Source organism: Hordeum vulgare, chromosome 2H (genome assembly GCF_904849725.1).
Source record: "Hordeum vulgare subsp. vulgare chromosome 2H, MorexV3_pseudomolecules_assembly, whole genome shotgun sequence".
Lineage (NCBI taxonomy): Eukaryota > Viridiplantae > Streptophyta > Magnoliopsida > Poales > Poaceae > Hordeum > Hordeum vulgare.
The window spans coordinates 530,991,698-531,063,539 of NC_058519.1; the positions used below are offsets into that span (position 1 = coordinate 530,991,698).

Below are 71,842 nucleotides of genomic sequence, written 5' to 3' on the forward strand. Positions count from 1 at the left end.
TTGTCTCATATCATCAATAAAAGTAGCAAGTTGGAATTCTAGCCTTACCAAATCCATGCTTGATATGTCCTGAGGGTAGAATTCAGCAAGTTTCATTACCTTGAGTGCATCATAAGAAGCAAATGAATTGGCGGGGTTCAAAGCAGACATGCAAATCAACAACTCCATATTAACCTCGTCAAACCTATTGTCAAGCTCTTGAATGACTTGATCAAGGATACCAAGATATACTTCTCTTCTATAACGATCATCATTTGTTTGCACTTCATAATACTGAGGTGATCTTCCATGAGGCACATAACTATCCTCGGTGTAGGAACTTGAATGCCATGTTTGTTGCAAAACAATGTTACCTTTGCAAGAAATTCTTCCCAACCATGAGACCTCATATGCCGCATTTTATTCTTTGCCAAACTAACAAGTGCCATTGCATTGACAATATCTTGATCCCTCTTTTGCAATGACTGAGATAACTCATTAGTGTGGCCAAGAATAACAAGCATCACATGAAGATTGAAAACAAAGTCATATGATTCCAAGGCAAAAGTCACTGCACGTATTCTTGTCCACTCACCCCTTTGTGAAGGATCTTTTCCAATAGCATCAAGTACTTCTAGTATTGTGGGATACATGGTAACAATGTGCAAAATGGTTTGAAAATGAGAACCCCATCGAGTATCACCGGGTTTAGGTAATCCCATCTCTTGATTTAAACCACTTCCACTTTCAATTTCACCCATTTCAAGTGCTTCCAAAACCTTTTGAGCTCTAACATCTCGAAGCATGTCATGGCGCTTGCAAGAAACTCCAACAATGTTCAGTAGCAATCTTCCTCACTTTCTCTTCATGTTTTTTAAAAAGATCCAGAATGGCACTTTTCCCCTTCATGTTCTGCTTTGCAACTACAAGTCTGCAATTATATCCAATGTGAATTTGTGATTATATCTTCACAGAGGATGCAATGAGAAGTCCTACAGCCAGAGAAAAAAATATGAAAGACCTAAAAATCTGTTACCCAGTGTGCTTACCAGACAGAGGAGGGGATCTACTACCGAGTACCGACCGACTGAGGCCTGAGAGGAAGGGAGGAGCGAGCGCGGCGACCGGCGGGAGGAGGGGAGCTGCGGGCGCGGCGGCCACGGGAGGAGGGCAGGCAGTGAGGGGAGAGGCGAGCAGGCGGCCGACGAGAGGAGGGGAGCTGGGGAAGGGAGAGCGCGGCGGCCGGCGAGAGGAGGGGAGGGGCGAGCGCGGCGGCCGGCGAGAGGAGGGAAGGGCCGAGCCGGCGGCCGCGGGAGGAGGGGAGGGGCGAGCGTTGGGCGACGGGGCGAGAGGGCGAGCGACGGGCCGTGTGGTGTGAACTGGGCTTGGTCAAAGTCTATTTTTTAATAGATAATAAAAAAATATTCCAGATTCTGGGTGGGCCACGGCCCACCGTGCCTATACGCTGGATCCGCCAGTGCCAGACGGACTCCGATCGCGACGAAATTCGACAGGCGGCCTAGCTATAACTAATCACGACCGCATGCCAAGTTTCACCCTGATCAGAGAAAGTTTTCAACACATTTTTAAAACAAGGTTTCGACGATGCCGCAGGCGCGGGCGTGTGTGAACGGGCTCAGAACGAACAACGACGAGAACCGACAACTAACAACGGATGCAAGTTTGAAAAGTGACGGCAACGGAGATGCCGATGCAATGCAGATGATGCGCATGATGCGATGATGATGCGATAAAAGAAAATAGACACACGACGAAAACGGAATAGAAGGGGAATCTTCTGAGGCGTTGGTCTCGGGCTGTCACACCTCTGCTCCGCGTGACATGTGTTTTCTTTGCGTGTCTTATTCTGCAACATCATATATGTTGCAAATTGCTTCTCGCAACAACATCCATGTTGTAAAAACAATAAAGAAGAAAAAGACTGAAATATTTTGCAAGATCATATGTGTTGCATTTTTTTTCCCGCAACAACATTCATGCTGAAAATAGTGAAGAAAAAAACCCGATAACATCATGTATGTTGCAAAAGGTTTCTTCAACATATGCTTTGTTGCAAAGTATTCTACAAGACAAGTCTTGTTGCAAGAATGAGGACTGTGTTGGATGCTAGATGTGTGTGTAGATCTAACGGTTGTCGAGCCGGCGGATCTTTTAAAACGATATGTCGGCCGACACGCAGTGGGACCCTTTTTTAAGAATGATCATTTTTATCTCAAATATACCTATTTTCACATATTTCTGATTCCTAGAAACAAAAAACAAATTCAAAAAAAGGTTATGTTTTATATTTAAAATTATTATCAACGACCTCTCTTTTACATTATTAAATATGTTATGACCTGAATATTTGGCATTGGTATCGAAACACGCTTACCATAAACCACGAATGGCCTTTCTCTTTTAATAGAACTAGAAGATGCCCCACACGTTGCGGCGAGAACCTTATTAAAAAAGTATAAATAAGTGGTAAACGATTTAAATTAAAGCAAACACAAATATAAAACTTTCTTATATGACTTAATTTCTTGAAAAAAATAATACTCCCTTCGTTTCTAAATATAAGTCTTTTAAGAGTTTCACTAGCTGAATACATACGAAGCAAAATGAGTAAATCTACACTCTAGAGTATGTCTATATAAATCTTATGTAATCTTTTAGTAGAATCTCTAGAAAGACTTATACAGTATTTAGAAACGGAGGGAGTACATGGGATGATATATTTTGCATGAAAAGATTAATGAAAAAAGTAACTTATAACTTCATGCATGACTTAATGATGTGGTGTTGTTGCATGAAGAAAAAAACTAGCTAGTGGGTTGTAAATATTTAAGAATAGATGATGATGTATAAATACTTTTTTATTTCGTTGTAATATATATATATATTTTTTAATAAACGATTTGCAAAAAAGTAAATATTTTTTTAATAAGCATAATTTTTTCTTTCATTGCAACGTATCGACATTTGTGTTAGTATGTACTCCGGTTTCTGTTTTTTCCAGAGTACATAGGGATGAAAAGAAATCAGCGGATCTTTTCCGGCTTATTTGCCAGCACCGTCGCTTATCGTTCCTAACTACCTCCCGTCCCGTGAAAGAAAAATAAAAAACACCTCCCGTAATCCCAATCCCTCCCCTCGTCTCCCCGTCGCACGCGACCTCAGAGGCGATGCGACGGTGTTAGGGTTTGTGCCGCCGCCCCGTCCGCTCCCCCTCCGTTGCCGGCCACAGGCAATATCACGCCGCCGCCTGATTTCTTATCTCCCTCGCCCCCCAGCCCCCTACTCACACACCCTCCACGCCTCCTCCGCGACCCCTCGGCGACGGCGGCCGGAGGCCACATCTGCTTCTTCCCGACGACCTCCGGAAGCTGCCCGCCAGCCGGCCCCTCCAGCAACCTCCCATCCGCGCCGGTTCCACCTCTCCCGAGCAAGGTACGAACCCATTACTTTTGATGGATGCGTGTAATCTTCGATTCTGTATCAATTCGGTGGCAGATTCGGTTTCCTTTATAGCGTGTTTTGATTAATTTGGAATGTAATAGTTGGACAAGGCAAATTGGGATGCATATCATACTAAGGTTATTATGTGAGATACTGTAAAAAAAAGAGGTTATTCCGTGAGGCATGCAAAAGAAGAGTCAGGGAATAAGATTAGGCCATTAGGATCCTCGGATCAGATCGAAACCAGGGAAATCATCACGAAGCCAGACATATACTGTAAAAAAAGGATTGTAAGTAGTAAATTGAGAGTTTTGGAGTTTCCCACAGTTGCATAAAAGATGTGCAGCTTTGTGCTGTGTTACTTTAGATAATTGTGTTACTTTTGTGTTGGGGTGGATTCTGGAGTGGGATTGGTTCTGTTTGAACTTATTAGCTTTGTAATCTGGTTTAATCCCTTTTGCACATTGTCAGTTAGGCGGTCAAATTTTGCCCTTGTAGCAAAGCCACTAACTAGTTGTTCTTTGATCGGTAGCTGGGAAAACACCTTGAGAACACAATACATACTTGTAAACTGAACTCTCCAGTAGGTTTCCATTGGGTTGCCTACTCAATAACTATGAAGATACCTTTTCTCTACCATTGTCTGCTTGTAGCAAGTTTCTCGAAGGATTTGATATTTGGCTTTCATGATCATCCAAAAAATCTGAACCGTGGTTATTGCATTTTGTTACGTGTTGTATTTGGCAGGAGCACACTTTGTGTTGCAGTATATATTGCTTTTGAAGTTGATTTTACCGATCATGAATTGTAATGAACTTAATTGTGGAAATATGGGCTGTTTATTGTACAAAAAAAATGATTTGTCGGGTGATTAAGACCCTGTTTGGTAGCCCTCCAGCTCTCAACTCTGCGGATGGGGCACATGGAGCTGCCCCGAACGGTATAACTCTATGAGCTGAATTGGTAGATCTGGGCTTAGGCGTATGCAAATTTCTGGAGCGAGGGATTCCAGGATTCCGGATCTAGCCAAACGTTGAGTTGCTCAGAATTACCCGCAAACTACCACTGGACTCAGCTGACCCTGATGGAAAAAATCGCCTCGACCCATCTCCTCTTGCCCATAGCGACCTAAGCCTAGCGCTGGCAGATCGCCACCGCCGCCAGCATCTCCCGCCTCTTCCTCGAGCCCCCGCCGCGGGCCGAGTTCTGGCACCTTCACGTGGTCCTCCTGGCCCTGACTCATCGCCCATGATCTTCATGTTGTTAACTTGTTATCCTTGTGAATGCAGTTAAGGTGTTGACATGCTGTAATTAAGAAACCCCTTCCATTTGTTATATTCCACATGTCACAAATTTGTTTGAATTACTGGGCTTCCATGGAGGACAGGACAAGCAGTTAATCAAAGCTGTATTTCATTGTTATTATACGGCACCCATCCTTTGCATGTATTGGGAATATAGTTTGATGCCTTTAGCTCCTCACAACTTACTGCATGTTAAGTTTCAACTATATATGCAGTTTGGTATGTGCATAACTGCACCTTCCATCTCATTTATGTATGCTTACGGTACTAAGTTTGCAATGGTGACACTATCTCTCTCTCTCTTTGCCAGGTTTTTTTTGTAAGAAAAGAAGAAAATCATAGATGGATATCATGCAGACTAGTGACTCTTCACATCATGGAATTGTAGAGAACAGCCCTTATACAACTCCCTATGATAGACGTGTGGAAGGTGACCAACTTGGTGCTTCGTGGTATTTTAGTAGAAAAGAAATAGAAGAGAATTCCCTTTCAAGGAGAGATGGTATTGATTTAAAGAAGGAGTCTTACCTTCGCAAGTCATACTGCACTTTCCTTCAGGATTTCGGGATGAGGCTTAAAGTGTAAGAATACATTGTACCATGGATATTTTATTGTTGCATCTTTTACTGAGTAACATACCTGATGTTTTAGCAGTTTATTTGAATCTTTAAAGTTCTTTTCAAGTTTCTGCAGACAACTGCATGCTTTCCTATAGCTTAATTTCTGTGAAGCAACTTTTTTTTCCTTTCTCATTTCTCGTTAAGAATATATGGTATACTTTATGATTGGTGTCATCCTCATTTTATTCTCCAAATCCGAGGAAAGTCCAGTGCACGCTTAAAGCATAAATGATTGCTTTCTTTTGATGACAGTTCTTGTATTCTACTGTGCATGACTACGTTCTGTATCCTTTACGGACAGATTGTCAGGACCTGTTTAGTTGGAAGCCAAACCCTGACACACTTTGTCACGCACCATTAAGGCGAGTTTGATCTAGTTAGGCAAGTGTCTGACATGCTTAGACACTCTTAGGCTGCGAATCAACATACATTTAATGGTAATATTTGACGGGAGGAATAGCTAAAGCATCTGTGATTTACGTTTGTTAAGAACATAAGATGTTAGGGATGAAGATGTTATTCAGAAGATCACACAAGCATCACCTCTGGTGATCAAGGGAACATGATGCATAGGTTTTAAATAAACATAGTGTCCTCACATTGTAGGTTGCCAAGCATGCTTACTGCTCAAGTGCCAGTTTAATCATTTCCCTATCCAGAAAAACCTGTCTTCTTTTTCCTGGCATTTTACTTGATTATATGGACTAAATGTTTTCATTTAATCATGCGGTATATGTACTATGTACTATGTTAGATCATTGACCTGTCCATTTTTTCTTCTGCCTAAGCATTTTTTCTTAACTTTATTTTCTGTGACAACATTCAGAGATAATTTAACACTATTTGATTTGAATAATTTGATGGTAAAGCTCTCAATTATCAAGTCATATGTTATTTGTTCAGCTGAATTATTTGCTTGGACATGCTTGTGAATATGATATTTATGTTTGAAAGTTGCTAGATATGCCTGTGACAACACTACTACTCAGCACATGCCATTTTAGGAATAAGTTATTGACATATTGCTCACTTTTTCCCTTTAAAAAGGGTAGATGTTTTCTTCATCAGTACACGGCATTTGAAGGAATAAATTCTTAACATATAGTCCCTTTATATTCATTGATTTTTTACTCTAGAGAATTCTTAACATATTGGTCCTTACCCCAGTGTTATGTTCATTGAGTTGTTACGTTTAGCCCACTCGTTTTTATCGGGCATGCAACAATGGCTGATGACATCCCTGTTTCGGTAGAACAGTAAATATTCAACCCTATTTGGTGTGTTATAGGCCTTTATGTGCCCTTACCCTTTAGAACATTTGTGCCATTAATATTTATGAATCAGTAGAGTAAAGACCCTTTTGTATTACTGCATGAATTGTGCTTTCTTGGGTTGCTTGATACTTGTATATGGTATTTTCTTATTGATGAATTACTTCATTATGTAGGCCCCAAGTAACAATTGCTACAGCTATAGTATTCTGTCATCGTTTTTTTCTTCGTCAATCTCATGCCAAAAATGATAGACAGGTAAGCATTGCTGAAATTTTTATGAGCTTATATGTCTGTTATCAAACATCATATTTTCTAGTTTATCTGTAAATCACTTTCTATGCATGGTAGGCAGTATAATAACATGTATTCATACATTGATGCGCGCCACCCATATTGTGAAAGAGAAGAACAAATGATTTGCTGTCGCCTGTAGAACATGTATCTGCAGGAAAGACATGCAGACTAGCACTATAGGGCATCTTTGATTCAAATGATTTCTTAATGAATTTTAGACGATTCTAATCCGTAGGAATTGTGTCTACCTGTGTCGTTTGATTGGTAGGATTGCAATCTACATGGATTTTCCCTTTATCCATTTGAATTAGATTTGGAAGGAAAATTTACATCTACTCCAATCTCTTGTGAAGAATCCTACGCATTTTGGCATTGAAGATGACATCACACTATTGCTGCGTTTTTCTTATTCCTTTGCTTTAGAAATCCTGCGAATCAAAGCGGCCTTAAGTATTTTTTCTTCTTGGACAGCGTACAATATAGAGCATGCTGCTTGCAGTATGTTATTTGTTAGGATGGTATTTTTCTTATAATCAACTTCACGTTGTAAATGATCAATGTAAGTTCATTATAATCTGCAGACAATAGCCACCGTTTGCATGTTCTTGGCGGGTAAAGTTGAAGAAACACCTAGACCCCTGAAGGATGTCGTACTCATCTCTTATGAGATAATCCACAAAAAGGATCCTGCTGCAGTTGCTCGAATTAAGCAGAAGGTGAGATTATTTTTGTGAGCATTCTCTTGATATTATCATCTAGTTCCCTGAGCTATCCTTTTTCTCCCTCACAACATAAAGCTGCAACTCTTCTATAGCCGGTGCATTTTTATTTCCTGAGTACTGTGACAAGAATGGTAGCTGAGGATATCTGTGTTGTGTGTAGGAAGTGTATGAACAACAGAAGGAACTTCTTTTGATCGGGGAGCGTCTTGTGCTTGTAACACTTGGTTTTGACATGAATGTGCACCACCCTTACAAGCCTTTGGTTGAAGCAATAAAAAAATTCAAGGTTGCTCAAAATGCACTTGCTCAAGTTGCCTGGAATTTTGTCAATGATGGGTATGCTGAAATTACCCTTATCCTTACAAAAATAGTAATCCCCCATTATGCCTATTTACTATACCTTAAAAGGGGTGTACAGGCTACGCACTTCACTTTGCCTGCAATTTAAGCCCCATCATATTGCGGCGGGCGCAATCTTCCTTGCTGCAAAGTTCCTCAAAGTCAAGCTTCCAGCAGACGGGGAAAAGGTCTGGTGGCAAGAGTTTGACGTAACTCCACGACAGTTGGAAGGTTGGTTTCTTGATACAAAGTCAGTAGCGCATATTTGCACAATTTTACTATTCATTATCATAAGGATAGTAGTTTAAACGTTTTTGCAAGCAAGCATCAATTGTTCCCATGCTTTAGGCGCTTAGGAGATTGGATGGCTGAAATTTCATCACCATCTTTGTTCAGAAATGATACTGAAACTAGGTTGGCTAGGTCAGAGACACAAGGTGTTTCCTGTGTCCATAGGGCACTCCTCCCTCCTTTTCATAATTTGAGCAAGCGCGTCTTAGTTTTTTACGTCTTTTTCACATTACAGAGTGTATTAGGATATTGAGGCGCAGCGAGCCAATGCACGCAGGATTATATATGTATCACCAGCGGCTCCATGAGCAAATGCATTAAAGCCTAATAAACTACCCCTCTTAATTCCTTGGTATGTGAGTTGTTGTTAAGATGTGCTCCTTTTTTAAACGGAGTATTATTGTTCTGGGATACACAAGGGAGGAATGCCATGACAGGAACACATTGTTATGAACTTGTATTTGGTAGCCTTATTTATGGAACTTGAGGTATTTTTGTTGGTGTTGACTTTGAGGATAAGTTTTCTGGTAGCCCTTGTCTGCTGTCATTTCTGTTATACAGAAAATTTGCTTAGTAGCATAGCATCACAATGAGGTATTCTTCGGAAATTTATCATCTAACATGTATTTGGTAGCCGTATTTATGGAACGTGAGGTATTTTTGTTGGTGTTGACTTTGAGGATAAGTTTTCTGGTAGCCCTTGTCTGCTGTCATTTCTGTTATACAGAAAATTTGCTTAGTAGCATAGCATCACAATGAGGTATTGTTCGGAAATTTATCATCTAACATGTATTTGGTAGCCGTATTTATAGAACATGAGGTATTTTTGTTGGTGTTGACTTTGAGGATAAGTTTTCTGGTAGCCCTTGTCTGCTGTCATTTCTGGTATACAGAAAATTTGCTTAGTGGCATAACATCACAATGGGGTATAGTTTGGAAATTTATCATCTAACATGTGGATGGCATGTGGGGCCTGGGACCACCTGTGAAGCAGCAAACTGCATTTTTCATCTCGGTGATTTTCCAACGGTACTGAGCAGTATTACCCGTTATTATATCTATTTTTACACTCCCTTTCCTAAATACTCCCTCCGTCTGGAATTACTTGTCGCAGAAATAGATGTATCTAGACATTACCCGTTATTATATCTATTTTTACACTCCCTCCGTTCCTAAATACTCCCTCCGTCCGGAATTACTTGTCGCAGAAATAGATGTATCTAGACGTGTTTTTACTTTTAGATACAACAATTTCTATCCATTTCTGCAACGAGTAATTCGGGACGGAGGGAGTATAAGTCTTCTTAGAGATTCCACTACGGACTACATACGGAGCAAAATAAGTGAATCTACACTCTAAAGTATGTCTATATACATACGTATGTAGTCCGTAGTGGAATGTCTAAAAAGACTTATATTTAGGAACGGATTGAGTAGAACTGATGCTCCTTTTACTTCATTTTCTGCCATGGTGATGGTTACCTTTGAAGTTTTTATGCTCTTTGTTGTGAAGTAACATGCATACCAAAGAACCATTCTTATATTTTTGTGACATTTGTTTTCAGAGGTTAGCAACCAAATGTTGGAGCTCTACGAGCAGAACCGTGTTGGGCCACCACCATCACAAGGGAATGATACTGAAGGCAGCTCTGCAAGTGTGGTTAATCAGCGTGCTCCTGTGAAAGCTGAGGAGCCTCCTGCCCATGAAGCTCATCAAGCCCCTAGACAGTCGAACATACCAGGCCGTCACGGGCATGACCACCCTCAGCCTGAAAAGCAGAACTCAAACCAGAGGATACCCAAGAGCGAAGCAAGGGATGGCACTGCCAACAGCAATGAAGGCACCAATATGTCATCATCAATGATGGATGCGATGAAAAAGATAGATAAGGATAAGGTGAAAGCTGCGTTGGAGAAACGGAGGAAATCGAAAGGCGATGCTGGTAGGAAAGTTGACGTCATGGATGATGATGACCTAATTGAGAGGGAGCTGGAACATGGCGTGGAATTGGCTGCCGAGGACGAGAAGAAACACGACAGAAGGCAGAGCTGGCCCCACCCCGTGCACCGGGAGGATCACCAGAACACGGCTCGCAAGGTGGAGAACACCGAAGAGGGTGAGCTGTCACTGGACAGCCAGGAACACCGCTCCCCTGGCCCTGACATCCGGAAGAGGAAGGAGGTGTACGACAGGAGCAATGACCGCAGCGCTGAGAGAGACATCAAGAGGCCGAGGCCATGAGATCAAGTATTCATTGTCCTCGCCCTGGCGAGGGCGATCAGCATTCAGCGGTGGGTGACGGACTGAGAACTGGTGTTTTGGGCGCTAGTGCGTGATACCTAGTTTTGCATCGCGGGAACACACAGATGCTTGTTTGCCCATGTTGGGAGATTTGAACTGTGATGTGCTGTAATTTGAAAAGATGAGTATGTACATGTTCAGGTTATGGAATATTCGTGCTGAGGAACGATAGGAAAGATGCTGCACGGCCTGCACCCGAAGGCTATATATAAATAACTTTTTTAATACATGGATTCAAAGCAAATTTGGATTGGGCCATTTATATGGATTTGAAACAAATTTGATTGGTACATTTATATGCTAGTGCTGTGATCTGATGCTCCGTTATTTGGGTGTCATTGGTACTGACAATCATCGTCGGTGTTTTTATGTGAAAAGCGAGTAGTAAACGAGGGGCTCTCTATTTGAAAGTCGCCTGAAAACACAAATTTCGTCCGCTGCCCTCGGATTTGTTTCGATACATTTTCCTAACAAATCGACAGCCACAGGCGTAATACGCAAACAAATTGCCGCCTGAGCAACGAGCCCATTCTTCGCGGGCGTATCGGGCGTGACGCACCGGCCGTCTCCGTACTACGAGCGGCCCGTCCAGACCGACCGCACGGAGCCGGCCGCCCAGGCGCCGGCGTCCCGCACGAACGCGACGGCCGCCTCACACTCGGCGATCACGAGCTTGTCGGCCCCGGGCCTCGTGATCGGCGGGAAGAAGAGCCAGAAGGCCGTCACGAGCACGAACGCCAGCGTCAGCGGGGTGGCAACCAGCCGCGGCGGTCGCCACCACCCCTGGTGCCTCGCCCACCACGCCTCCGCCACCGCGCACGCGCCGTGCAGCGCGAAGAAGGCCGTCGCCTCCCCGGTGGGCGGCCGCAGCGTGATGTAGTAGAACATGAGCTCGTGCACCAGCCCGGACACCACGAACGCCGCGAGCACCCCGGCGGCCGGGCCCAGGCGCGCGCGCACGGGGCGGTACACGCACGGCCGGAGCACGGCGGGCACCGACAGGTTCCAGCGCCGGCCCCAGAAGTCCCGCAGCGACGCCGACAGGTACGGCCGGTCGAACTGCGGCTCCAGACCCATGCCCAGCAGCGCGCGCGCCGCCGCGGCCGCCGACGCCAGGACCAGCTCCAGGGCCAGGTACACGTGGAAGGCGTAGAGGGTGAGCAGGACGTACTGGTTCATCAGCTCCTGGTACCGGTACAGCGACACGATGGCGGCGAGCAGCGCGGCCATGACGGCGGAGGAGGCCGGGTCCAGGCTCGACGACGTGCCTTGCCGAGCCTTGTCGGGCCCGTCGCCGCGGAGCCTGACGGGGCCGGAGGCGACGGCGACGAAGGCGGGGAGCGGGAGGGACGGGTGGAGGGGGCCCTGGCCGGCGGCGAGGCGGAGGAGCTTGAACTCGGCCAGCCAGGCGAGGAAGAACCCGGAGATGGCGCGCGGGTGGACGGCGCGGAAGGCCAAGGGGAGGAACGGGAGGACGGCGAGCACCGGGAGGAACGCGGCGAGGCGGGGGAGGCCTGGGCGGAGGCGCCCGGCCGCGAAACGGACGTAGCACATGGCCGCGGTCACCGCGGCCGAGACCGCCACCAGGCTGCGCAGGTCGCCGTCGGCCATTCTTGATGGTCGTCGGCCTAGATGTGACGGCTGCCGGAGGTTACCCGCGCCGCCTTCTTGTAGAGGTGTACAAGTACAAGATCCAAGTGCGCGCGTGAGATCGGGGAATTCATGGTGGTCCTTGGAGTCAATGCCGTGAGCTCAGTTTTTTTCCTTTTTTAGTGTGAGCTCAGTTGGGAGATGGAAGCACGATAATTGGCTTATTATCTTTTTTGGCGGCCCCGCTGTCAGCGTTATATAATAATGTTGCGGCTTGGCCAGAAACAAACGTCCAAAGGGAAACATAATAGGGATTGACTAGGGAGCGGCCGTGCATATGTGCTCTTCCATGGGCGGCTGCTTAAACAGCCAGCTGGACCCGATTTTTTTTAATGTTTGAAATTTAAAAAAAATTATCTATAAAATTGTTAATCCAATCGATGATCCGTTTTCGTTATTCATTTTCCCGCGCGAGTTTTTGAAACTAGATTCCAAGTCGACATATTTTGTCAATTATTTTTTTCAGTTCATACTTGCCATATTTTTTGACCCACTTGTCATATTATTAATCACTTACTTGTTTGAAAAAAATAACTTGATTAATATTTTTTAATATTGTTTCGCACAAAGCCTTGTAGCAGTTTTTATTATGCATAATATAAAAAAGCATGTAATAGGTTGTGTTTCCAATTTAAATATGCTAACTTGTCGTATTTACATACAACTTTGTCAGAAAAATATTTTATGTGCTTGTTAGTTTAACTATGTTGAGTTGTCATATTTACAAACGATGACCAAAAAAGATTTCTTATGGTCATCGATTTTAAACATGTTGAGCTGTCATATTTTCACGCGTAATCGCATATAAAAAGTTGTTTATGTTTGCTACTTTGATTATGTCGATATGTCATATTTATATGTAATTTCCAAAAAATATGGCAATTATGTTATTTTTTATCAAATAAGTAAGTACTTACTAATATAACAAGTAAGTGCAACAAATGTGGTACGTATGAGTAAAAAGAAATTGGCGAAACATGTCGATACGAGATCTAGTTTTAAAGATTTCGTCAAAACAAAGTCAATGACGAAAACGGATCATCGATCGAATTAATGATTTTAAGAGATTAAAGTTTTTGAATTCCGATTATTTAAAGATGAATCATTGCATTCATGCATTCATGCATGACGAAAAGAAGACAACGAATCGCTTGCCCAGCCGCCGCACGATAATAACGAGATGCGGCACTGTTAGTTAGATTTTCCCAACATAATAACAGAATCCATGCTAGTGATAATCTGCTAGCCCGCCCAACTACCCAACAGCCCAAGTGGATTGAAATAAGAATGTGGCATGAGCAACGTCGTGATTGAAGCAGATGGTTGCGATCAACAACCCCAGAGCCATGATCTGGCCCCCAATCCTCCTTGGCCGAGCGATGCTCCTACCTTCATCCGTGATTCGGTCGCCGACGACATTGCTGGGCAAGGTTTTTTTTTTTTTTTTTTTTGCAAGAATATTGGGAGTTTCATTCCGTAGATAATAGGATTACAATTAGATGACAAGAGGTCTTCAATACACGGAAGAGCTCTTTGAAGCCAAACAGCAGTACACGACTGAGTGCGGCTGTAATTAGCCAGACAATTTGCTATCCTATTCTGAGACCTAGTAAGCTTTTGGAAAATAAACTCCCGATCTTCCATCAGAAATTTGATTTCCATTGTCCAGTGTCCATATGCCGACTGTGTAAGATAGACATGGCCTCCGAGGAATTAGACCGCACATAAACTGAGAGCTCCGTATGCTGACAGGTCAGAGTCATACCTTGCATAAAAGCGTGTATCTCTGCCTCCAGTGTATCATTATAATTAGAAATGACTCGGTAGGCCGCAAAATGCACCACCCCAACTTCATTGGATAAGATCATACCTGTCGCTGCTGAACCGTCAAAGTGGTGAGAACAATCCATCTATAGACAGGGCCATATGACGAAGCGTAGAACCTTTTGTCTCGAACCGCAATGTATTTATATTACAATATTTTAGAGTACAAGGCAAGATCTTATCAAAAGGTTACATGAGATAAGGGAGATCAGAGAAGAGATAGAAAAGGGTTTAAACTACAACCTATCCTATACAATTGTCTAACACTGCCCCTCAATCTAAAGCCTATTTAGCAAGGTTGAGATTGTACTTAAAATCATCTAGCCTCCTCACTGTGAGAGGTTTGGTGAACCCATCAGCAAGTTGATCACCTGTTGAAATGAACCTTATATCAAGTAATTTGCGTGTTACTCTTTCTCTGACAAAGTGAAAATCAACCTCAATATGTTTTGTTCTTGCATGAAAAATAGGATTAGCTGAGAGATAGGTTGCACCAAGATTGTCACACCATAATCTGGCAGCCTGAGGCACCTTGATTCCAAGTTCATGTAGCAAAGTCTGAATCCACATTACCTCAGCTGTTGCATTTGCTAAAGCCTTATATTCAGCCTCAGTACTAGACCTTGAGACTGTTGCCTGCTTCCTTGCACTCCATGACACAAGATTTGTTCCCAGAAATACAGCAAAACCACCTGTTGATCTTCTGTCATCAGCACATCCTGTCCAGTCTGCATCAGAGTAGGCTGACACAAGCATAGATGGAGATTTTACAATTTGAAGACCAAGTCCTTCTGTAAACTTAAGATACCTCAAAATTCTTTTTGCTGCTGTTCAATGAGAAGTAGTAGGAGCATGTAAGTATTGACATACTTTGTTGACAGAATATGAAATATCAGGTCGTGTGAGAGTTAAATACTGCAAGGCTTCTACAATACTCCTATAGTTTGTTGCATCAACTGGCCCAAGTGCTTCTCCACTCTCAACAGTGAGTTTTTCTGAAGTAGAGATAGGTGTACTAACTGGCTTACATTTTTTTCATACCTATTCTTTTGAGAATATCAGTAGTATACCTTTCTTGTGTAAGAAGTATACCATCTTTTACCTTCTTTACCTCAATTCCAAGAAAGTAGTGAAGATCTCCTAGATCTTTAAGAGCAAACTCTAGCTTTAAATCTTTAAGCAGACAAGTTGTAGCATCTGGACTTGAGCTGGCAACAATTATATCATCAACATAAACAAGAACAAATATAGTAACACTGTTCTTACTGTAGAAGAATAAGGAGGTATCTGCCTTTGATGGTGTGAACCCAAGTTTTTGTAACTGTGTGCTTAACCTTGAATACCAGGCTCTTGGGGCCTGTTTCAACACATACAAAGCTTTATCCAACTTGCAGACATGATGTGGTGTGTTCTTGTTTTCATACCCTGGTGGTTGCCGCATGAACACTTCTTCCTCAAGAACACCATGAAGAAACGCGTCCTGGACGTCTAGCTGTCGTAGGCTCCAACCTCTGGAAATAGCAATAGACAGTACAAGTCGAATAGTGGCTGACTTAATAACAGGGCTGAAAGTATCCTCATAATCAATACCAAACCTTTGTTTAAACCCTTTTGCAACCAGTCTAGCTTTGTATCTGTCTATACTACCATCAGCTCTTTTTTTGATTTTATATACCCATTTGTAATCTATCACATTTGCACCTTTCTTTGGTGAGACTAACCGCCATGTTTTATTTTGAATCAGTGCATCATACTCAACATCCATGGCTTTCTTTCATTCCTTGTGAGCAAGGGCATCATGCAAAGTTATTTGTTCACCAGTACTTGTGAGGAAAGCACGTTTGTGTGTGTCATACCTGACTGTACCGTATGTATATTTCTTATCCTTGACAGCACCTGAGCGAGACCGTGTATGAGGAGGAGGAGGAGGAGCTGGAGTTGTTGCAGGTCTGTCCATAGAAGAGTCAGCCGCAGAGGATCCACTCGAGCCGGTCGGGCTGGCCCCCGCACCAACAGTGCCAGAAGGCGGCCCACTGTTGGTGGAGCCAATGGGCGCCGCGCCTGGGATCTCGTCGAAGGCGGTGCTGATGCGGGTGGGCGCCGCACGTGGGGCGCTGTCGGTTGGCGCGGGAGGATCCTCCTGGGATCCGCCGACGCGGGTGGGCTCCACACGGGGGGCGTTGTCGGCCACGTGGGCGCCGCTGGCGATTGGCGCGTGGGAGCCGCCGATGCGGGTGGACCCCGCAGGTGGGGTGCTGTCGGCCACGCGGTTGCGGGCGGTTGGCGCGTGTTGGGGCATAGTTTATGCCTAAGTAATTTTGGTGATTGATGACAGTACCGTAAAGGACTAACCGTGTGTGTTAAGGTTTCAGATAACACACGTCAACGGCACAAGACGACTCGCCTCCTCGTTCATGGAACAGAAGCACGGCGTTTTCTACGATTCTCTTTATTTGAGTCATAGGAAAGCCGTACTATTAAGAGGGGAACCGTAGTGGAAAGGTTTGGGTGGAATCAATCTTTGCACGCGCACACTTCACATATTTTCCCTTACCTGCATCTTTGGAGCGGCCCCCGCCTCTGTGTTTCTTTCCTCTTTGCAAAATGGTCCCCTAGCGGTAGTACCGCTGGCCCTAGCGGTAGTACCGCTGGAGTGCTAGCGGTAGTACCGCTGCAGCCAGCGGTAGTACCGCCCCTGGTCAGCGGTAGTACCGCCCCAGGAGCTTAGTACCGCCTGCCTAGCGGTTGTTCGTGAACGGACCTTTTTGCGAAGACTTTCTTGGCGGTGGTAGTGCCTTTGCACTACGAGGGGCCCAACGGTAGTACCGCTGCAGCCAGCGGTAGTACCGCTGGAGCTCGGGCAGAGAGTGGGAAAACGGTTGGATTCCCCCCCCAACTATATAAAGGGTTCTTCTAGCTCTGGAACTCCATCTCTTACCCTCCCAAGCTCCATTGTTGCTCCCTAAGCTCAAAAGTGCCCGATCTCTCTCCCTAGCCAATCAAACTTGTTGATTCTTTAGGGATTGGTTGAGAAGGCCTAGATCCACACTTCCACCAAGAGAAAAGTTGATTCCCCCACCAATACCTTGCGGATCTTGTTACTCTTGGGTGTTTGAGCATCCTAGAAGGTTGAGGTCACCTCGAAGCCATATTCCATTGTGGTGAAGCTTCGTGGTCTTGTTGGGAGCCTCCAAGCTTTGTGTGGAGTTTGCCCCAACCTTGTTTGTAAAGGTTCGGTCGCCGCCTTCAAGGGCACCTATAGTGGAATCACGGTACCTTGCGTCGTGCGAGGGCGTGAGGAGAATACGGTGGCCTTAGTGGCTTATTGGTGAGCATTGTGCCTCCACACCGCTCCAACGGAGACGTACTTCCAGTCAAAGGGAAGGAACTTCGGTAACACATCCCCGTCTCCATCGGTTCCACTTGTGGTTATCTCTAACCTTTACTTTGTGTATGCTTATGTTGTTGTCTATATCTTACTTGTTTTAATAGCTCTCGTTGTTAGCTTCATTTGGGTTCACCTCATTGTCATAATATTTGTGAACCCATATGTTGTTTACCTTAACTTGCTAAGTTTAATTAAAAAGTGGTCGTTGTCTATTCACCCCCCCCCCTCTAGTCAACCATATCGATCCTTTCAATTGGTATCAGAGCCACGTCTCTTTATTAAGGGTTTAACCACCCTAAGAGTATGGAAGGCGAAGAGGGAATTAACCATGGGCAACCCAAGGCCATGGACTTGACTTCGGTCACAAGGGACGACTTGAATACGGCTATGGCCGCCCTCAAGACGTCCTTGACGAACGAAGTCAAGACCATGCTTAAAGAGTTAATTGAGGGATTTAAAAGTTCTCCCGAACCGGCTATAGTGGTTAAACCCACCGTAACCGATTCAGAGGCCAATTCCTCTAAGGAAGCGGCTAAAGGCATGCGACCTACCTCATCTCACGAAAAGGATGGGACTGGAACATATGCCTCAGTCCCCCCCCCATGGCCTACAGAGGATCCGTTCCCGCACCGCGTCTTAATCCTGTTGGTCCTCCTCCTAAGCTTGTAAAAGGTGACTTTGCTAACTGGGTATTTTCTATTAAGTCTCATTTGAATCACAGCTCAACAAACTTGTGGAGAATCATCGAACAAGGATATTATCCCCATGATCCAAGCAACCTCACCCCAAGAGAAGATGCAGACAATCAATACAATCACTCCGCTTTGTTCATTCTCCAGTCTGCAGTACCACCTGAAGATCTTCCTCACTTGTGTCCCTTCACATTGGCCAAGGATTGTTGGGAGCATATTATGGTGTTGTATAAGGGAAGCTCAAGCATTCAACGATCCAACTATGAAGTGATACTCGATAAGGCCGATGAGTTTGTGATGAAGGATGACGAGGACCCTCGTGATCTCTATCGGAGGGTGACTGCTATTGCTGTGGCACTCAAGGATCATGGGAGCAAGGATGTGGATGATACATGGGTCAAGCGCAAGTTTCTCAAAGCCATCATGCCTTTCAACAAAGCCATGTCATCTGTCATTCGTCAGCGGCCAGACTTCCACTCCTTGTCTTCCAGTGAAGTGTTGGATGAATTCATTGCAATGTCAATCATGAACGAAACAACCGACAATGCACTTGCTCGTGTTCGCTCAAAGACAACTTCACCCAACCTTGCGTTGAAAGCAAAAGCAATGCCTGAAGAAGAAGAAGAGGATGATGAAGAAGAGAACTGCCCTGAAGACACAAAGTATGCCTATCATGAGCACATGCCTCTTGCATCAAGGCAATTCTGGGACAACAAGAGGAACTCAAGACCCACCTTCACCAAAAACAACTCGAGTGGATTCAAACCCAAACAACGAGTAAGTACATGTTATAACTGTGGTAACGTGAGTCACTTCGTGGCCGAATGTCCCTATGAGAAAAGGGAAGACAACGGGGGCAAGCTCATTCGCAAAGACAAAACCAAATCATTTCCAATCAAGAACAACTTTGTGAAGAAACCCCACCCAAAAGGGATGGTGGCCCTTGAAGAGTACCCTTCCGATGATGATGATGATGATGATGATACAGTGGCAACGGCAACTGTTGCTATTGCCACCGCCTCTCCCCAGAAGGTGTCTCTCTTCAACGCCCCCAACGAGAACCACATCACCAAGTGCCTCATGGCAAAAGGTACCAATCAGGTAACTCCCATCATTAAGACCAACATCGCTTCCGCCCCTTCACTGTTAAATTGTGTTGAAGATAGTGATGTTGGGGAACTTAATGAGCATGATCTTGACAAGTTTCTGTGCACTATTAAGGGAGATACCAAGAAACACTTTGTTGCTCTCTTGGAACAACTGGGTGAGGCCACTGACCTCAGTGAGTCTCATGAGGAGACCATCTCCGAGCTTCAGGGACATAGTCGTGACTATGCCGATGAAATTGCCGAATTATCTAATGCTCTAGAAAAGGAGCGCACTCTTCGTTTGGCTCTTGAGGAGTCATATAATGATGACTGCGCTAAAATGCAAAAGAAACTAGATCATGCTGTTGTTCTTACTCGTATGCTTAAGTCTGAAAAGTATGCTCTTGGGGTTGGCCATGACCGACTCAAAGAGGAGTTTGACACACTTGACAAGGCCCACAAGGTCTTGAAAGGTGCTCATTTCTCTCTGAAAGCGTCTCATGATCAACTCCAAGCAAAGCTTACCAAGGAGATCTCTACTTGCCCTCCCTTTGTGTTAATTGATAATGCTTGTGCAACTAACCCCTGTTGTGAGCATGTACATCTTGTGGAGGAAAATGCCAAGTTAAAGGAGAAACTTGAGAAGGGCCTTGTGGCATGCATACAAGGTGAGAAGAGTCTGAACGACCTCTTGAGCACTCAAAAGGGTGTTGTAGGAAAGGAGGGACTTGGACTTACCTCCAAGTCAAAAGGTAAAAGGAGTAACAGGAACAAACGATCTCCCACCCTCATGGACATCTTTGTCAAAGAGGGTGAGGGGACTCAGAAGGTGAACAGGAACAAGGTGGACTATGGAAACCTCAAGAAGGGCAAAACCATTCCTACTAACACAGCCGGCAGACTCAATTCTTCTTATGTCTTATGTTTTCTTATGTCTTATGTTGTGCTAGTGATGGGCATGTTTATGCCAGATTTGTTGGTTCCTACGATGAGGATATTGAATGGGCTATCTGGGTTCCTAAGACCCTTGTCTCTAACATCAAAGGACCCATTAAAAAATGGGTACCTAAAACCAAGCCTTGATCTATTGCAGGAGTTTGCTTCCGGTGGGGTGTCATGGTTGCTCGATAGTGGAGCAACAAATCATATGACCGGAAGCAAGGACTTAGTGGTGGATGTGCACCCTTCTCCATCTATGCCCACCCATGTCCAATTCGCCGATGCATCCTCGTCAAAGGTATTGGGATTTGGTTAGGTGGTCGTATCTCAAAATCTATCTATTGAGAAGGTCATGCTTGTTGAGTCACTTGCCTTCAATTTACTTTCGGTTCGTCAACTCGCAATTATGGGATTTTCCACATTCTTTAATCTTGATACTGTGGTTCTCCTGAGGAGCAAGACTCTTAAAGTAGCCTATGTTGGATATGTCGAAAATGGTCTCTATGTGGTGAACTTTTCAAAGCGACCCACTAAGACCGCGACATGTTTAATGGCTAAAGTTGATGTTGGCTGGCTTTGGCATCGCCGTTTAGCTCATGTCAATATGAGATCTTTGCAAAGCCTTCTGACAGGGGACCATATTCGTGGACTAACAAATGTGAGTTTTGCTAAAGATCGTGTTTGCAGTGCCTGCATTGAAGGAAAGATTCATGAAACCGCTCATCGTCCAACGACTCTTATCTACACTAAGAGGCCATTGGAGCTTCTCCATATGGATCTGTTTGGTCCTCCATGATTTGATAGTCTTGGAGGCAGAAAGTATTGCTTAGTGATTGTTGACGACTACTCAAGATATACCTGGGTATATTTCTTTAAAAAGAAGAGTAAGACTCAACAAACGGTCATCAACTTTGCTAATGAAGCGCAACGTCAACATGAAGCAAAGATTTTGATGATTAGAAGTGACAACGGCACCGAGTTCAAGAACTACACCTTGGATGAGTTTCTAGGTGATGAGGGAATAAAACACCAATATTCTGCACCATATACCCCTCAACAAAACGGCGTGGCAGAAAGGAAGAACCGGACCTTGATAGACTCTGCAAGGACAATGATGGCAGAATTCAAATCTCCATATAACTTCTAGGCAGAGGCCATCAACACAGCATGTCATGCATCCAATCGACTATATATTTGCAAAGGCTTGAACAAGACTCCGTATGAGATTCTAACTGGAAACAAACCCAATCTCAAGTACTTCCGGGTATTCGGTTGTAAGTGTTTCATTCTCAAGAAAGGTGCACGGTTAGCTAAATTTGATTCTAGAGCACATGAGGGTATCTTTGTTGGTTATGCTACAAACTCTCATGCTTACCGTGTCCTCAACAAGTCCACCGGACTAACTGAGGAGACGTGTAACGTAGAGTTTGATGAAAATAACGGCTCCCAAGTGAAGCAAAGTGGTCTTTGTGATGTAGGTGATGAAATTCCTCCCCAAGCCATAAGAAGAATGGGGATTGGTCAAATACTCCCCATTGAGGAACCCCTTGTGGCCGAAGAAGAAGGACAATGCTCTACTCAAGTGGAGCCATCACCTCCACAAGTCCCACACGCTTCCGATGAACAAAGAGAAGACTCTCAACAAAATAAACAAGCTCAAGGTCAAGATAAATTGCCCAACAATGATGATGTGTCTCAAGATATTCAAGCACTACCCCAAGACTCCGAACCTGCTCATGAACAAGATCAAGTGCAACCCCGAGATCCAGACCAAGTAGAAGCACAAGATCAAGATCAAGAGCAACCACAAATACAAGATCAAACCAGTGAACCTGCTCAAGTCGAAGGACAAGATGATCAGGAGACTGTCTCACAATTCCCCTCTACAGCACCAACAGCCGGCTCAAGACGCAAGGACAAGCAAAGTAAACAAGTCGATGCTCCCCCGTTATCTAATGAAGAAATCTTGGAGCGTTGAGCATCCAAGATTGCGAACAAGCTGAGAGTCAAGTCACATCTTATGAAGAATGTACTTGGCAGTCTAAAAAGGGGAGTATCCACCCTTCAACAGATTTGGAATTATTGTGAGCATCACACGTTTATTTCGTATTGTGAACCTCAACAGGTACAGGAAGCGCTCGATGATGAGGATTGGCTTATGGCCATGCACGAAGAACTTAACAACTTCGAGCGCAACCAAGTCTGGGATTTAGTGCCTAGGCCAACAGAGGAACATAATGTCATCGGGACCAAATGGATATTCAAGAACAAGCAAGATGCCAATGGGATTGTGATTCGAAACAAGGCAAGATTGGTGGCTCAAGGCTACTCCCAAGTCGAGGGTATCGACTACGGTGAAACCTTTGCCCCTGTTGCTCGTCTAGAATCTATTCGCATGTTGCTTGCATTTGCTTCTCATCATAACTTCAAATTACAACAAATGGATGTGAAACATGCCTTTCTTAATGGTCCTCTAAATGAGTTGGTCTATGTCAAACAACCCCCGGGATTCGAACATCCCAAGCTCCACAATCATGTGTACAAACTTAATAAGACACTCTATGGCCTTAAACAAGCCCCACGCGCGTGGTATGAGTATCTTACTGAGTTGTTACAAGATCGTGGGTTTGAAATTGGGAAGATAGATCCCACTCTTTTTACTAAGAGGGTTAAAGGGGATTTGTTCATATGCCAATTATATGTTGATGATATTATCTTTGGCTCTCCTAACATTTCCTTCAATGAAGAATTTGCTGCACTAATGACTGAGAAGTTTGAGATGTCCATGATGGGAGAGTTGAAGTTCTTCCTCGGGTTCGAGATTAAACAAGGTCTAGAAGGGACATTCATCAAACAAGCCAAGTACACTCAAGACATGCTCAAACGGTTCGAGCTCGAAGATGTCAAACCGGTCAAGTTTCCCATGCCAACAAGATGCAAGCTTGACAGTGATCCCAATGGTAAAGCAGTGGATCAAAAGGTATATCGCTCCATGATTGGATCCCTCCTTTACCTTTGTGCATCTAGACAGGATATTATGTTGAGTGTAGGGATATGTGCACGGTTTCAATCCGCACCAAAAGAAAGTCACTACATGGCTGTTAAGCGAATCTTTCGATATTTGGCTCATACCCCAAACTTTGGCCTTTGGTATCCCAAAGGAGCAAACTTCAATCTAGTTGGCTATTCTGACTCAGATTGGGCAGGAGATTGTGTGGAGAGGAAGTCAACGTCTGGAGGATGCCAATTCCTTGGTCGCTCATTGGTAAGTTGGTCGTCAAAGAAGCAGAATTGCGTCTCTTTATCATCCACCGAAGCTGAGTATGTGGCAGCTGCAAGTTGTTGTGCACAATTGCTATGAATGAGGCAAACTTTAAAGGATTACGTTGTCACTTGTGACAAAGTGCCTCTTCTATGTGACAATCAAAGTGCTATCAAGATTTCCCTCAACCCGGTGCAACATAGCAAAACCAAACATATTGATATTCGCCATCACTTCATTCGTGAACATATCAAGCTAGGTGATATTGAGGTTCACTTCATCCACACTGAAGAGCAACTTGCATATATATTCACTAAGCCTCTAGATGAAGCAAGGTTCCGGGAGTTAAGGCATGAGCTAAATATCATTGATTCAAGTATTGTGGATTGAAACTAGGCATGTTGCACCTCACTTTGCATTCCATCTTGGTCTAGATGTAGGCATGGACATAGGGGGAGTGTTGTTCTCTCAATGAACTTTCCCTCCCCCCATTATGCATAAATCAATCTAGTCTTTCACTTTAGCCATTGTCAAATGGCACTTGTGCTTCAAAGACGAGCATTGGTCATGAACCCAAGGATAATTCTTCGCGGTGGCATACCATTGTCTCAAACATAGGTGGCCTCGGCCACCGCCCCCCACCTTTCTCTCATATCGAAGAAAGGATATAAAATGACAAGTCAGTATATATTTTTGGTGCTATTCTCTTTTTCCACTTACTTGTCATTTGCCCACGTTCTTGTCTTTTCCTAGGTCCCGTTGTGTCATTTGCAGCGCTACTACCGCCAGGGTAGCGGTACTACCGCTAGGACCCCCAGCGGTACTACCGCCAGGGGTAGCGGTACTACCGCCAGGACCCCAGCGGTACTACCGCCAAGGGTAGCGGTACTACCGCCTGCCCCAGCGGTACTACCGCTAGGGATAGCGGTACTACCGCCAGGATCCCAATCTATCATGACCTAACTAGGAATTTCCTTAGGGTTGTCTCAGGGGGAGCGGTACTACCGCCAGTGGGAGCGGTACTACCGCCAGGACCCCAGCGGTACTACCGCTGCAGCCAGCGGTACTACCGCCAGGACCACAGCGGTACTACCGCCAGGACCACAGCGGTACTACCGCTGGCCCGTACCCCTTGGGCTATATAAAGGAGGGGGAGCCTGTGTTTCCCTGGTTCTTTCTTCTTCCTCGCGGCTCCTCCCTCCCCAACCCCGAAATCCCCCTATTTTGATCTCTATTCGTGGAGCTCCTTCTCTCCGTTGGATTGGAGGGTTTGCTCCACCTCTCCTTCCTCCTCCAAGGGCCATGAATCCCGGTAAAGCTCCTCCCCTTCTTCTCTTGTTTGATGTTCTTGTTCTAGGGTTAGGAGCATTGGTGGTTTGGATCCATGTCTTTGATCTTGTGCCTTGTTCTTGGGTGGGATGAAGGAGATATTTGAGGGGAGTGTAGGTCCTATGAATCTTTGCTGTTTATTTTGCCATGCCCTAGGATTTACATGTTTTAGATCAAGCACTTAAACTATGTTTGGATTAGATCTAAAACTTGCTCTCTCTTGCCTAGGCATGTACTTATTTCGGTGGTACTTGTGATCCTCATGTGTGTAGGGCTATGGTGGAGTTCCTAGTGTTCATACACAGCCCATGCCCCTCATAAAATTCGTGTAGCCATATCTATGGGGTCTATTTTATCTGTCAGTTCTGAAAATCAAACCCCAACGGTACTACCGCCAGGGTAGCGGTACTACTGCTAGGACCCCCAGCGGTACTACCGCCAGGGGTAGCGGTACTACCGCCAGGAGGATTCACTGTGCATTCTTTTCATGTGCTTGGCAATGAGTGTTTACTTTTCTGCCTTTTCTAGTTCATTGCCTTGACTCTTTTTCTGTCGCTCCTTTTCGGTGTGTGTTTTGTGTCACAGGTGGTGCTCGTCGTTCGAACCCCTCACGGGACACGCAGTCAAAGCACTATCGCAACCCAGAGGCTCCAGAGGGTTCCGCCACTTCAGGTCTGCAACCCAAAAAAGCAGGCCTTCAAGAAGACCGCGCACAAGGACAAGGGGATCAATGTCCGCACAATGCCCCCCAAGGATTTTCTGCGGTTCCGCACTCAGAACCATTATCTCCAAGAGCGGGCTGTGATCAAGAATGTTGACCATGTTTGGACAAGGGATCACTGCAGGATCTACCGTGACATTGTCATGCAGTTCAAGAAGAACTTTGTCCCCGTTCACTGGATTGACCTAGCTCATCTTCAGCGGAACCTGGACTATTTTGGTGATGCCCTTTCTCTGATTGACAAACTGGGCATCAAGGACATCATCACTTTCAAGACAGATTTTGACCCCAATGTTGTTGCCCAGTTCTATGTCACGGTCCACTTCTCTCCTGATGACGAGCGCTCTATGGTGTGGATGATTGGGACTCAGAAGATGACTGGTATCTGGCGTGAATTCATGGCATTCCTCAAGGTTGAGTTCCAGGAAGCTGACACTCCACTTGGGTCGCGTCCTCATGCTGCAGCTCCCACTGATAGGGCCCCCGCCAAGGACAGATTGCAGCAACACTATGTGAAGAAGGGCGTGCTCCCCAAGCATCTGGACATCATGCATCGGATCTTCCGCAACACCCTCTTTCCTCGCATTGGTAACTTCGACGAGGTTCATGGCTCTCTGGCTGAGATGTTGCTGCTCTGTGAGGAGGCTATGACTAAGGAGTCTGCCCCTCTTGATATTTCTGATGTGATGTTCACGGAGCTCTGGAACTGCATCATGATGCGCAAGGTTCCCATCTACGGGCCCTATCTGTTCGCTTATATCCGTCAGAAGTGGAAAGATACCTATCCGCAGGAGGAGCTATACATTGAGGCTGACTACATTGTGCACGACCCTGTCAAGCTTCGCGTTAAGGATAAATGGGCCAACCCATCAACTTCCTCTCAGCACATGGATACTGACACAGAGACAGCTGCTGACAGAGGAACCGCCTCTCAGTCCCGCACTTCTGCCATGCCATCTTGGGCCATCAAACTGCAGGATAAGATGAAGACTCTATTCTGTATGCAGGCTAAGGGTCAGTACCAGACGCATGTGGCTCAGAAGAAGAGCCGCCAGAGGCACAAGCGTGTCCTAAGGACTCTTGATGTTGATATCTCCAGCGGATCAGAGGACGACATCACTCCAGAGGCTACTTGGATGCAGGCTCAAGGGTACCAGTGGTCTGGCGATGAGGAGGAAGAGGAGGAGCAGGACGATCCGGAGGGTACCGACGAGTCTGGCGATGCGGAGGATGATGAGTAACCACCTATGGCGTTAGGTGTGCCCCTTTTTGGTGTCTTGTGCCAAAGGGGGAGAGAGTCTAGGAGCTGGATTTGCTTTCAGAGTCGAACTTTGCTTTGTTTTGCTTTCTTTCGTGTGTTGCTTCGAACTTGGTTTGCTTCTAGTTTGCTATCGTTTGTGAGACATGAACTTATGTGAGATTTATTTCCATCATATGCTGTGAGTCATATGCTCCGTATTGTCATATATCTCTATCTTTTAGTTCTCATATTTCTCTCTGTGCAAATCCGGTATTGTCATCAATCCACCAAAAAGGGCGAGATTGTTGGGGCATAGTTTATGCCTAAGTAATTTTGGTGATTGATGACAGTACCGTAAAGGACTAACCGTGTGTGTTAAGGTTTCAGATAACACACGTCAACGGCACAAGACGACTCGCCTCCTCGTTCATGGAACAGAAGCACGACGTTCTCTACGATTCTCTTTATTTGAGTCATAGGAAAGACGTACTATTAAGAGGGGAACCGTAGTGGAAAGGTTTGGGTGGAATCAATCTTTGCACGCGCACTTCACATATTTTCCCTTACCTGCATCTTTGGAGCGGCCCCCGCCTCTGTGTTTCTTTCCTCTTTGCAAAATGGTCCCCCAGCGGTAGTACCGCTGGGCCACGCGGTAGTACCGCTGGGCCACGCGGTAGTACCGTTGGCCCTAGCGGTAGTACCGCTGGAGTGCTAGCGGTAGTACCGCTAGCTGGCGGTAGTACCGCCCCTGGTCAGCGGTAGTACCGCTCCAGGAGCTTAGTACCGCCTGCCTAGCGGTTGTTCGTGGACGGACCTTTTTGCGAAGACTTTCTTGGTGGTGGTAGTGCCTTTGCACTACCAGGGGCCCAGCGGTAGTACCGCTGGAGTGCCAGCGGTAGTACCACTGCAGCCAGCGGTAGTACCGCTGGAGCTCGGGCAGAGAGTGGGAAAACGGTTGGATTTCCCCCCCCAACTATATAAAGGGTTCTTCTAGCTCTGGAACTCCATCTCTTACCCTCCCAAGCTCCATTGTTGCTCCCTAAGCTCAAAAGTGCCCGATCTCTCTCCCTAGCCAATCAAACTTGTTGATTCTTTAGGGATTGGTTGAGAAGGCCTACATCCACACTTCCACCAAGAGAAAAGTTGATCCCCCCACCAATCCCTTGCGGATCTTATTACTCTTGGGTGTTTGAGCATCCTAGACGATTGAGGTCACCTCGAAGCCATATTCCATTGTGGTGAAGCTTCGTGGTCTTGTTGGGAGCCTCCAAGCTTTGTGTGAAGTTTGCCCCAACCTTGTTTGTAAAGGTTCGGTCGCCGCCTTCAAGGGCACCTATAGTGGAATCACGGTACCTTGCATCGTGCGAGGGCGTGAGGAGAATACGGTGGCCTTAGTGGCTTATTGGGGAGCATTGTGCCTCCACACCGCTCCAACGGAGACGTACTTCCTGTCAAAGGGAAGGAACTTCGGTAACACATCCTCGTCTCCATCGGTTCCACTTGTGGTTATCTCTAACCTTTACTTTGTGTATGCTTATGTTGTTGTCTATATCTTACTTGTTTTAATAGCTCTCGTTGTTAGCTTCATTTGGGTTCACCTCATTGTCATAATATTTATGAACCCATATGTTATTTACCTTAACTTGCTAAGTTTAATTAAAAAGTGGTCGTTGTCTATTCACCCCCCCTCTAGTCAATCATATCGATCCTTTCAGCGCGGGTGTTGGCGCGGGAGAATCCGCCTGGAACTCCGCGTCGGGCAGACTGCACCGGGTGGCAACCTCAGATCGCACGCCTGCACGAGCTGCAGCAGCCAGCGGATCAGCTTGGATTTCCGCGCGAGTCTTGGTTGCATCCGAGTACATGAAATAGTGCCATGTAGCTGCATTTTCAACGTCAGTTTCAACAGATTCCATGATATTTTTCACATGATTAGTCCTAATTAATTCACCCCCGTGATTAGAAGATGAAATAGGCTCGGAAAGAAGGGAGATTTCGGCACGCAAAAGAGCTCCCGCATTAGGATGGAGTTTAGCAAAGGGAAACATGGTTTCATCAAAAATAACATCACGGGAAATATAGATACGACCGGATGAGATGTGTAGACACTTGTAGCCTCTATGGAGATTACTATAACCAAGGAACACACATTGTGTGGACCGAAACTCGAGTTTATGATGATTATAGGGACGAAGGTTTGGGTAACATGCACACCCAAAGATTTTGAGAGAACTCTAGTCTGGTTTTTGATGAAACAAACGTTCCAATGGAGTAGTGTTGCCAATGACTCGACTAGGCAAACGATTTATAAGGTATGTGGCCGTGATAAAGGCCTCATCCCAATATTTAAGTGGCATGGATGTGTGAGCTAGAAGGGATAGGCCAACTTCAACAATATGACGGTGTTTTCGTTCGGCCGAACCATTTTTTTTATGAGCATGGGGACAAGAGACATGGTGAATAATCCCAATGCTACGAAAGAAGGAGTTAAGTTTCTCATACTCTCCTCCCCAGTCACTTTGAACTGCAAGGATCTTTTTGTCAAATTGTCTCTCAACAAGTGTTTGGAATTCTTGAAAGACAGAAAAAACTTTAGATTTGTTTTTAAGCAAATAGATCCATGTGAACTTGCTATAATCATCGATGAAACTGACATAATATTTCTTTCTACCAAAAGAATCTCTTGCATGACCCCATACATCATTGAAAATAAGCTCTAAAGAAGCATGAGACACACTATTTTACAAGGGATAGGGAAGTTGGTGACTCTTGGCACATTGACAAGCTTCACAAACAGACTCTGTATTGGAACTACTTGACAATGCAAGATTGCCTTTATTGACTACTTGCTTAACTATATTTGAAGAAGGATGCCCTAATCTTTGGTGCCATCTGGCTAGTGACGGCTTGGTGGCAGAGTAAACTTGGCGACGACGCTGTCGATTAAAGACTCTTGATGTGATGGGGTATAGTCCTCCAATGCATCTACCGCGATGGATGAGTTCCCTCGTTGCCCGATCCTTAATGAAAAAATAGGTAGAATGAGTTTCAAAGAAAATATTGTTGTAGGATGTCAAACGGGACATGGAAGCTAGATTCTTATCGGCTTGTGGAACATGGAGAACATCTTTAAGAACAAGATCACGTTTGAGGCTAGGGGAATTAATAGAGGATTGACCAATGTGAAGAATATCCATACCTCCACCACTTGCGGTGTGAATCTGGTCGTTGCCGTGGTACCTCTCCCGGAGAGCCAGCTTCTCTAGCTCATTCATGACATGATCTGTGGCGCCGGAGTCGGCGTACCAAACCGTCTCACCATCGGCTCCACCGTGTTCCTTTGTGGCGGCAGCAGCTTGCCGTGTTTCAGGCGTGTAGTCCTCATCATACTGGTGCCAGCAGTCAATGACTTCGTGGCCCGGCTTCTTGCAAAGCTGGCATCTCGGTCGGCGATTGTTGTTGTAGCCGCCGCCGTTGTAGCCGTTGTTGGAGCCACCGCCGCGATCACCGCCGCCGCGGTCACCACCACCACCAGGGCGAGCCTGGCCCTGGTTTCCGGCGCGTCCTCCACCGCCGTTTCCGCGTCCGCGCCCTTGCTGTCCACGCCCACGGCCACGTCTGCGGGAGGCGGCGTTGACAGAGGATTGACGTAGATTGGTTCCTTGCAGCATACTGAGCCGGGCGTCGAAGCTCAGAAGCTGGCTGTAGAGCTCCTGAACCGTGACCGGTTCGACCCGTGCGGCCAAGGCCGAGATCACGGGGTTGTAGTCGATGTTGAGGCCGGCTATGACGTGAGAGATGATCTCGGCATCTCCGAGCGGTGCACCGGCGCAGGCAACTTCATTTGTAAGGGTTTTGATCTTTCCAAGGTATTCTGCCATGGTTAGATTACCTTTTTGCAGATTGGCGAGGGCCATCCTTGTGTTGATCTTTTGGGCTTGTGTTTGTGCAGCAAACATGGCATGGATGGAAGTCCATACCTCGGCTGGCGTCTGGAGCATTGCCACTTGCGCGAGAACTTCTCGAGAGAGAGAGATCCCATGAGGTATCCTTGTACATGCTGTTGCTGCGCGTACCAAATTGATCTGGCGTAGTTGAAGACCTGCTCTTCCTTCCCATCCTTGGTGATGGCGATGGTGGCAGGAGGCGCCGGGCTTGCGGCGTCGAGGAAGTGTTCCATCTGTGCCCCCTTGATCTGGGGTAGCACGACGGCTTCCAGAGAACGAAGTTTGTCCTGGTGAGCTTCTCTGATGGAGGTGGACCGAGAGAGAGCGAGGTATTGGAGGAGGATGTGGGCGCGGCGGATGTAATCTGGGTGGATGCAATGGTGGGGAGCGCGGGGCCTGTCATCGTCGACTCTCTCTACGATCGATGGAGCGGTTTCTCTTCTCGGTAGCTAGGCGTCGAGAGGAAGGGCTCTGATGACCATATGACGAAGCGTAGAACTCTTTGTCTCGGGCCGCAATGTATTTATATCACAATATCTTGGAGTACAAGGCAAGATCTTATCAAGAGGTTACATGAGATAAGGGAGATCAGAGAAGAGATAGAAAAGGGTTTAAACTACAACCGTATCCTATACAATTGTCTAACAGGCCACACATCCAGTTGGAGGCCGTGGCCAAGGGACAGGAACTGCACCTCCTGTGCAGTGTGCTTCGGCTGAATAAATTGCAGAGGCATCTTTCCTTTTATAATCTCTTCAGTACTGAAATTTCTAGCATGTGATAATGATCTTAAATAGCTGTCCAGGAAGTCAACACTAGTGTCCACCGATGGTACAATTTTTCCATGCACCATATCAGTTCTCCATCGCCAAATATGCCAGATTAAAATGACAACCATGTCAGGCACCTGTTCAAAGCAGTTTGCCAAAACAAGTACTCGCTCTGTTTCTAAATATAAGATCTTTTAGAAATTTTACTATGGACTACTCCCTCCGTTCCTAAATATAAGTCTTTGTAGAGATTTCACTAGTGGACTACATACGGATGTATATAGACATATTTTGGAATATAGATTCAATCATTTTGCTCCGTATGTAGACCGTTAGTAAAATCGCTTAAAAGACTTATATTTAGGAACGGAGGGAGTACATACAAAGCAAAATGAATGAATCTACATTCTAAAATATGTCTATATACATTCATATGTGGTTCATAATAAAATCTCTAAAAGATTTTATATTTAGGATCTGAGGGAGTAATAGCCATTTTGGGCTATTGTTTATGAGCTGCTCATTGGAAGGAAGTGGCTAGATGGACCTCATCGCGTCGCATAAAATCTTGGCATGACCACACGGTACTAACGCATGAAAAGTCCCTTCCTTTTCCACACCACAAAGCATGCATGTATCACGTGTACTTAGGTGGCGGTAAGGCCAGCTTTACCGCACGATCCCATCCTGTTCGGCCTCGTTCGTTTGGGGTAAAAGAGACAAACCGATCGGCCCAGCGCGAGACGGTCCGAACCCATCTTGTCCGTTTTGTGTCCGGGACGATCCATTTTGAGCGTAAACTTGCGCGGGGTTTGGGTCGCGGCGGACATCAAATGGACGCGCGCTCGTCCGCGTCGGGACCGCGTGGCAGACGGCCACATACCTCCCACCCGCCCACATCAATGCGCACGAACGGCCGGGCCCGCCTGTCATCCGCCCAGGGAACGGTCGCGGTCCTTCTTAAATGGGGAAGCCGTGGACCGGTCGTCGTCCACAATTCCCATCGCCACCCCGCGGCCTCCTCAAAACCCGACAACCAAACCCTAGCCTCCTCGAACTCGCCGGCCGCCCACCTCCCAGCCATGGGGCTGTGGAACTACGGCTGCAAGGGGAAGCACAACCGCGAGGCTGGCTCCTCGTCTGGACGCCGCCGCAGCTCCGTGAAGAAGGAGGCCGCATCGCCACCGCGTCGTGCCTCCGCCGCAACACCCTTCACCATTGGCCCTAGGCCTGCCGGCCAGCGCGACCGGCAGTACCTCAGCGCTAAGGTATGCCGGCGCTACTGGGAGACGAGGACGCCGGTCCCGTGGAGCGACGTCCACCTCCCCAACGCCTAGCACCTCTCCGTCGACCGGGTCCCGATCCCGCCGGTGCCGACGAGTGGCCGTGCGCGCTGCGACGAGATCGAGCGCCGCCGTCGCCTCCTCCCCGACGACATGTACTACGACGACAGGTACGCCGCCGACTCCACCCTCTGGGACACGTGGCTCAGGGACGAGCACGACGTGCGGCGCGCCTCCTACTTCGTCGGCACGGTTTTGGGGCCGCGGTGACCACGGGAGGTGCGCGGGCGTACACGGGTGCGCGGCCTCACGCCCACGCCGTCGCCTTCCCGTCTCCGTCACCACCTCCACCTCCTCGCATGACAGCGCAGGAGGAAGCTCGGCTCATGCAGCGTGTCATGGAAGACTCCATGATGACGCATGATGAACGCCAATGGCTGGGCCTAGAGGACGCGATGACCCTCTCTGCGGCCGGTGACATCGCCATCCCCGAGATGGTGAAGGAGGAGGAAGTGCTGGAGGATGCCCAGGTGGCCGCGTTCCCTCCTGATCTGATGGACCAGCAGTGGAGCTGGTCGTGCACGGCGCCGGAGATGGCGCAGGTAGTGGGGGCGTGAACTGGTGCTCCACGCCGCCGCGGTCACCAGAGCGGGACGCCTCGCCACGGGAGGAGGTGCTGCAGGCACCTGCCAGCTTCCAGCCTGCCCCCGCGCAGCACGGACCGCCGGCCCACCTCTGGACCGCCGTCCTACGTCGACCTCGTCAGCGACGGCGACGACGACGACACCGGCGGCCAGTGAAGGCGGCGACGGCCACCACATCGGCGAGCTTTTTTTATTGTTAATTATGTCAAACTGGGCCGTCTTGTGGCCGTGAAAACTGAGCCGTTTTTATGTTAATATTATGTTTTAAGTTTTTCTAACTGTGTTTATTTACTTTTTAGTTAAGTTTTTTTATTTTTTTAATCAAGTCCAACACGGACATGATTTGGGATGCGGCCGCGCGGTGGACGCACGCACGACCCAACGGACAGAAACGGACATGAGCGAACCCATTGTCGTCCCAAACAGACAAAATCCGATCAAATCGAACGTCCGTTTGGGATCGTGCGGTGGAGTTGGCCTAAGACTTGCATTGCCGCTACCTTCCATGCGGACAGACGCATCTTCAACGGCACCTTCGCTCGCCAAATACAGTTCCATAGCGATCGTTCCCCGCCGGGCTGAGAGCTGGACGCAGCGGCGGCTACACAGTCGTCATGCTCGACCATTGCTAACTTGTACGCACTTTTTACAGTAAAACAACCAGTTTTCTCCTGTGCCCAGGCAATGAAGTCTTGCAGGTTCTGGAGAGAAGTACCAATTTGTAGTATATGTTGTGCGTCCATCGGCCAGAAATACTCCTGTAGTCGTTGCATGTGCCATGAACCATTGTCATTTAGAACATCTGACACCCTATTCAATCTGCAATTTCTCTTTGGTGTCACTGGCGTGAAATCATTACCCCGTGGTATCCAGGGGTCCCTCCAAGCACTAATTGATTTGCTATCTTCAACTCTTCATATAACTCCTTTTTTCACAAGTTCCAAACCAAAGATAACACCCTTCCAAACAACAGAACAATTTACAGGAAACACAGTGTCCAAGATGTCACCATTTGGATAGTACTTAGCTTTGAGCAAACGGGCACACAAACTGTTAGGATCATTAATCAATCTCCACGCCTGTTTGGCCAACAATACTTGGTTAAAATCTCGTATATCCCTAAATCCCATACCTCCTTTTAATTTAGGCAAAATCATCTTGTCCCATTTTAGCCACGCCATTTTCCTTTTTTCCTTTTCAACACCCCATCAATATTGTCTCATCAGGCGGGTCAGCTCATCACACACCGACACTGGTAACCGAAATCCACTCATAACATAAGCAGGTATAGCTTGTGCAACGGACTTGATCAAAATCTCCTTATTACCAAAAGACATATACTGCGCACTCCAGTCTACCAATCTTTTTCTCAAACTTGACTGCAAAGTCTCAAACCTACCCTTGTGCATTCTTCCTTCTGGAACAGGTAGCCCGAGATACTTAGGCTCAAAAACTTCCTTCGAAATATCCAGAATACTACAGATTTCCTCTAAGATCAGCTGAGGGCAATTGCCAGAAAACAGGATGAAACACTTTGACGGGTTTATAAATTGACCCGTCGCTTTTGCATAAGTGTTCAACAAACCTTTGACAATGCTCGTTTGTTGCTCAGAAGCACGAAAAAATAAAAGCGAGTCATCCGCAAAGAGCAAGTGTGATATTACTGGTGCCCTTCTGCAAATCTGAACCCCTGTAAACCATTCACCGCAGTGGCCTCACTAATTAAGGCAGATAATGCATCAGCCACAAATAAAAATAGAAACGATGAAAGAGGATCCCTTGGCGAAGACCTCTGGTAGGTGCAAAGGACTCCAGAAGCTTTCCGTTAAACTTGACTGAGTGTTTAACCGAAGTAACACACGCCACAATGAAACGAGGATTTCCAGTTAAAGAAAAACACAGTCAAGTGCATCGCATTGCAAAGGCCCAACGGGTTTTACGCTGAATTGCTGATTCGCCCCCAAATTCTAACGCCCAAACACAGAGGAGTGAAGCATGAACGCCAGTGGATTATGCCCGCTTGCAAGACTTGTACGTACACGGCAAACACCAAAATATTGCTACTCCAGTGGAGTATAGATCACCGAGCAAACAAAGTGGCAGACTTAACCTTTACACGCTGCACGAGTGGGTTTATTTATTGCAAGTTCGCAACACCAACAATTAGTCAGGCAAATGGAGTCCTTTATGAAGCTAACGGCAATGCATAGCTAGCTGCAATGGCGGGCGGGGGCGGGGGCGGGGGGTAGTGGTTTCAGCCGTAGCAGCGGATGGGGTCGGAGCAGCGTTTCTTGGCGGACTGGCCGCCCTTCTCGAGGTACTGCTGGTGGTAGTCCTCAGCTGGGTAGAACCTCCTGGCCGGGAGGACCTCCGTCACGATCTTCTCCTTCCACTCCCGCTGCTTCTCCGCCAGCGACTCCCGCGCCTGCCGCTCCTGCTCTGCCGTGTAGTAGTAGATGCCCGACCGGTACTGCGTCCCGACGTCGTTGCCCTGACGTGCAATTCAAGGAGAAATCAGTTTGTAAAACGATGCGCGGAGGCCAAATGCTGGTGAGATGCTGCTAACATGTATTTAAAACCATAGCAAACGGGGAGGACGCCGCGGTGCCGAGTCTAGTGATAAGTGACAACACCTTACTTGTGTGATAGTATGTCGCGATCGCGCTACCTGCATACATTTCGATGATGTGCTTGACTTGAAGACACTGAAGATTTCTGTAGCTTGGTTCTGTGACCACAGATACTGATATGCTACAAGTTGCTACTGGATCTTACCAAAAACCTTTTGGTTTTGGCCAAAAAGATAACATCCGTTTGGACCCCGCCTTCTGGTCTGATCAGGAAAACCTCACTTCTGCTGAAGTTGAGGCCCTGGAAAAACCTTTTTCAGAGGAGGAAATTAAGAATGCCATTATGGAATCTTATTCTTGTGGTGCCCCTGGCCCTGATGGTCTTTCTTTCCTTTTCTATCAAACCTTCTGGCATGTTATTAAACATGATTTCATGGCTTTAGTTAGGGATTTTGAGAGAGATGTGCTGGATACTTCTAAACTTAATTATGCCATTGTTACCTTGATCCCTAAAGAATCTGATGCTAAGACTATGAAACAATTTAGACCTATCAGTTTAGGTAATGTTTCTATAAAAATCTTTAGTAAGGCTATATGACTAATAGGGTTTCCCCTATTAGTGCTAGATTGCTTTCCTCTTGCCAATCTGCTTTTGTCAAGGGGAGCTACATTTTAGAGAGTGTGGTGACTGCTCATGAAACTATTCATGAGCTCTACCAATCAAAAAAACCTGGTGTTATACTTAAATTGGATTATGAAAAAGCATATGATAGAGTTAACTGGGATTTCCTTGTGGAAATGCTCTCTTCTAGGGGCTTTGGTAATAAGTGGATTACTTGCGTGGTGAGCACTATTCAGCACTGCTCTTTTCGTGTCACAGGGAGATCCCATGTCTCCCATTCTTTTCAAACCAGTAGCTGATGTTTTTTTCCAAAATGTTAATTAAGGCAACTAAGGAGGGGGTGATTGCTGGGGTTCATCCAGCTGTTATCCCAGGTGGTATTATCAGCTTGCAGTATGCTGATGATACATTGTTGTTTTAGGATCCTAGTGTAGAAAATGCTAGAAACGTTAAATGGTTACTTTCCCGTTTTGATAGGCTTTCTGGTATGAGATTAACTTTAATAAGTGTGATCTGATTACTCTGAATGTTAAAGATGAGATTTCAAAAAATTTAGCACAGATTTTCTGTTTTTTTTTTGAGTGTAAGACAGTAGGATAAAATCCAACTGCGTGTATATATCAAGCCAAGAGTTACACATGTACAAGATGGGGAGGGGGGGAAGTGGGGCAGGGTGGAGTTACATATTATGTGGTTTCAGCTAGGGTGGCTACAATGTTATCTATGTTGTGCACCTTGCTAGTAGGCACACGGTGTCTAAGATTGGAGAAGCCTTTTACAAACCGACGCCACCAAGCCCCAAGAGATGGGATTATTTGTTCAAAGCACTTATTATTTCTTTCCTTCCATATGCTCCAGGCTGCCACCAGAAAAACATCCATGAACATGTCCCTGGGGTGCGCTGCTCTCTGGTGCTGTAGCTTCTCCAGTCTATGTTGTCGTTCTGACCATGTGATGTTGAGCATATTCCAACAGCGTTGGCTAAAGCTGCATTCAAAGAAGAGGTGTTCCAGCGTTTCCTCCACGTGACGATCGTAGAGCATGCAGTCCAGAGTAGCCCCTATGTTGTAATGTCGCCGTTTGAGCATATTCCTCGTGTTGAGCCTGTCCATCAGCAAAAACCATCCAAATACCTTGATCTTCGGTACACATTTGGTTTTCCATAGCCATCGGAACGCTGGATGCACCGTAGTCTCTTGGAAACAGAAACGTCGATATGCTGCCGTCTCAAAGGTGCTAGCCCCCCAAGAACACACCCAGTCATCTCCCCTAGGGTTTAGCTGTACTTCTCTGATTTCTTGTTGTATCATCCTGAGTTCATCATACGCTTGTTCAGACAGGGGCAGCGAGAAGGCTTCTTGGAGCGAGCTAGTCCCCAGGAAGGTCTGAACCGAGACATCTTCAGTGCTAGCAAAGGAGAAAGCCTGAGGGAATTTTTCTGCATATACGGCATTGTTCCAGTTGTCTTTCCAAAAGAGCGTCGAGAGGCCATTGTTGACACTGACTCTAGTTATCCCTCGGAACACCGGCATAAGTTTGGTCAGTTCTTTCCACCAGAAGGAGCCACAACGATCTTGTGCGTGGGGTATTGCTTCCCCATAGTGTGTATTCCAGATCAATGTTACCCAAAATTTATGGTTATCTTGTTGCAAGCAAAGCTGTCTTACTTTGAAGTAGTTGGGTGTTCCTTTGCATTATACTGTACTTCCTCCGTCCCAAAATAAGTGTCACGGCTTTGTACTAGCTCTAGTACAAAGTTGTACTAAGCTTAAGACACTTATTTTGGGACGGAGGGAGTACTAAATTGCGTAGAGAGGACATTCAGCCTATTATTGATAATAAGATTATTAAAAGTATTTGTGGTTGGAGGGGGAGGTTACTTAGTTATGAGGCTAAGCTTGTGCTTCTGCCTGCATGCATTCCCAGCATTCCTATCTATTTGATGTCTATCATTAAGTTTCCTAAATGGGCTATTAAGGTTATCACATCTCAGATGACACATTTCCTGTGGGGTAACTTTGGAGATAACCATAAATATCACCTGGCCAACTGGGGCCTTGTTTCTCAGAAAAAAGACTTTAGGGGTTTGAATATCCCTAATCTGAGAGAAGTGAATATGTCCCTGCTTGCTTCCTGGGCTAGGAGATATTTCTCTAGTAGGGACAAAAATTGGGTGTCCTTAGCAGATTATAAATACCAAACCGGGAAACCTAATTTACTGTGGAGCAAGGAGGGTGTGGGGCCCCCTTTCTGGAAAGGTTTTACTTTGGGTTTGGCTGGGGTTAGGCCTTTCTACAGATGGAATCTGGGGGATGGTAATTCTGGCATGACATTTGGGTGGGAGAATTGAAATTTTGGGTTTTGTTTGATCTCTGCCAGCAGCAGAATTGCACTGTTAGACAGGTGTGTGATAGACATACTTTGAAATTGGCCTTTAGAAGGTGTGTAGAACCTGAGATTATGCAAATGTGGAATGATTTGCAAACGGCCATCGTTAACCTCATTCCTGTTGTGGGTAATGATGAGCCTGTATGGATGTTGGAAGCTTCTGGTGTTTACTCCACCAAATCTTTTTATAAACAGATTAACTTGGGGGGTGGGGGGGGGGGGGGGGCGTTTGTACTCCAGGATGGGGCAAATTTTGGAAAATTAAAGTTCCTCATAGGTATTTAGTTTTTGTGTGGCTAGCCATTCACAATAAGATCTTAACCAGAGACAATCTCGTTAAGAAGCAGCATCTGGATGGTATTTCTTGTCTGTTTTGTGACGAGCAGGAATCTGTACATCATTTATTCTGTGATTGCATTGTTGCTAGAAATATATGGATAGATATTGCTGTTATTTTTGGTTTTGCTGCGGATATTAATCTTTCTGCTATGTCCACTTTGTGGAATGGAAATAATAAAGAAGGTGTTATTGGTATTGTTGGGGTTGGTACCATATGGAGCTTACTGACTTCTCGCAATGATCTGTACTTTCAGGGGGTAGTGCGGAAGGATATCCGGACCGTTCTGCAAAAAATAAGTCTTCATCTTCATCAATGGATCGTCGAAGAAGGGTCTTCAGCTCCTGGACCGAAAAAGAGGGGAGCTTCTAAGGATCGCTTGGTGAAGAAGAAGAACAAGAGCCGTCGAGGGGGGACACCAAGGTTTCTGTCTGAGCGCACACTCCGGCTGATGGCCTGATGAGCCTTGTAATAGGATAGATTGGTGTGTTGCTCCTTAAACCCTCTCTAGCTCGATGTCGTAGTTTATCTCCTTGATATTTGTTGGATCCTGCAGTTATCTGCTTCAGCTACTTAGGTTGTAACCCGAGCGCTGGAAACAGTTAGGTGTGGCTGGTGGTGCCTCGTTCTTAATAAATGGGACAGGGGGTGACCCCTTTTCTTAAAAAATTGCAAAAATTCTGTAGCTATCTCATATCACCAACTTGAGGGAACCTCAGAATTTGTGTGTATCGTGTGTACAGTTTATGAAAGGAGGCAGTAATGTGGACAATGCATTGGAAATCTCAGAGGACTATGGATCGATCCCATTTTCCTATCCACCGAGGCAATACAATGATCCATTGTACTCCACAAGAATCCCCCTTGAGATTGAAATCGTAGTACTTTATTTTAAATAAAAGTATTTCGTTCCGAAGAAGAGAGAATATGCGTTCCTCTGTATTTCGTGTAGTACTCTACTCCCTCCGTAAACTAATACTCCCTTCGTCCTAAAATTCTTGTCTTACATTTGTCTATATATAAATGTATCTAGTCATGTTTTAGTATTTGAATACATTCATTTTTAGACAAACCTAAGACAAGAATTTTGAGATCAAGGGAGTATAAAAATGTCTAGATCACTATTTTAATAATTTAAACACTTTTATACTTCCTCCGTCTCAAAATAAATGACTCAAAAATGATTCAGTTTTGTACCCCTCCGTCCGGAAATACTTGTCCAAGAAATGAATAAAATGGATGCATCTATAACTAATATAAATCTAGATACATGCATTTCTAAGACAAGTATTTCCGGACGGAGGGAGTACTAATTTTAATACTCCCTCCGTTCCTAAATATAAGTCTTTTAAGAGAAAGGTGGTACCAAGTTTACCAGAAAACCCTGAAGTTTAGGGGAAGAATGGCCCTCCGCTCCGCTCCCCTCTCCCTCCGCGCTCCGCTCGCCTAGCCACCGCGCCGCGCCGCCCGGACTACCCCGCCGGCAGCACCCTCCCCGCCCTCCCCCTCGCCCTCGCGCCATGGCTCTGGTGCTGGCTGACCCTGTCGACCGCCGGACGTCCCTCCCCGGCGAGCGCGTCTCCTTTGGGGACTGCAGCTCTGGCTCGGAGAGCGGCTCGTCGGCGCGCTCGTACAGCGACGTCGCCCGCACCCCGCCGGCCGTTCCCGCGCCGTCGACCGCCGCCGCTCCTGGCTGCGTCGCTCCCGCGGCCCGTCCTCCCGCCAAAGCTCGCCTTGGCCCCCGCTCGGAAGTCCGCCGTGTCTCGGGCGGGCCGGTGCTGGACGCAGATGGTTTCCAGCAGGCTCGCCGACGGGAGCACCGCCGTCGCCCGCGCCAGGAGGCCCCTGCCAGGGCTTCGACCTCGCGCCGCCGCAGCCCTTCCCCCGAGGAGCTCGCGGGCCTCTGCTTCCGGTGCCTCGATCATCGCCACTGCGTCCGGGATTGCCCCAACGACATTCGCTGCCGCCGCTGCCTCGCCTCCGGTCACTCCTCTCGGGACTGCGATGGTAGGCGGCCCGCGGCCGCAACCCAGCGACCCCCGTGCAACGCCCCGGTCCTGCAGACCCGGCTTCCTCGCGCTGCCCCTCCCCCAGCGGCGCGCCCCGCTCCCGTCTTGCTGGCTCCAGTCCCCTCCCCACCTCCCGCCCTGCTGGCCGTGGACGCGCCCCCCGCGTGTTCATGGCGCAGACCGAGGAGATGGACGAGGCCGAGCTGGTTCTAGCACGCGCGATGGTGGCTTCGGTCACGGGCACTCGCCCCTCCGTGTCCATTGACGAGGTCGCCGCCCTGCTCCTCGGCTCCCTCGAGCTCGAGGAAGGAGACTTCACGGTTCACCAGCACCATCCCGAAGACTTCCTGATCATCTTCTCCTCCCTGGCTATCATGCGGCGGCTCCGTGGCGAGCACCTCATCAGCTCCGGCCGCTTCTCGCTGTCGCTCCGGCCCTGGTGCAAGCTCGCCCACGCCGGCGCCGGCGAGCTCGAGTACCGCGTCGAGCTGGAGCTCTGCGGCATCCCCGCTCACGCCTGGTTGCTCTCCACTGCCGAGCACCTGCTGGGAGACTGTTGCTGGATCGAGAGGCTACACCCCCGCACTCGTTCCCGCGACGACATGGCGGTCTTCCGCGTCTCAGGGCGCGCGCACAACCCGGCTGCCATCCGGCGCGCCGCCGTCCTGGAAATCGTCGAGCAGCTGCCCGGCCGCGTGCCCTCGGAGGCGTCGGCCGTCAGAACGCTCACGTTCCCGGTGGCCATCGCCCTCACCAAGGCCGAGTTGATCCGACCCGCTCCAGCCGCTGCCCACTCCTCCGACAATGGTGGCGAAGCTAACGATGCTACTGGCAGGCATGGCCCTGGGCCGAGCAGGGGGCAGGGCCCTGGCAATGGACGCGCGCGCCGGCGGGGCCGCAAACGTCGTCGAACGGACGGGGCGCAGGCCGGCCGGGCGGATGGCATGGCAGTGGACGCTCTGGTGCAGCATGCCCACGGCGGCTCTGGCCGCTCCGGCGGTGCCTGTACGGTTGCGCCCTGGCCGTCCTCGGCCGCACCGCGACAGGGGCGCCGCCCCACGCGACAGGGGATGCTCGCCTGGCCCGGTCAGCAGGGGCCTGCACGCCCGCGTCAGGGCGCCAGGGAAAGAAGGCGTCAGGGGCCCGCAGTGACGCCCAAAGCCACTTTGCCAGTGGCCCCATCGCTAGCTGCCAACTCCCCCCCCCCCCCCCCCCCGCTGATGACGGCGCGACGGCTGGCAGTGGGACGGGTGGCACGCCCCCATTCGCTGGACGAGGACCGGAGGGGGCCGCCGATTCTAACACGCCCTTGACCGAGGATGCTTCGCCCGGGCCCGCCACCTCTGCGCCCGATCCCACACCCCGTCGGGATCGCTGCCAGCCACGTCCGGCTCCTGCAAAGCATCCAGACGGGATGACCCTCCCTGTCCCCCCTGCAGCTCTGTCTGGGCCGAAGGGGGCGAGGATCTCCTCTGCCCCCCCCCCCCCCGCACCGCCGCAGCCCCTCCCTGCACAGCCGCAGCAGGCCCAGGCACGCACTCACGTCGGGGAGGCGGGACGCGATCTGCACGCTCCCGCCAATTCGGCCTTGACCTCCCCGTCCCCACCGGCCCCAGCTGTCACCCCGGGGCCCGCGGAGATTGGTGCTGCTGCCCCTGCCTCGGCACCTGCGGTAGCTGACCTGGCCGGGCTGGCCGTTGCTGCCAATGGGCCCAGGACCTGGGATAACGCTGCCCCTGGGGCCGCGCCGGTTGAGACACCCGCGCTAACTGCCGCGCCTGCCGGGGCGTCTGGGCCCGCGACGCCCACGGAGCCGTCGGCCCTGCCGCGCGTGACACCGGGCTCCTCCCCCTGCCCAGGGCACCTCTCGATACTGCTGCGACCCGCGCCCAGGCAGGACTCCTCCCCCCGCGCTGCTAGCTCTAGCACTCGTGCTCTGGCCCCTGGTCGCTTCGCCTCGCCGCCGATCACCCTGCAGCGACGGCGCAACTGCCGCGCCCCCAGCCAGCCCTGGACGCTGGGTGCCTTCCTCTCCGCGGCCACCAAACAGCTCGACGCCGTTCTGCCCTCTCCCGGGAAGCGGCAGCGCCCCGCCCTCAACTTCAGTCCCAGGAGGGGACGTTCCGCAGCCGCCGACAAAGCCTCGGCTCCCTGCGCATCAGATCGGCGCGCGGTGGTGCAGATTATGCGCACCCTCGGCATAGTGGGGGTGAACCAGCAGATTACAGCCACAGAGATGAAGGCCTATGACGAGATGTTTGCCATTCCGTTGGGGCTTCCAGTGCTGCAGGCCATGGCCGCCTTGGTCGACCGAGCTATCCCCGCTGACCTGGCTACGCCGGCGGGTGATGTCATGGTCCGTGCGCGCTAGGCTGGCGGCGTCTGTTGTCGATCTCTCTTCCATGTATTGAGGTCCTCAGATTGTGGTCTGGAATGTTAGGGGATTAAACTCACGCGCCAGGCGCTGCGCGATTCGCTCTCTGCTTTGTTCTACTCGGGCATCCATTGTATGTCTCCAGGAAACGAAAATGGAGTTGATTTGCTCGTCGACTGTGTTGGACACCCTCGGGTCAGAGTTCGATGGCTCTACCTATCTCCCGGCTGACGGCACCCGCGGCGGCATCCTCATCGCTTGGAAAACTAGGGCCGTCACCATTTCCGATCCCCTATTTACCCAAAACGCGATCACGGTCAAGGTGCGCGCGCCTGCAGGAGCCCCGTGGTGGCTTACCACGGTGTATGGCCCTCAAGGCGACCCCGAGAAGCGGCTGTTTCTGCAAGAGTTGCGGGACATTCGCGCCGCTTGCCAGGGCCCATGGATGCTATGTGGTGATTTCAACCTCATATACCGGGATGCTGACAAGAGTTCGGGTAACCTGAATCGCCGCATGATGGGCAGATTCCGGCGCGCTATCAACGACCTTGCCTTGAAGGAAGTCTACCTCAACGGGCGCCGCTTTACTTGGTCCAACGAGCAATCGCCGCCGACGCTCGTGCACCTTGACCGGGTACTATGCACCTCGGAGTGGGAGGACTGCCATGGAGAGTGCCACCTCCGTTGCCTCGCATCCGTCGTGTCCGATCACTGCCCGCTGCTCTTGGACTGCTCTCCTATGCCCGTGGCCCATAGGCGCTTCCGCTTCGAGGATTTCTGGCTACGCCTCGACGGATTCCACGACACCGTCGCCACAGCCTGGAGCTCGGTACATGACCCCGACCCCTTCCAGCGGCTGGTCCGGCGCCTGCAGGCCACTGCCCGCGCCCTTACGAGCTGGAGCGCCCGCTCCACGGGCAGTATCCGGGACAAGCTGGCCATCTCCCGCGAGCTGATTGCCCACTTCGACCTCGCGATGGAGACTCGCCCGCTCACCCCATCAGAGGATTGGTTGCGCAGGCAGCTCAAGCAGTCATACCTCGGGCTTGCCTCCCTGGAGCGCACCATCGCGCGGCAGCGCGCTCGTATTACCTCCCTCGCGGAGGGCGATGCTAACACGAGCTTCTTCCACCGGCAGTGCACCTACCGCCGCCAGAAGAACCGCGTGCATAGCCTCCTAGTTGATGGACAGGTTCGGACTGATCACGAGGAGATGGCCCAGGCCGCATTTGAGCACTTTGACGGACTCCTGGGCACTGCGGTGGACCGAGAGCACACGCTTGACCTGGCGCAGCTCATCACGCCCGGCCAGCTGGGCAACCTGGACGAGCCTTTCACTTCCGAGGAGATCTGGGCTGCGGTGTGCCGCATGCCGCCCCACAAGGCACCGGGGCCGGACGGGTTTACCGCCGAATTCCTGCGCGCTTGCTGGTGCATCATCAGGCAAGACATCCTGGACGCCTTCGAGCAGTTGTATGCGCTCCGAGGAAGAGGGTTTGGTAAGCTCAACCAAGCCCTGCTCACCCTGCTGCCCAAGCGAGCGGATGCACACAAGCTGGGAGACTATCGGCCCATTTGCCTGATCCACATAGTCGCCAAGATATTCGCCAAGGTTCTGTCGTTGCGCATCGCCCCCAAGCTCGATAGCTTGGTGAGCCGCAACCAGAACGCCTTCATCGCCGGTCGCACGCTCCACGACAACTTCGTGCTCGTCAGGCAGTCTCTGCGGATGCTCCAGCACCTGGGCGCGCCGTGCATCATGCTCAAGCTCGACCTCACACGGGCTTTTGACTCCATATCCTGGCCGTTCCTCTTCGAGGTCCTGCGCCAATATGGCTTCGGTGACAGGATCAGGGAATGGCTGTCCATCCTACTCTCTTCGGCCAGCACGCGAGTTATGCTCAATGGAGTACCCGGCCCACCGATCTGGCACAGGCGCGGGCTGCGCCAGGGCGACTCCACATCGCCGCTGCTCTTTGTCCTGGCGGCCGATGCGCTGGCCCGCCTCATGCACAGGGCGCTCCACACCGGCATCCTCAGGCGCCTGCACCCCCGTCGCAACATTCCGGCAATTTCTCTATATGCCGACGACGTGATGATGTTTTGCCACGCCGAGATGGAGGAGGTTATTGCCGTGAAGAGCATCTTGGGCATCTTCAAGACCGCATCTGGCCTGCGGGTGAACTACGGCAAAAGCTCGGCCACGACCCTGCATGGGGGTGAGGACGCCGACGCCCTGCTGGAGGCGCTGGGCTGCCAGCCCGCGGCGCTGCCCATCATGTACCTGGGCATCCCGCTCTCTTCTCGCCGGCCCTCAGCGGCACAGATGCAGCCACTGGTAGACGCCGTCGCAGGCCGCCTCCCGTCCTGGAAGGCATGGCTCATGAACAAGGCAGGACGGCTGGCATTGGTCAAATCTGTTCTCAGCGCGATTCCGATTCACCAGATGCTGGCTCTCTCGCCCCCGAAGAAGACCCTGAAACAGCTTGAGAAGATTCAGCGCGGCTTCCTCTGGGCGGGTCGTGAGGCTCCAAAGGGAGGGCACTGTCACGTCAACTGGCGCACTGTCTGTCGGCCGCTCGCCTACGGTAGGCTGGGCATTCGAGACCTGGAGCGCACGGGGCTAGCGCTCAGGCTCCGCTGGCTCTGGCTATCGAGGACGGATGCCGACCGTGCATGGCAAGGCCTTGACTTACAGTTCTCCCCTGAGGAGCGCGGCCTATTCCATGCATCCACCCTCATGCTAGTAGGTGATGGCCTCACCGCACTGTTCTGGGAGGACCGATGGCTGCATGGGCAGTCAATTCGCGAGCTTGCGCCACTCCTATACCTATGCATCCCCAAGAACAGAAGAAAAGTGAGGACGGTGGCGGAAGGCATCGCCGGCAATGCCTGGGCCCGTGACATCAGAGGTGTGGTGGGCCTGCAGGAGATAGGCCAATACTTGAGGACATGGCAGCTCGTCGCTTGGATCAATCTGTCCTCGGAGCCGGACAAGCTCATCTGGAAGTGGACGGCCAACGGCATCTACTCGGCGAGGTCTTGCTACAGGGCAACCTTCCATGGATCATTAACATGCCACTCTTGGCAGCTCATTTGGAAAGGTTGGGCTCCCCCGAAAGTCAAGTTCTTCCACTGGCTTGCGGATCTGGACCGCTGTTGGACCGCAGCTAGGCTTGCGCGCCGAGGGCTCCCTCACCACACTCGCTGCCTCCTATGCGACCAGGAGCCCGAGACTATCCGGCACCTGCTGATCTCCTGCACCTCCTGGCCCCTCTGCCGATGCACGACGCTTCCATCCAGGACTGGTGGAGTAGGGCGCGAAACGCCACCCCCGCACCGCTCCGCAAGACACTGCGTTCTGTCGCGCTGCTGGTCCCCTGGATGATATGGAAGCATAGGAACGCGTGTGTGTTCGATCACATACCTCCGTCGCTGAGCGAGCTCTTAGATAGGATTCAAGATGAGATTAGGTGGTGGGCTCGGGCTGGGGACAAAGGGCTTAGGGTAGCTTTGCCCCCAACCTGGGATGTCCACTAGACCTACATGTAACCGTGCTGTAACTTCCTCTTCGGAGGCTGTACTATCCCCCTTTTCAATGCAAAGAAACGCAAGGCTTTTGCGTTTTCTCACCAAAAAAAAAAAGTCTTTTAAGAGATTTCACTAATGAATTACATACGGAACAATATATACATTCGTATGTAGTTTTCTAGTGGAATCTCTAAAAAGACTTATATTTAAAAACGAAGGGAGTACAAAATTGAGTCATTTTTGAGTCACTTATTTTGAAATGGGGTACTTTTATACGTACTGTACAAGTCAAACCCCAAAACCCGTGCCAGGTTCATTGAACCTTGCAACACCGGCGACGAAATCGGCGCCGAAAGCCCCAACGCCCGCCGCCGGAGTGGCCGGCACACTACGCGCTCCAACCTACGGCGAGAGCAGCTGCAGGGCCATCGCATCACGTACCTGCTTGTTAAGCGTGGTGGGGTTGTGCTTGGCCCAGAAGACGTCGAGGAGCACGGCGTAGGGGCAATCCTTGGGGTCGTAGTGCACGCGCACCACCTCGGAGTGGCCGGTGCCGCCGCCGCAGACGTCGCGGTAGGTCGGCCCGTCGAGGTCCCCCTGCGAGTAGCCCACCTCCGTGCGCGCCACGCCGGGGAGCCGCTGGTACGCCAGCTCCACGCTCCAGAAGCAGCCCGCCCCGAACTGCGCCAGCTCCAGCCCCTCGCCGGCCGGCGCGTCGGCGTCCGGGCCCGCCGCGCCGGTGCTCGACGACATGGCGTTGCCCGTGGCGTGGGGGGTGGACTTTTCAAGGATCGAGTGAATCTGTTGGAGGGGACGGACGGGCGCGCGGTGATCGATCGGGCTGGAGGTACAGGTTTTGTGACGAGGCCAGTCGAATTGAATTTTGTTTTCAGGGAAGGGGTTATCGGGGGCCGGTGAGACGTGGGCGTGTGGCCATTTGCGCCGTGCGAAATGAACGGTGCGAATTCGTGGTTCAGTGCGGTCCACGACTCCGACCGCATTGTTCACACATTCATGGCTTGGCTTCGTAGTTTCAGGTCAATCCTATTAAAGCTTCACGGGGTCGTGAACATGTATACTCCGTATATAATAACTTTGGGTTGATGGGAACGAAGATAAGGATGAGAATCTCTACCAAAAGGACCAGAGAGGAAAAGTACAACTCCTTTTCTCTTTTGTGGGATAGGAAAAGTAAAACTCTAATTAGCTGGGCATTCGGGCTACCCGAATAAATTGGGTCAAATAATTTGGATTTTTAAAAATTTGGGTTATGAAAAACGAAATCTAAAATATAGTTAAAAATATAAGAATCCGACAATTCGGTACTAGAAAATCCGGCTTTTGGTTTTCCCGAATTACCCGAATAAGAGCTTTACTCTTCACATCACACGAGGTTGCTCGCCGGATGGATTGGCACGATACTGCACTTGTAAATGCTATCGAGGCTCGAGGGAGGTTGTCAAACATGACACCACGACCGAGTGGCCTAGCGGCTGGTGACTCAATCAAGGTTTTGCGGGGAAGCGAGTAGTGATGACAGTTTTGGGTCGGGTCTTCTTTATACGTGGAGCATTTTACTCGGTTGCCAAACAATTCGGGCTATTTGGGTAATTTGGGTACCGTGACCTTTTACTCATTTTATTTGAATTAAATTCGAGTTTCTAAAATTGATATACGATATAGTGATTGAGTTTTTCGGGTTCGGGTTATATGGGTTCGATTTTCACGTTTTTTGGTTTCGGTCTTCGGGTTTCGGGTTTTATGCCCATCGTAAACTCTAAGGATGTGTTTAGTTATCTTCCCACTGCAACCTGACACGGTGGAGTTTGTTTAAGTGTATAAACATCTGCATATTGTTTAGTCACCCGTTTATGGGCCTCTTGCATCAGGGGAAGTAATTTTGGCATTGCGTTTGGTGTCCTGCATTGGCTCAAATCATGCGACTACATGATGTTTGGTTGTATCCACAAGATATCTTAAATTTAACACATAAAGTTATACTGTACCTCGCGATTGCGGTGGACGGTCACTGTGGCGCCGCGTCTGACACGACGAGGACGGAGTCTTGGGCGAGCGTTCCCGCTGACGTCACGACGACGAGGACGGAGTCTTGGGCGAGCGTTCCTGCTGACGTCACGACGAGGAGGACGGAGTCTTGGGCGAGCGTTCCCGCTGACGTCACGACGACGAGGACGGAGTCTTGGGCGAGCGTTCCCGCTGACGTCACGACGAACTAGTTGCTAGCATCATCATCGTAGAAAAAAATCTGTGCAAAGGAGCGCCGACACATAGGACGTGGAGGAGAAATGCAGTGCATGGCAACTGCGATGGACGGCGGTCGTGGCGTGATACGTCTCAAACGTATATGATTTTCCAAACACTTTTGTTCTTGTTTTGGACTCTACTTTACATGATTTGAATGAAACTAACCTGGACTAACACCATTTTCAGCAGAACAACCATGGTGTTGTTTTTGTGCAGAAATAGAAGTTCTCAGAATTGTGCAAAGACCTGACGAAGGGGGGCCACTATCCGTCTAGGGTGCACCCCTTTCCTTGTGGGCCCCTCACAACTTTGTTTGACCTGATTCCAACTCCATAAGTACCGTCTTCTCGAGAGAAAAATCATAAGAAAGTTTCATCGCGTTTTATGATACAAAGTCGCCGCCACCTCCTTTTCTTCGCAGTGAGGCCAGATCTGGAGCCTGTTTTGGGCTCCTGAAAGGGCAAATCGTCACTGTCGTCTAAAATGATCAATATGGTTGACTAGGGGTGAATAGACAACTGCCAGTTTTTAGCTTTTCTTCACAAATTAGGTTTAGCAAAAAATAGGTTGTCTAGATATGCAACTAGATGAACAACTTATATGATGCTAACAACAACAACGATACAAGCAAGCAAAATGGTACAACACAAGTAAGGCTTTCACAGAGTAAAGGTAAGAGATAACCACAAGTGGAACTGGTGGATATGCGGATGTGTTATCGAAGTTCCTTCCCTTTGAGGGGAAGTACGTCTCTATTGAAGCGGTGTGGAGGCACAATGCTCCCCAAGAAGCCACTAGGGCCATCGTATTCTCCTCACGCCCTAACATAATGCAAGATGTCGTGATTCCAATAGTGGTGCTTTGGAAGGCGGCGACTGAACCTTCACAAACAAGGTTGGGCAATCTTCACAACTTAATTGGAGGCTTCCAACAACACTACGAAGCTTCACTAAAATGGAATGTGGCTTCGAGGTGACCTCTTCCATCTAGGGTGCTCAAACACCCAAGTGTAACAAGATCCGCAAAGGATTAGTGGAGAAATTAAATTTCTCTTGGTGAAAGTATATATCGAGGCCTTCTCCTCCAAACCCTAGAGCATCAACAAGATTTGATGGCTAGGGAGGGAGATCGAGCAAAAATGGGGTTAGGACCAATAGTGGAGCTTTGGGTGAGAAGAGGCGAGTCAACCAGGGGAAGAAGATTCACTTATATAGTGGGAATAAGAACCCAACCGTTATGACATTCGGGTCGTGCATAAGCGATAGTACTGCTGGGTGAGCGGTACTTCCGCTTGCACGGAATTTACTCCCACTTAGTGTAACTGAAAAGCTCAGGGAGGTGGTAGTGCCGCCGAAGCGGTACTACTGCTCCCACCAGTGGAACTTCCGCTTAGTGCTGCATCAGTGTGAGAACTAGCGGTAGTGGGGTGGGGTAGCATGGTAGTACTGCATGGAGCGGTACTACCACCTGCTACAGCCGCTCAACTTCCGCTGAGAAAATCAAACTGTTTAGAGAGCAAATATAAGCGGTAGTTCCAGCTGTAGAACATCCGATAGTACCGCTCGAGTGGTACTACCGCTCAGCCGGAGCGGCACTTCCGCTTAAAACCTGATCTGCAGGTGTGGGTATAGGAAGTGGGGCAGTGATGTGAGTGTAGTATCGCATGAGCGGTACTTCCGCTCACAACTACCGTTCTAGTTCCGCTGTCAACACAAGAGAGCAAAGTGACTGTGTACGTGATGATTCCACCAAAACCTTTCTGAAGTGAACCCCTTTTGATAGTATGGATTTCCTACGACTCAAGTCCACTAACACTAAATCGTCAGAAAATAATCATCCTCTCTTTAAACACCGAGGGGAAATAAATTGTCTCGTGACACCTGATAATCTCTAAAATCTAAATGCACAGGGTTAGTAGGCAAAAAGGGCATTGTCATCAATCACCAAAACCACTTAGGGAAACTTATGTTCTAATAATCTCCCCCAGGATTTGCAAATAAGATAAATAACAATGCTTAAGCAATCCCAACATCTACAAAATATAGACGAGCCCCCCTAGATGTATGCTTTATTTTAGTATGCCTTTGGAATGCAAAGAGCACACACTAGGATAAAAATCCCCCTATTTCTATAGACACGACAACAATATTGCAATCCACATAATATGAGAGATGAGCATGGATGCAAGAGATAGTGAGTTTCACAAGATAGAGCACAAGAAATATAATCTCACAAACTAATAATGTAGAGTTGTAGACATAAATATAAGTAGTAGGCTAGCATATGTCTTACACCATATAAAAGGTACTCACAAGACTTGAAACCATAACCAAAGCAAGCGATAAAAGAGTTCACGAGAGAGAAGACGTAATGACAAATAAGACACACTCGTGACTCGGTAAATCCCTAAACACGCTTTCCCCTTTTGGCATCGTGAGACCAAAAGGGTGTTGGAAATATGCCCTAGAGGCAATAATAAAATGGTTATTATCATATTTACTTGTTCATGATAATCGTCTATTGTTCATGCTATAATTGTATTAACAGGAAACAATAATACATGTGTGAATAAATAGATCACAATGTGTCCCTAGCAAGCCTCTAGTTGGCTAGCTCGTTAGTCAATAGCTCATCATGGTTTCCTGGTCATGGGCATTAGATGTCATTGATAACGGGATCACATCATTGGGAGAATGATGTGATGGACAAGACCCAATCCTAAGCGTAGCACTAGATCGTATTGTTCGTATGCTAAAGCTTTTCTAATGTCAAGTGTCTTTTCCTTCGTGTTGGAAATATGCCCTGGAGGCAATAATAAAATGGTTATTATCATATTTCCCTGTTCATGATAATCGTCTATTGTTCATGCTATAATTGTATTAACAGGAAACAGTAATACATGTGTGAATGAATAGATCACAATGTGTCCCTAGCAAGCCTCTAGTTGTCTAGCTCGTTAGTCAATAGATGATCATGGTTTCCTGATCATGGGCATTAGATGTCATTGATAACGGGATCACATCATTGGGAGAATGATGTGATGGACAGACCCAATCCTAAGCCTAGCACTAGATCGTATTGTTCGTATGCTAATGCTTTTCTAATGTCAAGTATCTTTTCCTTCGACCGTGAGATTGTGCAACTCCCAGATACCGTAGGAGTGCTTTGGGTGTATCAAACGTCACAACGTAACTAGGTGACTATAAAGGTGCACTACGGGTACCTCCGAAAGTGTCTGTTGGGTTGGCACGAATCAAGATCGGGATTTGTCACTCCGTGTGACGGAGAGGTATCTCTGGGCCCACTCGGTAGAACATCATCATGAGCTCAATGTGACTAAGGAGTTAGTCACACGATGGCGTGCTACAGAACGAGTAAAGATACTTACCGGTAACGAGATTGAACAAGGTATAGGTATACCGACGATCGAATCTCGGGCAAGTTCTATACCGACAGACAAAGGGAATCGTATAAGGGATTGATTGAATCCTTGACATCGTGGTTCATCCGATGAGATCATCGTGGAGCAAGTGGGAGCCACCATGGGTATCCATACCCCGCTGATGGTTATTGGCCAGAGAGGTGTCTCGGTCATGTCTGCCTGTCTCCCGAACCCGTAGGGTCTACACACTTAAGGTTCGATGACGCTAGGGTTATAGGGAATTGTTGTACGAGGTTACCGAAAGTTGTTCGGAGTCCCGGATGAGATCCCGGACGTCACGAGGAGCTCCGGAATGGTCCGGAGGTAAAGATTGATATATAGGACGGACGGTTTTGGACACCGGAAGTGTTTCGGGCGTCACCGGTAACGTACCGGGACCACCGGAGGTGGTCCCGGGGGACCACCGAAAGGGGGCAACGACTCCGGGAGGCTAGATGGGCTAAGTGCGGAAGGGAACCAGCCCCTAGGTGGGTGCGCCCCCCACCCAGCCCATGCGCACCAGAGAAGGGGGAAAGGGGGGAACCCTAGCATAGGTGGGCCTAAGGCCCACCAGAGGGGTGCGCCACCCCTCCTCCCTGCCCTGGCCGATGCCCCTCTCCCATCTGGGTCTGCCGCACCCCTTGGGGGTGGGAACCCTAAGGGCTGCGCCCCCTCCCTCTCCCCCTATATATAGTTGAGGGTTCGGGGCTGTTTGAGACACGGTTTTCATCTCTCTCTTGGCGCAGCCCTGCTCCTCTCCCTTCTCCTCTCTGGCGGCGCTTGGCGAAGCCCTGCCGGGAGACCTCGTCTCTCCACCGACACCACGCCGTCATGTTGCTGGACTTCTTCCCCAACCTCTCCCTCCTCCTTGCTGGATCAAGGTGCGGGAGACGTCACCGGGCTGCACGTGTGTTGAACGCGGAGGTGCCGTTGTTCGGCACTAGATCGGAATCGCCGCGAGTACGACTCCGTCAACCGTGTTCTAGAAACGCTTCCGCTTAGCGATCTTCAAAGGTACGAAGATGCTCTTACCCCTCTCTCGTTGCTGGTCTCTCCATAAGAAGATCTGAACATGCGTAGGAAAATTTTGAATTTATGCTACGTTACCCAACACTTCGACCGTGAGATTGTGCAACTCCCGGATACCGTAGGAGTGCTTTGGGTGTATCAAACGTCACAACATAACTGAGTGACTATAAAGGTGCACTACGGGTACCTCTGAAAGTGACTGTTGGGTTGGCACAAATCGAGATCGGGATTTGTCACTCCGCGTGACGGAGAGGTATCTCTGGGTCCACTCGGTAGAACATCATCATGAGCTCAATGTGACTAAGGAGTTAGTCACACGATGACGTGCTACAGAACGAGTAAAGAGACTTACCGGTAACGAGATTGAACAAGGTATAGATATACCGACGATCGAATCTCGGGCAAGTTCTATACCGACAGACAAAGGGAATTGTATACGGGATTGATTGAATCCTTGACATCATGGTTCATCCGATGAGATCATCGTGGAGCAAGTGGGAGCCACCATGGGTATCCAGACCCCGCTGATGGTTATTGGCCGGAGAGGTGTCTCGGTCATGTCTGCCTGTCTCCCGAACCCGTAGGGTCTACACACTTAAGGTTCGATGACGCTAGGGTTATAGGTGTTGGAAATATGCCCTAGAGGCAATAATAAAATGGTTATTATCATATTTCCTTGTTCATGATAATCGTCTATTGTTCATGCTATAATTGTATTAACAGGAAACAGTAATACATGTGTGAATAAATAGATCACAATGTGTCCCTAGCAAGCCTCTAGTTGGCTAGCTCGTTAGTCAATAGATGATCATGGTTTCCTGGTCATGGGCATTCGATGTCATTGATAACAGGATCACATCATTGGGAGAATGATGTGATGGACAAGACCCAATCCTAAGCATAGCACTAGATCGTATTGTTCGTATGCTAAAGCTTTTCTAATGCCAAGTGTCTTTTCCTTCGACCATGAGATTGTGCAACCGATGATATATAGGACGGATGGTTTCGGACACCGGAAGTGTTTCTGGCGTCACCGGTAACGTACCGGGACCATCGGAGGTGGCCCCGAGGGTCCACCGGAAGGGGGCAACAACCCCGGGGGGCTAGATGGGCCAAGTGCGGGAGGGAACCGGCCCCTAGGTGGGCTGGTGCGCCCCCCCCCCACTCAGCCCATGGCGCAAGAAGAAGGGAGAGGGGGGAACCCTAGCGCAGGTGGGCCTAAAGCCCACCAGAAGGGTGCGCCACCCCTCCTCCCCTCCTTGGCCGCCGCACCTCCCCCCATCTAGGGATGCGTCCCCTCCCAGGAGAGGGAAACCCTCAAGGGGGCGCAACCCCTCCCTCCCCCTATATATAGTGGGCACTTTTGTGCTTTTGGAGACACGGTTTTCCCCTCTCCCTCGGCGCAGCCCTGCTCTTCTTTCTCCTCCTCTTTGCCGGTGCCTGGCGAAGCCCTGCCGGGAAACCTCGTCTCTCCATGGACACCATGCCGTCGTGCTACTGGAGATCTTCCCCAACCTCTCCCTCCTCCTTGCTGGATCAAGGTGCGGGAGACGTCACCGGGCTGCACGTGTGTTGAACGCGGAGGTGCCGTGGTTCGACACTAGATCGAAATCACACCGCGATCTGAATCGCCGCGAGTACGACTCCATCAACCGCGTTCTAGCAACGCTTCCGCTTAGCGATCTTCAAAGGTATGAAGATGCACTCACCCCTCTCTCGTTGCTGGTCTCTCCATAGGAAGATCTGAATATGTGTAGGAATGTTTTTGAATTTATGCTACGTTACCCACCAATAGGGAATTGTTATACGAGGTTATCGAAAGTTGTTCGGAGTCCCGGATGAGATCCCGGACATCACGAGGAGCTCCGAAATGGTCCGGAGGTAAAGATTGATATATAGGACTAATGGTTTTGGACATCGGAAGTGTTGACCACGCCGGTAACGTGCCGGGACCACCGGGAGTGGCCCCGGGGGTCCACCGGAAGGGGGCCACGATCCCGGGAGGCTAGATGGGCCAAGTGCGGGAGGGAACCAGCCCCTAGGTGGGCTGGTGCGCCCCCCACACTCAGCCCAAGGCGCAGGAGGTGGAGAGGGGGGGAAACCCTAGGCGCTGGTGGGCCTAAGGCCCACCTAGGGGTGCGCCACCCCTCCCCCTGCCATGACCGCCACACCTCCCATCTGGGGGGCTGCCGCACGACCTAGGGGAGGAACCCTAGGGGTGGCACCCCCCTCCTCCTATATATAGTGGGGGTTTTGGGGTTGTTTAACACACAGTTTTCCCTCTCCCTCGGCGCAACCCTGCTCTTCTTTCTCCTCCTCTCTGCCGGTGCTTGGCGAAGCCCTACTGGGAGACCTCGTCTCTCCATGGACACCATGCCGTCGTGCTGCTGGAGATCTTCCCCAACCTCACCCTCCTCCTTGCTGGATCAAGGTGCGGGAGACGTCACCGGGCTACACGTGTGTTGAACGCGGAGGTGCCGTAGTTCGGCACTAGATCAGAATCACACCACGATCTGAATCGCTGCGAGTATGACTCCATTAACCGCGTTCTAGTAACGCTTCCGCTTAGCGATCTTCAAAGTTATGAAGATGCACTCACCCCTCTCTCGTTGCTGGTCTCTCCATAGGAAGATCTGAATATGCGTAGGAAATTTTTTGAATTTATGCTACGTTATCCAACAGTGGCATCCGAGCCAGGTTTTCTATGCGTAGATTCTATGCACGAGTAGAACACAAAAGGTTGTGGGCGATGATTTTTCAATTTCATGCCGCTACTAGTCTTATTCTTTTCCGGTGGTATTGTGGGATGAAGCGGCCCGGACCGACCTTACACGTACGCTTACGTGAGACTGGTTCCACCGACAGACATGCACACCGTGCATAAAGGTGGCTAGCGGGTGTTTGTCTCTCCCACTCTAGTCGGATTGGATTTGATGAAAAGGGTCCTTAAGAAGGGTAAATAGCTTTGGCATATCATCGTTGTGGCTGTCACGTAGGTAAGAAGGCGTTCTTGCTAGAAACCCAAATCAGCCACGTAAAACTTGCAACAACAATTAGAGGACGTCTAACTTGTTTTTGCAGGGTTTGACATGTGATGTGATATGGCCAAAGTTGTGATGTTGCATGAATGATGTATGAGATGATCATGTTATTGTAGTAGGTTTCACGACTTGCATGTCGATGAGTATGACAACCCGCAGGAGCCATAGGAGTTGTCTTAATTTATTGTATGAGATGCAACGCCATGTGCTTACTACTTTTACTTCATTGCTAGCGGTTAGCTATAGTAGTAGTGATAGTAGTAGTTGGCGTGACGACTTCACGGAGACACGATGGTGGGTATCATGATGATGGAGATCATGGTGTCACGCCGGTGACGATGATGATCATGCGATGCCTGAAGATGGAGATCGAAAGAGCAAAGATGATAATGGCCATATCATGTCACTATATGATTGCATTGTGATGTTTATCATGTTTTTCATCTTATTGCTTACAACGATGGTAGCATAATAAGATGATCCCTCTTAAAATTTCGAGAACGTATTCCCCTAAGTGTGCATCGTTGCGAAGGATCATTGTCTTGAAGCACCACATGATGATCGGGTGTGATAGATTCTAACGTTCGCATACAACGGGTGTAAGCCAGATTTACACACGCGAAACACCTAGGTTGACTCGACGAGCTTAGCATGTACAGACATGACCTCGAATAGAAGAGACCGAAAGGTCGAATATGAGTCGTATGGTTGAATACGATCAGCATGAAGTTGTTCACCATGGTGACTAGTGTTGGAAATATGCCCTAGAGGCAATACTAAATTAGTTATTATTATATTTCTTTGTTCATGATAATCGTTTATTATCCATGCTATAATTGTATTGATTGGAAACACAGTGCACGTGTGGATACATAGACAAAACACTGTCCCTAGTAAGCCTCTAGTTGACTAGCTCGTTGATCAAAGATGGTCAAGGTTTCCTGACCATAGGCAAGTGTTGTCACTTAATAACGGGATCACATCATTAGGAGAATCATGTGATGGACTAGACCCAAACTAATAGACGTAGCATGTTGATCATGTCATTTTGTTGCTACTGTTTTCTGCGTGTCAAGTATTTGTTCCTATGACCATGAGATCATATAACTCACTAACACCAGAGGAATGCTTTGTGTGTATCAAACGTCGCAACGTAACTGGGTGACTATAAATATGTTGTACAGGTATCTCCGAAGGTGTTCGTTGAGTTAGTATGGATCAATACTGGGATTTGTCACTCCGTATGACGGAGAGGTCTCTCAGGGCCCACTCGGTAATACAACATCACACACAAGCTTTGCAAGCAATGTGACTTAGTGTAAGTTACGGGATATTGTATTACGGAACGAGTAAAAGAGACTTGCCGGTAAACGAGATTGAAATAGGTATGCGGATACTGACGATCGAATCTCGGGCAAGTAACATAGCGAAGGACAAAGGGAATGACATACGGGATTATATGAATCCTTGGCACTGAGGTTCAAACGATAAAGATCTTCGTAGAATATGTAGGATCCAATATGGGCATCCAGGTCCCGCTATTGGATATTGACCGAGGAGTCTCTCGGGTCATGTATACATAGTTCTCGAACCCGCAGGGTCTGCACACTTAAGGTTCAACGTTGTTTTATGCGTATTTGAGTTATATGGTTGGTTACCGAATGTTGTTCGGAGTCCCGGATGAGATCACGGACGTCACGAGGGTTTCCAGAATGGTCCGGAAACGAAGATTGATATATAGGATGACCTCATTTGATTACCGGAAGGTTTTCGGAGTTACCGGGAATGTACCGGGAATGACGAATGGGTTCCGGGAGTTCACCGGGGGGGCACCCACCCCGGGGAAGCCCATGGGTGTTTGGGGTGCCGCACCAGCCGTTAGTGGGCTGGTGAGACAGCCCAAGATAGGCCTATGCGCATAGGAAAGAAAATCAAAGAGGAAAGAAAAAAAAGAAGGAGGTGGGAAAGGGAAGAAGGACTCCACCTTCCAAACCAAGTAGATTTCGGTTTGGGAGGGGGAGACCTTCCCCCTTGGCTCGGCCGACTCCCTTGGGAGTCCTTGGACCCCAAGGCAAGTCTCCCCCCTCCTCCTCCTATATATAGTGGGGTTTTAGGGCTGATTTGAGACAACTTTGCCACGGCAGCCCGACCACATATCTCCACGGTTTTACCTCTAGATCGCGTTTCTGCGGAGCTCGGGCGGAGCCCTGCTGAGACAAGATCATCACCAACCTCCGGAGCGCCGTCACGCTGCTGGAGAACTCTTCTACCTCTCCGTCTCTCTTGCTGGATCAAGAAGGCCGAGATCATCGTCGAGCTGTACGTGTGCTGAACGCGGAGGTGCCGTCCGTTCGGCACTAGATCGTGGGACTGATCGCGGGACGGTTCGCGGGGCGGATCGAGGGACGTGAGGACGTTCCACTACATCAACCGCGTTCACTACCGCTTCTGCTGTACGGTCTACAAGGGTACGTAGATCACACATCCCCTCTCGTAGATGGACATCACCATGATAGGTCTTCGTGCGCGTAGGAAATTTTTTGTTTCCCATGCGACGTTCCCCAACAACTAGTCCGTCTCACGTGATGATCAGACACGGGTTAGTCAACATGGATCATGTATCACTTAGATGACTAGAGGGATGTCGATTTAAGTGGGAGTTCATACTTAATTTGATTAAATGAACTTAATTGTCATGAACTTAGTCTAAAAGTTGTCTTTATAAATATTGTAGATGGCCAACGTCAACCTCAATTTCAACGCATTCCTAGAGAAAAACAAGCTGAAAGATGATGGTAGCAACTATGCGGACTGGGTTCGCAACTTGAAGCTCATCCTTGAAGCAGCTAAAAGGCTCATGTCCTTGATGCGCCGCTAGGTGACCCTCCTGCTCCCGCAGCAGCCCAGGACATTATGAACGTCTGGCAAACGCGGAGTGATGACTACTCTCTAGTTAGGTGTGGCATGTTATACAGTTTAGAAACGGGGCTCCAAAGGCGTTTTGAGCAACACGGTGCATATGAGATGTTCCAAGAGCTGAAGCTAGTTTTTCAAGCTCATGCCCGTGTCGAGAGATATGAATTCTCCGACAAGTTCTTTAGCTGTAAGATGGAGGAGAACAGTTCTGTCAGTGAGCACATACTCAAAATGTCTGGGTTACCCGGTCGTCTGACTTCACTTGGAGTCGAACTTCCGGATGATGCTATAATTGACAGAATCCTCCAATCTCTCCCACCAAGCTACAAAGGTTTTGTGTTGAACTACAACATGCAAGGGATGGAGAAGACCATGCCCGAGTTGTACTCGATGCTCAAGTCTGCAGAAGTAGAAATCAAGAAAGAGCATCAAGTGTTGATGGTCAACAAGACCACTAGTTTCGAGAAGGGCAAGGGTAAGAAGAACTTCAAGAAAGACGGCAAAGCCGTTGCCGCGCCCGGTAAGCCAGATGCCGGGAAGAAGAAAAAGAATGGACCCAAGCCTGAGACCGAGTGCTTCAATTGCAAGGGAAAGGGTCACTCGAAGCGAAACTGCCCCGAATACTTAGCGGACAAGAAGGCCGACAACGTTAAAGATATATGTGATATAAATGTTATTGATGTGTACCTTACCAGCGCTCATAGTAGCTCCTGGGTATTTGATACCGGTGTTGTTGCTCACATTTGCAAATCAAAGCAGGAACTGCGGAATAAGCGGAGACTGGCCAAGGACGAGGTGACGATGCGCGTCGGGAATGGCTCCAAGGTCGATGTGATCGCCATCGGCACGCTACCTCTACATCTACCGTTGGGATTAGTTTTAAACCTTAATAATTGTTATTTAGTACCATCTTTGAGCATGAATATTGTATCAGGGTCTTGCTTAATGCGAGACGGCTACTCATTTAAGTCAGAGAATAATGGTTGTTCTATTTATATGAGTGATATGTTTTATGGTCATGCTCCGCTGGTGAATGGTTTATTCTTGATGAATCTCGATCGTGATGTTACGCATATTCATAGTGTGAGTACCAAAAGATGTAAAGTTGATAATGATAGTCCCACATACTTGTGGCACTGCCGCCTTGGTCATATCGGCGTTAAACGCATGAATAAGCTCCATAGTGATGGACTATTAGAGTCTCTTGACTTTGAATCATTTGACACATGCGAACCATGCCTCATGGGCAAGATGACTAAGACTCCATTCTCAGGAATAATGGAGAGCAATCGACTTGTTGGAAATAATACATATTGATGTGTGTGGTCCAATGAACGTTGAAGCTCGCGGTGGCTATCGTTATGTTCTCACTCTCACCGATGATTTGAGTAGGTATGGGTATATCTACTTGATGAAGCACAAATCTTAGACATTTGAAAAGTTCAAGGAATTTCAGAGTGAGGTCGAGAATCAACGTGACAGAAAAATTAAGTGTCTATGATCTGATCGTGGAGGAGAATATTTGAGTCACGAGTTTGGCACACACCTAAGGAAGTGTGGAATCATTTCACAACTGACGCCGCCTGGCACACCGCAACACAACAGAGTGTCTGAACGTCGTAATCGCATTTTATTAGATATGGTACGATCTATGATGTCTCTTACTGACTTACCGCTATCATTTTGGGGATACGCATTAGAAACTGCAGCATTCACTTTAAATAGGGCACCGTCTAAATCCGTTGAGACGACATCGTATGAACTATGGTTTGACAAGAAACCTAAGTTGTCGTTTCTTAAAGTTTGGGGCTGCGATGTTTATGTGAAGAAACTTCAAGCAGAAAAGCTCGAACCCAAAACGGAGAATTGCGTATTCATAAGATACCCTAAGGAAACTATTGGGTAGACCTTCTATCTTAGACCCGAAGGTAAAACCTTTGTTGCCAAGAACGGATCCTTTCTAGAGAAAGAGTTTCTCTCGAAAGAAGTAAGTGGGAGGAAAGTAGAACTTGATGAGGTAATTATACCCCCTCTCAAACAGGATACTAGCGCATCGCGGGAAGTTGTTCCTGTGGCGTCTAAACCAACTGAAGAGGATATTAATGATAATGATCATGAAGCTTTGGATCAAGTTACTACTAAGCCGCGAAGGTCCACAAGGGTACGCTCCGCACCAGAGTGGTACGGCAACCCTGTAATGGAAATCATGTTGTTAGACAACGGTGAACCTTCGAACTATGAAGAAGCGATGGCGGGCCCGGATTCCAACAAATGGCTTGAAGCTATGAAATCCGAGATATGATCCATGTATGAGAACAAAGTATGGACTTCGGTGGACTTGCCCGATGACCAGAGAGCCATAGAAAATAAATGGATCTTCAAGAAGAAGACTGATGCGAACGGCAATGTAACCGTTTATAAAGCTCGACTTGTCGCAAAGGGTTTTCGACAAATTCAAGGGATTGACTACGAAGAGACGTTCTCTCCCGTAGTGAAGCTGAAATCAGTCCGAATCATGTTAGCAATTGCCGCCTTTTATGATTATGAAATTTGGCAAATGGACGTCAAAACAGCGTTCCTTAACGGGAACCTTAAGGAAGAGTTGTATATGATGCAACCAGAAGGTTTTGTCGACCCTAAGGGTGCTAACAAAGTGTGTAAGCTCCAGCGCTCCATCTATGGGCTGGTGTAAGCATCTCGGAGTTGGAACATTCGCTTTAATGAGGTGATTAAAGCGTTTGGGTTCATACAGGTTTACGGAGAAGCCTGTCTGTACAAGAAAGTGAGTGGGAGCTCTGTAGCTTTCCTCATACTGTATGTGGATGACATATTATTGATGGGGAATAATATAGAGATGTTGGAGAGCATAAAGGCCTATTTGAACAAGAGTTTTTCAATGAAAGACCTTGGAGAAGCTGCATACATATTAGGCATCAAGATCTATAGAGATAGATCGAGACGCCTCATAGGTCTTTCGAAAAGTACATACCTTGACAAGATAGTGAAGAAGTTCAATATGGAAAACTCAAAGAAAGGATTCTTGCCAGTTTTGCAAGGTATGAGATTGAGTAAGACTCAGCCGCCGACCACAGCAGCAGATAGAGAGAAGATGAGTTCTGTCCCCTACGCTTCAGTGTAGGCTCTCTAATGTAAGCCATGCTGTGTACCAGACCTGATATAAACCTTGCCATAAGTTTGGTAGGGAGGTACCAAAGTGATCCCGGTATGGAACACTGGACAACGGTCAAGAATATTCCTAAGTACCTGAAAAGGACTAAGGAAATGTTTCTCGTTTATGGAGATGATGAATAGCTCGTCGTAAAGGGTTAAGTCGACGCTAGCTTCGACACAGATCCGGATGACTCTAAGTCACAGACCGGATACGTATATGTTTTGAATGGTGGGGCAGTGAGCTGGTGTAGCAGCAAGCAAGAAGTCATGGAAGCATCTACATGTGAAGCGGAGTACATAGCTGCTTCAGAAGCAGCTCATGAAGGAATTTGGATGAAGGAGCTCATCACCGACCTTGGAGTGGTTCCAAGCGCGTCGGGTCCAATGACACTCTTTTGTGATAACACCGGGGCCATTGCCATAGCCAAGGAGCCCAGGTTTCACCGGAAGACGAAGCACATCAAACGCCGCTACAACTCCATCCAGGACTATGTCGAGAGTGGAGTGATAGAGATTTGTAAAGTACATACGGATCTGAATGTTGCAGACCTGTTGACTAAACCTCTTCCACGAGCAAAACATGATCAACACCATAATGCTATGGGTGTTCGATACATCACAATATAACTAGATTATTGACTCTAGTGCAAGTGGGAGACTGTTGGAAATATGCCCTAGAGGCAATAATAAAATGGTTGTTATCATATTTCCTTGTTCATGATAATCGTCTATTGTTCCTGCTATAATTGTATTAACAGGAAACAGTAATACATGAGAGAATAAATAGATCACAATGTGTCCCTAGCAAACCTCTAGTTGGCTAGCTCGTTAGTCAATAGATGATCATGGTTTCCTGGTCATGGGCATTAGATGTCATTGATAATGGGATCACATCATTGGGAGAATGATGTGATGGACAAGACCCAATCCTAAGCGTAGCACTAGATCGTATTGTTCGTATGCTAAAGCTTTTCTAATGTCAAGTGTCTTTTCCTTCGACCGTGAGATTGTGCAACTCCCGGATACCGTAGGAGTGCTTTGGATGTATCAAACGTCACAACGTAACTGGGTGACTATAAAGGTGCACTACGGGTACCTCTCGAAGTGTGTGTTGGGTTGGTACGAATCGAGATCGGGATTTGTCACTCCACGTGACGGCGAGGTATCTCTGGCCCACTCGGTAGAACATCATCATGAGCTCAATGTGACTAAGGAGTTAGTCACAAAATGACGTGCTACGGAACGAGTAAAGAGACTTACCGGTAACGAGATTGAACAAGGTATAGGTATACCGACGATCGAATCTCGGGCAAGTTCTATACCGACAGACAAAGGGAATTGTATACGGGATTGATTGAATCCTTGATATCGTGGTTCATCCGATGAGATCATCGTGGAGCAAGTGGGAGCCACCATGGGTATCTAGACCCCGCTGATGGTTATTGGCCGGAGAGGTGTCTCGGTCATGTGTGCCTGTCTCCCGAACCCGTAGGGTCTACACACTTAAGGTTCGATGACGCTAGGGTTATAGGGAATTCTTATACGAGGTTATCGAAAGTTTTTCGGAGTCCCGTATGAGATCCCGAACGTCACGAGTAGCTCCGGAATGGTCCATAGGTAAAGATTGATATATAGGACGGATGGTTTTGGACACCGGAAGTGTTTCTGGCGTCGGCAGTAACGTATCGGGACCACCGGGAGTGGCCCCGGGGGTCCACCGGAAGGGGGCCACGACCCCGGGAGGCTAGATGGGCCAAGTGCGGGAGGGAACCAGCCCCTAGGTGGGCTAGTGCGCCCCCCACACTCAGCCCAAGGCGCAGGAGGTGGAGAGGGGGGAAGCCCTAGGCGCTGGTGGGCCTAAGGCCCACCTAGGGGTGCGCCACCCCTCCCCCGTGCCCTGCCCGCCGCACCTCCCATCTGGGGGGCTGCCGCACCACCTAGGGGGGAACCCTAGGGTTGGCACCCCCCTCCCCTCCTCCTATATATAGTGGGGGTTTTGGGGCTGTTTAACACACAATTTTCCCTCTCCCTCGACGCACCCCTGCTCTTCTTTCTCCTCCTCTGTGTCGATGCTTGGCGAAGCCCTGCCGGGAGACCTCGTCTCTCCATAGACACTACGCCGTCGTGCTGCTGGAGATTTTCCCCAACCTCTCCCTCCTCCTTGCTGGATCAAGGTGCGGGAGACGTCACCGGGCTGCACGTGTGTTGAACGCGGAGGTGCCGTAGTTCGGCACTAGATCGGAACCACACCACGATCTGAATCGTCGCGAGTACGACTCCATCAACCGTGTTCTAGTAACGCTTCCGCTTAGCGATCTTCAAAGGTATGAAGATGCACTCACCCCTCTGTCGTTGCTGATCTCTCCATAGGAAGATCTGAATATGCGTAGGAATTTTTTTGAATTTATGCTACGTTACCCAACAAAGGATACAAAGGACTAAGACTATACAAGGTGATTGTCAAGCTCTGACCATCCATTACACCTCGGGGTTCTCATCAGACTCCTCATCAGAAGCAACAAGTAAATCCTCGTTAGACTCCGTCCATGGCAAAAGTTGCCATGCTATATCTAAAAAAACTGACATGCGATGAATGGTAAATTACCATGCTAGAATTAATAAAAATTTCCATGCTTTGAATAATAACTAAGAAGAAGTCTATGTTGCCATGGCGATATATGTTGAATTGCTATGGTAATATATTATTAGTTGCCTTGTCAATTAATTTTAAGTTAGCTCTAGTTATCTTGATTTTTTTCCTGAGATACCGACTGTATTGAGAAGTGCCTATTTTACGTGGGTTCTACTTCAGATGACAACTTTAAGAGGAAAATATTCTCGAAGTCATGAAAATTACAGGAAAATGCAAAGTGTTCACATGAAAATTTAAGAAAAAGTGTTTTCTGAATAATTTAGGAAAATCAAGTCAACAGTGTGGTTATTTCCATGCCAAAACTATGGTTTAAATTGCATGTTGTAGGATGACCATTATTCAAACAAGTTGCCATGGAAAAGATAAAACTACCATGGACTAATTAAGAAAATGCCATGATGATAATAATGAAAGTGCCATGCTACCTATGATAAAACTAACGTGGTCTAACTAATAAAGCCAAGGTGTAAATAATGAAAATTGTCATGCTACTCACAATAAAACTACCATGTTCCAATTATTAAAGGTGTCATTGTTTTAATTAATAACAATATCATGATGTTAATAATGAAAGTGACATGCTACCTATTGTGAAACTAGCATGGCCTAAATAAAATTACAATGGTGTAAATTATGAATTTGCATGTGAATTGTCACACCTAGAATTTCCATGAGACAAGTTTCAATCCAAAAATGTCATATCTAGAGTTGCCATGTGACATGAGAAAAAAACCCTGAAAAACTATTGTTAACTTGATTTAAACTCAACAACATCTAAAATTTTCCGCGTGACTCATACAAAACATTTCCAAAAATTATCATGTCTTGTACACCAAATAAGCAAAAAATGCCATTCTAAAAATGATTTCTTCGCCATATGGACATTAAGAAAGTTGTGTAAAGTTTGGCATGTGACAAATTTTAAATTTACGAGTGCTATATATCACTTATAGCGAGTAGTATTTTGTTGCTCGCTAACAAAGACTACTGAGCGGGCAACTGCATTAACAAAGGGCGACGTACCCTGAGTGAGTGCTTTCCGGAAGGTTCCTCATAGTATCCAATCCGATTTTGTGAAGCTTCTAGGCCGGTTTATTGGCCTATTCATTTCCTTTTTAATCACAATGATTTTTTTGGCCTTGTTGATCAGTTTTTTAATTCATGTTTATTTTACTCCATTCTATCAATTCTTTTAATTCACGAACCATTTTAAACTAGTAATATTTTATTAATTCTTGAACCTTTTTGAAATCTTCATATTATTTTTAACTTGTAGGTAAATTTTATGTGAATACATGAAGATTTGAAATAAATAATGAATTTTTCTAATTTCACCAATTGTGGCAATTTTATGAATTCATGTTTCGTGAACATCTTTTGAATTCATCTTTGTTGTTTTGTTTCAATTCATGAACATATTCTATATTCTGGAACATTTTTGGATCCGTAAAGTTTTTAAAAAAATTGAACTTATTTTCAATCAACAATATTTTTGAATTTTGTGAAAAATATTGAACCCAGAAATTTCATAATTCATGAATATATTTTAAATTCATGAACAGTTTTTATTTCACGATGTTTCTAAATTTTGTGTACCTTTTTTGAATTCGCCAACATTTTTTGAACTCATGGACATTTTTTGTAAATCTTGAATATTTTTATATATATTGTTTTTAATTTGCAAACATTAGTTTCGTATATTTTTATACTTTTTCATTAAATTTGATAATACTACCGTAACTTCCAGTTTAAATGTCGACTACTACTGGGCTATTGTCCCAGGTATTGTCTTGCATTCGCCTTTACAGCGACGGGACCGCAGGCTGTTGCTTGAAATGCGTACCATCTCTTTCGCGGGCCGGTGCATATCGTTTTATTTCCCCCGGTTTTGGATGGGGAATTTTGTGAAAGTCTTTCAATACTTCATAGCATTTTCTCAAATTTATGATTCTTTTTGAATTTTCTGAACAGTTTTAATAATATATAATAATTTTTAAATTCAAAATCATTTTGGTCATTCAATTTTTTTTCTCAATGTTGATATTTTTAAAAATCTTGAATTTTATTGAATAAGTGTTTTTTTTAAATTGATGATTACTTTTATAAAATGATGAATAATTTTGTAAAGTAAAAATAAATGAAATAAAAAACAGAAAAGAAAATGAAAAAATGTTTAGGAACGAATAAAAAAAAAGCGAATTTTGTGAAAGTCTTTGAATACTTCATAACATTTTTTCAAATTTATGATCGTTTTTCTGAACAGTTTTAACAATTCATAATAATGGTTAAATTGAAAAACATTTTGGTCATTAACAAAACTTTTGTCAATGTTGATATTTTTAAAAATCTTGAGTGTTGTAGAATAAGAGAACTTTTTTGAAGTTGAGGATTGTTTTAGAAAAAATTATGAATATTTTTTGAATTATGAATATTTTTGAATTCGGAAAAAGTTTCTAAAAAATCTTTAATTTGTTTTCCAAATTCGTGATTTTTTTAATGTACGATCATTTTCTTTAATCCTTGAACATTTTTTTTTGTTTTCCTATCGTTTTCAAAATCTTCAACATTTTATATGTCATGATTTGTTTTTTCAAAAATCATATTTCTTTTATCCTTCATTATTTTAAAGAATATAAAACAAAATCGAAAGAAGCAAAAATGTAGTCATCCCATCCTCAGATGGGCTGGTCCTAAAACACGTGCTTGTGTAGCAGGAGGAGTGTGTTTTCTCCTTATTCGGCGCTTACAGCATCTCCAACACCACGTCTAATCATACATGTATGCCCGTTTTATATTATATGATACAAAAAATGCTCTCCACCATCTTGTATAAACGGACATGCAAATTTGCACATCGTTCATATCGCCCTGGACGACGTCCAGCCCTGGACGATGTGAACCGGTCGTCCACAACCCAACAGAAGGCCAACTTCTACTTCGCTTCGAGAGGAGGAAGAGGCGCATCGCGAGGACGCCATCGTGCCGCACGATCGAGGTACGCCCTTTTTGCTCGCCGCCGCTGTTGCCGCGCTCGGGGCGAGGAGGGGGTGAGGTGCCGCGATGCTCGGGGGAGGGGCCAGCCACCGCTGCGCCCACTCGGGGCAGGGGAGGGCGGATGCACCGCCGCGGCACTCGGGGGGGGGGGCATGGGCCAGGGGGCGCCGTCCTTGCTGGTCGATGGCGTCGGCGTCTCCCCGGGGCGATGGCCGAGGGCTGAGAATCGATAGCTGCTCCGCTGCTCTGCTCGATGGCTGCTCGTGCTGTTGTGTTTGATGGAGGACGGTTGTGTTTTATGCTTGAATGCGTACTCACTGAATGTCTGAATGTGTACTCACTGAATGCCTCAATATTTGCAGATGGAAGACAAAAGGCATTTTCTTGACATTTTGAATTTTTGTGTATCATCACAATTGCTAGATAGTCCAGTTGGGGAGCAAGAGATGTTGTCAGTTGGAATAGAGCCGTTGGAGAATATAAAATACTCCCTCTGTCCCAAAATAACTGTCTTAACTTTGTACTAGCTCTAGTATAAAGTTGTACTAAGCTTAAGACACTTATTTTGAGACGGAGGGAGTAATAGTTAAATTGCTAGTTATAAAATAATATTAAAATATAGAACAGAGAATATAGACATTCTGCTGCAAAACTAGACGTGGATATGAGAAAATCTTTATAGATCATTGTCTATATAAACATATAGACATCCGAATATACACATCTTATTGGAGATGCTTTTTGATGGTTGAATAGGTGCTCTACCACTACCCATTGTAAATTATTTAATGGGGTTGTCGATATCGTAAATAGAATTTATGGCTACACAAACCGTTGAAGATAGTACTAAATCTGTGCCAAAACAAACTCGTGTAGGTAGTTTACCAAAACCCTTGAATTCAGAATATGGGAAAGTCGCCCCGGGTTGGGGGACTACTACTTTTATGGGTCACGTTATATCCCTATCTATCATTTTAGAAATTTATAATTCTTTCGTTTTACTGGATGGAATTTTAACCAATTAGGTTTCTACTAACTAAAACTAGGAAGTTAGAGTTTTCCCATCCAGAAAAGCCTTTCTAGTTTAAGCTCTAAATTTCTAGTTATTATGGTAGTTTGACCGTGATTTTTTTTGTTTTCGTATCTCTGGAATATGAGTGTGACGCATGAAGGATGCTGTCCTCGCTAGGGGAAATTCAATTTGACTTTCGGAAGCATTTGCTTCTGTCCGTAAAAAATAATTTTTAAAATGATAAAAAAGCCAGCAATATTTTTTATGCATTTATAGTCACATATAAATATTACCTGCAAACTTTTAGGCAAAAAGGCTAAATATTTTGGCCTTCGTAAAATAACAAATTTGAACATCAAATGTTACCCTAAAATGTCATCCTAAGTTTGTTAATTTTACTAATGAAACGTTGTTGTTTCGTTTCATATGAAAATTGTCAAGCCTGCTTGCTACAATAATTCAGCCATCCATAGAAAATTTCAGAATTTTTTAGATTTTTTTACCTTTTTTATTGAATTGTTCTTACGGGAGCAAATGCTCCCGGGAGCCAAAACATTACTCTCGCTTTCTAGGCCATATTTCTGGGATGGTCCTAAAGTTTATGTAGTTTGCCGGTGCTTAGTGAGGTCGCTTCTTGCCCACAAGTGCATATCCATAGAAACAAAACCTGAACTTTGAAGCCCAAAAACTCTTGCAGTTTTACTCGTGGAAAAAACATTTCTTGAGTTTTTTGTATGAACTGGCAGGAGCACCACCGTCTCTCAGTTAAAGGAAAATAGGGAATATCCTATTTGGTGCCACAGGCACCTGTTATAGACAAATTGTGCTAACCGGCGCCTGCAGCACTTCCGCGATGGGTCAGGCCATCTAGAGATCTGTATGTGCTTTAGTCCGTGAACTTCTTTTAAACCGATGAACTTTTTGAAAATCGTGATTTTTTTTGAAAATCTACATATTTTTAAAACGGTGAATTTTTCTTGAAAATCGGTGAAAGTATTTTAGAATTCGTGAACTTTTTTCAAAATCAATGAACTGTTTTTAAAAATTGATCTTTTTTTTAAATCGATGATTTTTTCCGAATTCTGTGAACTTTTTGAAAATCCATGACCATACTGTAGAAATTGATGAACTTTTTTTCATAATCATTGAACTTTTTTCTTAAATCTATTTTTTTTGAAATTCTGTGAACCTTTTTTGATTTTTTTTAATGGCTAACCATGGGCCGGCTCACTAGGAGAGGCGCTACAGACGCCGGTTTTCCAAGTGGCCCTCTAGGCGCCACATAGGAGCTGCCAGAAAAGGCGGCACTCATAAAAGGGCAAGCGACAGGACCCAGAGTTTCTGCTCCCGAACTTATTTGAACTAGGTAAATAGTAAAATTGTTTTTTTTTTCAAAAAAGGCTCTAAAAAATCAGTTTTTTTTAAACCAACATTGACAAAAGGTTAAGTGCGTGAAATATTTTGGCAGGATATAACATTCCTACAAGGTTTAGAAAAAAAACAAAATCAATGCTGTGAAAAGTGCATTTTCAGAGTATTGATTTTGTTATTTTTTCCACGACTTGTAGAAATGTTATTTCATACCAAATTTTTATACACACTTCAAACTTTTGTCAATGTTGGTCTAAAAAAATATTCAAAATTTTTAAAACATTTTTTTGATTTACTATTCACCGAGCTCAAATGAGCTCGGGAGCAGAAGTGCACTTTCGCATACGGCCTACTTTCTGAAGTACCATGAATGTAGATGAGCTAGTTTGCCTGATAGCTGCAAGTATCACAATAGCCTGATCTGGGACCTCTCTATGGTTTGCCCTGAAACACAGAAAACACATTCGTTTCTTTTTTCTTCCAAATGTGCCAAATAGTGTGGATCTTCATTTAGAGGGATTGAGACCGTCTCACCATTGATTGTTGCCCCATGCATGATATGTTAACGACCGGGATGAAGACCAACTAGCCAAAATTTTATTGTGTTCCATACCCCATGGGAGAAGAGGCATTGCACGAGCGTTTGTCTCTTTAGGTATTGCTTCGGCCCTCCAAGTGGAACAAGGTTGGGTAGTGTTCGACATCGATGGTCCAATTTCAGCGAAGGGGTTCGTAAGCATGTGATACGGTTCCAACTCCTACAATCCGAGGTCT

At 47.3% G+C, this 71,842-nt stretch overlaps 3 protein-coding genes across 3 annotated transcripts; 1 reads left to right on the plus strand and 2 right to left on the minus strand.

Moving 5' to 3' along the window:
* Positions 1–3,089: 3,089 nt before the first annotated feature.
* LOC123427030 (cyclin-T1-3-like) lies at positions 3,090–10,845 on the plus strand. The gene is made up of 7 exons (XM_045110960.1): positions 3,090–3,432; positions 5,056–5,326; positions 6,813–6,894; positions 7,515–7,649; positions 7,816–7,991; positions 8,074–8,225; positions 9,851–10,845. The coding sequence occupies exons 2-7, from the start codon at positions 5,088–5,090 to the stop codon at positions 10,525–10,527; spliced, it is 1,461 nt and encodes a 486-aa protein (XP_044966895.1). The 5' UTR covers positions 3,090–3,432; positions 5,056–5,087; the 3' UTR covers positions 10,528–10,845.
* A 124-nt stretch (positions 10,846–10,969) lies between these two features.
* Positions 10,970–12,505, minus strand: LOC123427031 (acyl-CoA--sterol O-acyltransferase 1-like). Its single transcript, XM_045110961.1, has one exon. It carries the CDS (start codon positions 12,196–12,198, stop codon positions 11,161–11,163), a length of 1,038 nt encoding a protein of 345 aa, XP_044966896.1. The 5' UTR covers positions 12,199–12,505; the 3' UTR covers positions 10,970–11,160.
* Positions 12,506–35,353: 22,848 nt separating this feature from the next.
* On the minus strand, positions 35,354–48,236 carry LOC123427032 (peptide methionine sulfoxide reductase A2-1). Its single transcript, XM_045110963.1, has 2 exons — positions 47,637–48,236; positions 35,354–35,855 (listed from the first exon to the last, which is right to left on the minus strand). Exons 1-2 carry the CDS (start codon positions 47,946–47,948, stop codon positions 35,619–35,621), a joined length of 549 nt encoding a protein of 182 aa, XP_044966898.1. The 5' UTR covers positions 47,949–48,236; the 3' UTR covers positions 35,354–35,618.
* Between the last annotated feature and the right edge of the window lie 23,606 nt (positions 48,237–71,842).

Coding starts and splice junctions, on each gene's coding strand:
- LOC123427030 (XM_045110960.1), top strand. CDS start 5,088: ATGGATATCATGCAGACTAGTGACTCTTCACATCATGGAATTGTAGAG. Junction 6,895..7,514: donor ATGCCAAAAATGATAGACAG/GTAAGCATTGCT, acceptor TATAATCTGCAG/ACAATAGCCACCGTTTGCAT. Junction 7,650..7,815: donor TTGCTCGAATTAAGCAGAAG/GTGAGATTATTT, acceptor TGTTGTGTGTAG/GAAGTGTATGAACAACAGAA.
- LOC123427031 (XM_045110961.1), bottom strand. CDS start 12,198: ATGGCCGACGGCGACCTGCGCAGCCTGGTGGCGGTCTCGGCCGCGGTG.
- LOC123427032 (XM_045110963.1), bottom strand. CDS start 47,948: ATGTCGTCGAGCACCGGCGCGGCGGGCCCGGACGCCGACGCGCCGGCC. Junction 35,856..47,636: donor CCACCACGCTTAACAAGCAG/GTACGTGATGCG, acceptor ATTGCACGTCAG/GGCAACGACGTCGGGACGCA.